Source organism: Candoia aspera, chromosome 1, assembly GCF_035149785.1.
Source record: "Candoia aspera isolate rCanAsp1 chromosome 1, rCanAsp1.hap2, whole genome shotgun sequence".
Classification (NCBI taxonomy): domain Eukaryota; kingdom Metazoa; phylum Chordata; class Lepidosauria; order Squamata; family Boidae; genus Candoia; species Candoia aspera.
The window spans coordinates 341,428,021-341,499,323 of NC_086153.1; the positions used below are offsets into that span (position 1 = coordinate 341,428,021).

The window sequence follows — 71,303 nt, forward strand, 5'->3', positions numbered from 1 at the left end:
GTTAGACTGTGGGAATGGGGCAGTTTAGGTCCATGCACGGAAGCCTCTCTCTGAAAACAAAGAATACTTTGATGCACCTCAAATCTATCAGAAATGAAAGACAAAACTTCATATTCTGATCAACTGAATGGCTTCCTTGATCCTGGAAGCTCTGCAATGGAAGGGGCTCCCCAGGTTTGCCCTACCTGTCTGATTAGAAATGGTCCCTCCTGGACAAGGGTCACATTGGTAGCAGCAGACCTGCTGGCCCTCTGGAACGCTTCTCCTCTCCCCCGCATGGCACCTCTTCATGCCACACCTGGCAAAGGGCACCTTCTAAATTAGAAAAGAAAAAAGAGGATGTTTGAGATGACCTATACGATGAACACGAGACCATGAGTTCTAGCGCTGCCTGAGGAATAAAGCCAGCGATGTTGGTGATTTGGGGCCAGTCATTCTCTCACCACCAAGAATGCAACGGGAAGCCACTTCCATAAATCTTGCCGAGAGAACTATGGGAACGTGTCTAGGCAGTTGCCAGGAATCAAGACTATCTTGAAGGCACAGAACCACCCCCCCACCCCAGTAAAATACATTATGTCTTTCCATATTCCAATTTCCATTTCCTGAACTTCTTCAGAAGCACTGGTTCACCAAGAGGAACCAGGAACAGCTCCCAGGGATTCAAACCAGCAGCATTCCTGACCCACCAATGGATGCTGGAAGTTGGAACTGTGGAAGGCTTGAGTCTGAATCTGAGTCCGAAATTAAAACTTATCCTGAGTCTGAAGGGGAAAAGAAAACTTATTGGGGAATAGAAACCAGGAGTGACCCAGCAGAGGGGGAGAATTTGGAAGTGCTGATTGGGCAGAATCCCGAACGTGGTTTGAATCCTCTAATCAGTGCTCAAGAGAGGATAACAGAGAAATGCGCCAAGCAAAAAGCAACCTGATTGGCTACAGAGGAGAAATGGTGCAAAAAGGATCATATTAAAAGGCAGCAGTGCAAAGAGCAATCTGCCGGAGACAACTGATCCTTCAAGTTCACAGCTTCTGTGGAAGAGTCCTTGCCAGAAACCGGAGCCTTGCCTGTAGCCAACACAAAATCAGAGCCAGCAACTGCTGTCAATCTTGGTCTACCTTCCCTGCACTCTGCTCCAGCTGAATCCAGCCTTGCATCCAGTTCCAAGCTCCATCTGGCCATTCCAGCCGAGTCCTGCCTTACTTCCTGTTCCGAGTCCTTTCTTACCTCTCCAGTCAAGTCCAGCCCTGCTTCCAGCTCCAAGCCTCATCAAGTCATCCCAGCCACATTCAGCCTTGCCTCCAGCTCCAAGCCTCGTCAAGGCCTTCCAGTCAGGCCCAGCCTTGTCTCTAGTTCCAAGCCTTGGTTCAGCCATGTCCAGCCTTGTCTCCAGTCCTAAGCCAGGTATCGCAGTTCCAGTCGAGTCCTGCCTCGTATCCAGAACCTCATCTTGTCTGGTCATGCCAGCTGAGTTTTGCCTAGCCTCCATCTCCAAGCCTAGCCTCACCTCCATGCCGCACCCTGCAGCCGAGCCTCAAGCTTCATTCATTGGTCTTGCTTCTTCATTGAGAGGGTTAGCTGAAGTCTGTCTTGCTGTGTTGCCATGAACTCCTTCTGCTCCTGATCTTGCATCCTTGCCTGGTCTTCCTTCACTGCCTGGGTGCAATTGACTGATCTATAATGTCTAATCCATTCTAAGGACTCTCATTGCTTGTAAATAGTTTATTGTAAATAAAGGACTTAATTGTAATTCTGCCTGGCCATCTCTTAGTCAGAACAGGACAAACTGGGACCTCTTCATACAAAGCAAGGCCTGCTCAACTGAGCCTTTCTAAAATGAAGAATCATAAAGATCCAACTGAATAGGAATGGTGCCTACTCTTCATTGTACCTTGGGTTTCCAGCAGGAATCTTTTCAATCCCAACCATTCTGGGACATGCCATAGATCAGACCTCTAATGTGTGACATTCACACTATATTTTTCCCCACAGGGCTGCCATCTTTTCTGATTCAACAACCCTTTTTCCCACTGAGAAGGACATTCTGCATCCCCAGGAAAGGATGCATCTTTCCCTGAATTCAGAACATTTCCTTCTACCTTACCTTTGTGGCCCAGATGATTGCATCTGACTTAATGGTGAAATCCTGGCCTGGGGGAGCCCCAGGATCTATTCGGCCGACTTTCATGGGGACAAAAGATTGGTTGTGGAGTAAAATCCAGTTCAGAAGATCATAACGAGCAGATCCGAGTCCATTTTCTGAGAAGGAGACTTGGGTTCCAGCACTGTTATTGAACTGGACATTCCTCAAATAGGCAAGAATCTGAAGGAGGAATTGGGGTTATTAGCTTAAAACTACAATGTGAAATCATAGTTCTATTATTCTGTGATGGCCATCAACATAAGAAAGAGTTGCATGTCTGTGAAGCAAGAGAAGTTAGATTTGTAGGTATCTTAGGGATCAGGGGCAGCACCACATCAGAGCAATCCATCCCACAGCATGTGAAATTGATCCCAATTCTGCAACTCTGTATCATGGCTTCTTCTCCTCCAGTTTTAGAAATGTCACTCCAGATGTCATTGTTTGTTTTTGCTTCTACAATTTTTTAAATTGTTTACCTTGGCCCAAGATCTTGTAAGTGACACATGCAATTTTAGGAATTAGTAAATAATTTCTACAGGGACACTATACGACTTCACACATCTTTCCCAATTCTCTAGCAGATGGTCCAAGAGTGCTGAATGTGGCAGCCATGTCTGGCCAGCTGTTGGGTGGGTTCCTGGCTTGCATATGACGGTCTCTGTTGAAAGCAAGTGCCTGCCCTGGCATGTCACATCACTGTCAAGAGCGGTCCAAAGTTTAGCCTTTCATGTAGAAGGCCCTGAGGAATTGTGGAGCAGGAGGCCAGTAGGAGCATCTCTGCACTGGAGCCCTGCTGTCTGTGTTGAGGCTGCTTTCACACAACAAGCTGAACAGTGAACAAATAGGCTGGGTTCACACAGTATGCTGAGCCTTAGAAACATAACCCAAGATGGAAGTGAACCAAGCTTTGTATCTTCTTTAAAGGTTGGATTCAGGTCACAAGCTAAGGGAAACTTAACTTGTGCAAATGTGTTCACTAGGATTTGCACTGATCTTGCTCTGGGCTGACATCCCTTCCCTGAAACTCAGGGACCTGATAAACACCCTCCAGGATCTCATAGGAGATCAAATGATGGAGAACTGGTTTGGTCTCCCCTCGTTACCTCCCCCACCGTTTTTTAGTGAAAACGTTACATTTAATTCATCTTATTGTATTTTAGAAGTTGCTGTTTTTAATCTGTTTTGAGATGCTGTTATATGGGTAGCATGCAGATATTTAATAAGTAATTCAAGAAATGTTCGTGGGATGCTTACTCTAAAAGGATCTGATTTGTGCAATCAGAGAAAAGCCGCAAAGATTACCTGCCATGACTGGACATTGGAGATCCTCTTTCCAAGCCTCATCACGGTTGGTTGTGCTCCTGATCCATACATTGCTTGTAATGCACGTGCCACAGAATAAACAGCATTGTAGATGTTGTAACTTTCACCCGTCATGCTCATTTCAAAGACATAAGCAGGCAGATTCTGTAAATTCTCAGTTCCTGTACATGTTTTTTTCCTCTCTAGAGGGATTTCACCTGATTTTGGGAATCTGCAGTTAAAGACCCTTTCCCACCAAGGAGGGAGAAAGACATCTCCTTGGGGGTTCAAGGGGTCTAAAGACAGGAGGAAATGGCTGAATTCTGAGACATCACCGGTGTGGTCCCTAAAATGCAAAGAACCATGGAAGGGCCTTAGTAGTGGCGAACTGTGTTCAACGCCCAACAACCCAGGTTCCCACTGGGAAGTCAGGATCCATACTTTCCCAAATGAAGTCTTACTCTGTCGTTCATGAAAATTCACACTCATGGCTAAAGTTTTAATAATACTTGAATCCCCTAATAGAATAATCACTTCAGCTTTAAACCACGTTTTCGGCACAATAAGAAACTTAAACTTGCCATTGAGCAGTTTATCAGAATCCAACATTTCACTGAAGGCCAGGCAGAGCTCCTTCGCCTTGAGCATTGGCACCAGGGATGAGATGAAATCTGCTCCTCTGTCATCTTCAGGGGCCATGAGCCCAACCCAGTTCCACTGGAAATGCAGGAGCAGCCGGACTAAACCGGCATACTGAGGATATTCACTGGGATTAATCCAGAAGAAGGGAGGATAAACAGTTCTGTCTTCCCTAGTAAACTTGAAGCCGAAACCGAGCTGGAGAAAGTGGAATTCTTCTGTTACAAAGACATTTCTGGAGACAAATGAAGTTTTATGGTGACTTTACGGGTGAATTATTACTCTATCAGTCAGGCTGCAATGGAGGGAGCCTCACCCTGAGTGGCAAAGTTCAGTTTCTTTCCTACTTAGGACCTCCCATGTCTAGCTGTGACATGTCAGAAGTCAAGGGAACAAACCTGACACCGGAAGGGTACAATTGTACCAGGAAACATTTAGGAAGGAATTCATGTCTGCAGCTTTTTCTCAAATATCTCATTATTCATCTCTTTGGGGTTGTACAGAAACACAAACATGGTATAAACATGAATTCAAGGGTAGCAAGAGTTCCCCAAATCACATATCCTGACATGCCCCCAGACACCTTTTGGTCTGTGTGTGCACTACTCGTACCCAATGGAGCCCCCTTACCTGTGGGACCTTGAGGATGCTGAAGATGGGGGCCATCTGCCTTGAGGACTTGGAGTCACTGCCACCGATGACGGACAGCAGGGTGTCCTGCCCGTCACATTGATAACCTGGAACGATTCGACCTCGTGTGGAGAGCAGAGAGAGGCTGTTCAAGGAGATCCTCCTCTCGATCTGGCTATTGTCGTAGATGCGGAAGCCGAGCGTGATGTTGGGGAGGAGAACCAGGTCCTTGTTGACCTCTGTGACTGCAAATACCAAGGCCAGGAACTGCTGGTAGTTCTTGGGTATCATTCTAAAACAAGAAAACATTGGGAAACATTACAGGGAAGTCTGTGTGTGCTGGACTTTGCCTTGCCTTTTTTTGGTGAATCCATTTTGTTCTGAGCTTTTGGATTGATTAACCTTGATTAAGAGTGTTATGTGAGAGCCAGTCTGGTCTAGTGGTTAAGGCATCAGGCTAGAAACCTGGGCTCTGTGAGTTCGAGTCCCACCTTAGGCATGAAAGCTGGCTGGGTGACCTTGGGCCAGTCCCTCTCTCTCAGCCCAACTCGATGCAAAGTAGACTACCCATCTGGCCTGACAAGGATTTCTCAGCAAGAAAAAAGCAGGATGAACACCAAACTGTTATGCCACTTGATATAAAAAGAACAGGATGTTCTGTAAATGGTGCTGCCTTGAAACCATGGTACATGTAGATTGGGGCAGAGAAACACCACTTGTGAGAGCCTAAACCTCCCTTTTCCTCCCTCAGGCAGACAGCACACCCATCTGTCCTAGAAGGTAGCTGAGACAGTGTCAAATGATGCCAGAGTTCCGAGCCATAGGGAGTCGTCCATGAGCCCTCAGAGAAGGAGCATAGCTCAGTAGCCCAGCCACGTCCTTGGCACACAAAAGGGCTGAGATTTGGACCTCATCAGCACCTGGAGGAACAGTAGGAAAGCCTCCTTGGGAAGCTCCTTCTGCCAGTCAGCGCAAGCAAGACCAAGCCATAGGGAGAAGGCCACTGGCCATTTTTCTCTCTTTGAGATGTCATAAGCTGACGAGGCACCATGACAGGATGCATTAAAGCAAACTGAGGGGAGCCAGAGGTCTGTCCTGTTTCTCCCCACAAAATCTGAGGAACTCCCCTTGGGGAGAATAGTTTTCTGAAGCATCAGGGGACTCAATTAAAAAATGGCCAGAAAATGAAGGAGACCGATGGTCCATCTCGTGTCCCACAAAGGCCAGTCAAGTGTATCTGGGAAACTCACCAGTTTGGGCAATGGTCCTTTTCCATGTGCCTCCCCAGGAGCTGCATTTTGGCCACTTTGAGACACTGCTGGACGAGATGGGGCAGGGGTCTGATTCAGGAGTGGACAAGTATAGGACAGGTATTTCTGAAAGGAGTCCCAGAATCCAAAGCAAAGCAGACAATCATCTACACCTCTCCCCACAAGGTGAAACCTACACAGTTGGGGTGTGGGACAGGAATGGGTCTCCTTTGAAGTCTAGGGCCGACGTGATAAAAAAGGTTCTCAGGACCAAATTCCCACCAATGATGAGATTGCCAGGCCTGTAGTGGTCTTCTTGGGTCTGGAAAGGGTTCCTCAACACACAGATGGTGTGCGTCTTCTTAGCAGTACTAGGAGGCAGGAGCCAGAAGAGCAGCAGCAGCAGCAGCAGGTGAGGCAGCCCGGTCGTCATTCCAGCCTTCCCTCCTAGATCAGACATCAACATTTACACAAAAGCTGAACTGAAGGTGCCCCCCTGAAATCTCACCAGGGCTTCATCACAAAAGAAGCCGGTTGTGCCACTTGGATGGGCTCTGGGAAAACTTATATCAGTCCCACATGTTGAATTGAGATGAGAGAGGAAATTCAGCCAGCCAAGTCTCAACATGTTTTCTCTTGGATGCCTTTTGTGGCAGAAATCCACAGGGGATGCAGTAAGGATCACTGTTCCTGTGGTAATTCCAAGGGAGAGTAATAGACATGCCCCCTTAGCACTAGGTACTGTTCACACCCAATAAGGGAAAAATATGTTTGTGTCTGTTGCTGATATTCCCCACAGCAGAGGGACTTGAGAGTCAGGGTGCAGATGGGTGTTCGTCCTCTGTCAAACTGAGCACCTGCACCCCAGATGCCGTGTGGCCTGTGCCACAGCAGAGCAGCCGTTTTAACCTTGTAAGTGGGAGCAATAATGGCATCTTTGGATGGGAGAGCTGGGCTCTTTAGAGCAGGGAATGAGATTAACAACAACTGTAGACCTTAATAGTAGAGGGGCAATGGAGTCACAAAAGATGTACAGCTAATTTAAACTCTGAATGAGTGTTGCCTCACAACTGGTTGGAGCAGAGAAGCTTGTCTGCTGTCAGCTGGTGGGGAAAGAACATCATCAACCAGGGCATCCTTCTGGATGAGGATAGGATGAGTATTGATGCTCTTGATGCTCTACTTGGCTTGGACAAGCATCCTGAGAATACCGTGGACAGCCCAGAAAGCAGACAAAGGGATCTTCAGACAAATCAATCCAGAGTTCTCGCTAGAGGCACAAATGACCCGGCACAAATTATACTACTCTGGACACTTTCTGCAAATGCCCATGTCAGGACTTAGTATCCTTCCAGTATATATTCCAGTATATTTTGTAGCAATTGTTTTAGCATGCTTGTAGTGGCAGTTAGGTAGGTGGATTAGAATGACTGAGATGGCCTGAAGAGCTCCAGGATCAGCTGGGCTGGTGCTATCAGTCCTTGTTAGCCAAAGAATTGGCTGGTTCGGAGGGGGCGGTACTGGGATGTTAGCAACAGCAATTGCGTGGGCTTTCCTTAGTCTGATCTTTGTCTTGGGTTGATCACCCGAATTAATAAAGAACTCTTCCATGTCCCTGGATGGCTTGTGACTTGAGAGGCTCTGCATTAATAACTGAGGATCAGGACCATCACACCCAGCTCTCTGGAGAAGACCATAATGCTGGGAAAGGTGGAAAGAAAGAGAAGAACCCTATTGATTATATCTTAATAAACTAAATTACTTAATATTGAGTAATAAACTAAATTACTTAATATTAAAATCCCCATTGTTACTTGGTGTATCTATGTGTGTGTGTGTGTGTGTGTGTGTATGTATGAATATGACACTGGTCAATCAAAATGGTGAATGCAGCCAGGAAATTAAACATCAAATCATGCTGGGTCACACAGCAATGATGAGTAGGAATCAAATTTGGGAAAACAAGGATGTCAGCTTGACGACTGAGGGTAGACTAGTCCTCGCTGTCGTGTTCCCAGTAACTACATATGGCTGTGAAAGTTGGATGATGAAAAAGTTGGACAGAAGGAAAATTGATTTGTTTGAACTATTGTGTTGGAGGAGGCTCTTGCACACCCCTTGGACTGCAAAGATAAGAAATAAAGAAGTCTTGAAGCACATACAACCAGTCATGTCATTAGAAGGAAAAATAACAAAACTTAGCCTTAGTTACTGTGGTCACGTCATGAGATCAAGATCGTTGGAGAAAGACATAATGCTTGGAATGGTCAGTGGCAAAAGACGACAAGGACGCGAAAGAACGTGCTGGTTGGATATAATCAAAGCAGAGACAGGCCAAAATATAAAACAACTGAAAGAAGCTGTACAAGGTTGGAAATCACAGAGAGAGCTGGCTGTGAGGGTTTTGGTTTTAAGGCCAAATTTTAGAAACTCGCAGCACAAGCCATGATGGATATGCAAAGTTCTTTATTCGGTCTTTCTCTCATCTGTCAAAGCCACGACTGGCCTCACTTCCTCCCGCCTCCCTTCTTAAGCCTCCTGCCTTTTCTTTGTCCCACCCCTTCCTCTGCATTGACAGCTTGCGTGATGGTGGCTTTGCAGTCTCTCAGTTGTGAGTGGGGTTGTTTCTCCTCTCTCTTTCATTCCCCTTGATGGGTAAAGCTGGAACAAACAGTCGCAATTAGATATTGCTTCTGGGTTCTCCAACCTTACATGCCACCCACATTTGGAAAGATGGCCTCCCCCCCCCCCCCCCGTTCCATCCCCTGGACTGGGAGGTACCTAGAAGAAAAAAAAATTAGGAGATAAATAAGAGAAGGCAACCGGTCTATCCTACGTTAGGCTTAGTGGGATATTGTTTATGGAATGCCCTGACCAGGCAGGGCGCATGGACATGGTGGCTCTCCACCCACTCATTCTCAGCTGCAGGTATGTGTTTCAAGCATACTAAGTATTGTAATTTCCCCCGTCTTAGTCTGGAGTCCAAGATTTCCTGGTTTTCTAAGTGTTGTTCACCCTCAATTAGGGTGGGGATGGGTGGGGGTGGTTTGGGGTTCCATCACACCGATGTTCATGCTGGTTTAAGTAGACAGCAATGGAAGACCAGGTGAATATTGCATAATTTTTTTGGAGCTGAAGTTGTACAGTGACATCACTTATAAGTCATGTGATCGGAAAGGGGCCGACATACTTTGGGCCAAGTTTCTTTGATGGGTGATTGGATTTCAAATACTTAGTAGAGAGATAAACCTTGTCTCCCACTCTTAAGGGCCACTGAATGGATCTCTTCCGATCAGCATACTTTTTGTAATCGGCCGTGGCATTGTCCAGGGCCTTAACAATCTCTGGCCAGCTGTCACGAAGTTTTGCGATCCAGTGGTCCAAGGAGAGTATTTTGGTGTGAGTTCTTGGGAGTTCTGGGATGGCCACGAAGTCTTGCCTGTTAGTGACCTGAAAAGGAGTAAACCCCTCAAGGTCAGCCACCAAAATTGTCTTCGTACTAGATAGAGGGTTTTCACAAATCAAATATGTCTTGCCCCTTTGGCATCATGGCAACGGACTAGAATGTTCTTTCACGGAGTCTCTCGGATGTACAATTTCTCCCCCTTCCACCCCAGTCCCATTCTTTTGACAAGGAAAGTTTTGTTCAACCTCAACCAGGTATCTTGTTGAGAGATGAACTGTAGCTTGGCTTTCAAGTTCTTGTCCACTTTTGCTGCTGCTGTTTGACTCTGCATCGTAGCTGCCAACCCAAATTGGGTAGGTGGGATGATTGAGTCTACTACCTCTTCCCATAGGCTGTTATGCTGAGGTAGGCAAGATAGGGCATCCACCAAGAAGTTCCTGCCTCCCGGTAAGTATTTCAGTGTGAAGTTAAAGCGTTGGAAAAATAGTGCCCAATGTACCTGCTTGGGGTTAAGTTTCTGTGGGGATTTCAGAGCCTCTAGGTTCTTGTGGTCTGTCCAAACCTCAAAGGGATGAGGAGCCCCTTCCAGCAGGTGTCACCAGGTAACCAGTGCCCATCAAACTGTAAAAGCTTCCTTCTCCCAAACGTACCAGTGTTGTTCGGTGTCCAAATTTTTTCGTGAGATGTAAGCCCATGGTTTCAATTCACCAGCATCATCCTTCTGTAGCAAGATGGCACCAATTGTTACATCTGAAGCATCTGTTGGGACTATTAGGGGACGTGCAGGGTCAGGATGACAAAGAATTGATTCGGACATGAAGAACACTTTTAGATGGTCGAATGCATTCTGGCACTCAGCAGTCCATTGGATTGGAGCTCCAGGCCTTTTCGCTGCCTTCAAATTCCCTCTCTCCTTCGTCTTCAGTAGATTGGTGAGCGGCAAAACCACCCATGCAAAAAGTGGGATGAACCGTCTATAGAAGTTTGCGAATCCTAAGAAGCTCTGCGGTTTTCTTCTGGTTCAAGGGGGTTTCCAGGCAATAATGTCTCTGACTTTAGCTGGGTCCATCCCGACCCCATGGCTGGAGATTCTGTATCCCAAGTAGTCCAACTGCGTCTTATGAAATTTGCATTTCAAGAGCTTGACATACAAGTGATTGTTCAGCAGTCGCCTTAGGACTTCTTTAACAAGTGCCACATGGTCCTTCATTGTTTCGGAATAGATGAGGATATCGTCTAGATACATGAGGATGCCTTGGTACAAGAAGTCATGTAGGATCTCATTGATGAGATGCATGAAGACACCCAGGTCCCCCTGCAGTCCAAATGGCATCATCACATATTTGAATGACCCTAGCTGGCAGTTGAAGGTGTTCTTCCACTTGTCCCCCTCTCTTACACACACCCTGTAATATGCCTCCCATAGGTCAAGTTTGGTGAAAACCTTGCCCTTTGAGAGGTAGGTCAGCATGTCCCTCATCAAGGCGAGAGGGTATTTGTTTGAAGTACAGACCACGTTTAAGCCCCTATAGTCTGTGCAGAGCTGTAAGGACCCGTCCGTTTGAGTTCTGAAAAGTACGAGTATAGCCATAGATGAAGTAGCAGGGTGGATGAAGCCCCATTGTAAGTTTTTATTGATGAACCCCTGAAGAACTTCAAGTTCTCTCGTGGTCATGGGTTATAGTTTTGCCTTGGGGAGCTCCACCCCCGGGATAAGTTCTATGGCGCAACCTGACTTGCAGTCAGGGGGTAGCTGGCCCAACTCAGTTTTGCCAAAAACTTCTTTCAGGTGTCTGTATTGTCTGGGAATGCAGGATTCCTCTTTCATGGTTTCACTTCTTCCCAATTCCTCGAGCACTTTTGTGAGTTCAGACTGTGTGTTCAGTGGCACTATGGATAATTGGTTATGGCCCCCATCAGGGAAACAGATTTGGCCTGACCTCCAATCTACTCGCAGATTGCGTTATCGGAGCCAGGCGAGCCCTAGGACCATGGGGTGGTGGGCGATTGGGGTTACAAGGAACCTCAGGACTTCCTTATGCTTCCCCAGCTGCATAAGTACTAGCTTGGTACAGTATTTGACAGGGCGCCCTTTCATATCCCCCCCATCAAGCTGGGTGAAGATGATGGGGTCATCTAGTTTATCCACCCATAGCTTCAGCCTGGCCACTATAGCAGGGTGTAGTAAGTTGCGTGTGCACCCTGAGTCTAGTAGTGCAGCTATTGGAATGGGACACCTTCCCCTTAGTGTTTTCAATCGTGTGCACACCATCATTTCTGGGCACTTCCCACTTACCATGGGATCGTTGCACCCGTCCTTCCATGCCTGACCTTTGGCGCTGTTCAGAGCACCCTCACGTCATTTCCCGGCAGGGGGAGTTCATCTTCAGTAGATGCCTCCGAGTCCTCATATGACTTTTCCTGACTCTTCTCTGAGGCAGCTGCTGCCAGTATCTTGAGCTTTTTAGCCAGGGCCTTCGGGTTGCTTGGATTGGTCTTGGATTGCCCCTGCTTTCTGGGGCCTGGACAGTTGGCTGCTTGGTGTCCCTCTTTCCCACATTGAAAGCACAATCCTCTATGTGCTCTCTTTCTTCAAGCCATGGCTGGTCTGCTGTCCACCTTCCATTGGGGTTCTTTGTCATAACGTGACACCATCCCATGGTGTATGATTCTTGTTGGTACTGCACCTGGGCCCATACTTCCTCTACCTCTCCCGCTAGGCATATCCAGTCCCTTAGCGACTTAGGGTTTCCTCGTGCTACAGACCACTCTAGGATTTCAGGGCACAAGCCTCCCTTGAAATATTCAACCTTTAAGGATTCAGGCCAGTCAGTTAGCCTTCCAGCTAGGGTTTTAAACTCTATAGCATAGGCAGATACCGACTTGCTCCCTTGCCTTATGGTTTGCATGCTGGCTCTGGCTCTCATTGTTGCCAGCGGGCCTTCGAAGCATTCTTTTAGCACCTTCATGAAGTTCTGGAAGTTTTGGAGTTTAGGGCTGCTGCCTCATGTAGTCCCTCCAGCCATTCAGCTGCTTCTGCCCTGAGGTGCCCCCATACATAGCGCACCTTGGTGTCCTCTGATTGGAATGTTCCTTCAAATTCACTCATAAACCCCCTGTGTTAGGAAACATGCAGGTTGCTTGGGGTCTCCAGTGAATTTGATCCTGAGGCCTCTGTCCCCAAAAAACTCCTCCTTCATTCTTGGGCTACTCAGCCCCTTAATGACTGGTGGTGCTAACTCCCAGGTGATTGGTGTGACACCTTCCCAGCCTGTGGGCCTCTTTGCTGTGTTGGAGCTTATTTTGTTTTCCCCTGTAGAGGGTGCTAATCTCCCTTGTGATGTAGCGATGGCCACTGCTGTCTCATTTTGATTGTCGGGTGTTCTGACTTCAGCTGGCTCTCCCTCTGCGCATGTTCTGCGTACCTCCCCTAGGGTCAGGTCTGCTGCTTCCTCAGAACCCTGTGAAGTCTCCCCCCAGGTGGATCGTCCTCCTTTCCTGAGCACCTCTGCCCTAAATTCGTGGCTGGGTCACACCCCTCTCCCTATTGCTACAGCGCTGTTTGTGTCAGCTCTGCTCCCTGATTTATATCTCCCGCCTTCAGTTAGCTCCACCCTATCCTGTGCTTTGCTTGCTCATGTGCTCTTTCTGAGGCTTGGGGCCCACCCGTCTCACATGCTCTGCCATTCAGAGCTCGGGATCCATTTCATCCAGGGGTTTCTGCCACACTTTCCCCCATCACCGCCCACCCTGTCTTGCCTGCAGTAGCCACTCGTGCTGGTTTTTCCCCCGTTGCCACTTGGTTCCCAGTTCCAGGGTTGAACCTCCAGAGCAGGCATTCTACTGCCTCAGGTAGGGTCGACAGGTCCTATTCCAGCCTTGCCACTCTGCTCTCCAATCCTGTGGGTGAGTCTCTCATTCTAGGGCCAGGGTTTTCTGCCTTTCCCCCTCTGTGCTCACCTGCCATGATGTTTCCGGGGTCTGCAGGTTGCTCAGGATCCACGCTTCACTCAGCGGTGTGTGAGGGGCTTCTAGTTGCCTCAGGGGTTGCTCTGGGTAGGCCGCTGCAATTCTGTCAGCTGGCCTCCCCCGTTCTCCCCACGGTTGTGATGGTCGGCCTTCCAGAGTGTCTGCAATGTCTCCCCATGTGGTTACCTCATGTGGGTTGTTGTTGGGGCATTCCGTCCCCTTTGGTAAGGTCTCCATATTGGCAGTTGTGGCTTTCTGTGAGGGTTTTGCTTTTATGGCCTAAAACCCTCACTCACCTTTTGCCAAGGGTCGGATACGACAATGGACAATTTGATTCAATATATATATATATGTGTGTCTCTGTGTGTGTATTTATACATGTTAATGACAAGAAAAAATAGACGAACAAAGCAGATTTAACAATTGAAATACCAAAAAGTAAAAAAAAAAGAAGAAAAAGAAAATAAAAAAGAAATTATAAAAAGAACTATTACATTTCCGACTTCCCCCTTTTTATACATCTGCTAATTCGCAATATTTGTACAGATTTAGGGCCCTTAGAAGCCAAACTATAGCTGATTAAATTTGATAATAATCCCCCTGTTGCTATTGTGGAAGGTTCCTCAAACCAGGTTTAGAGTTCAGCTACAGAGAGGCTTGGAAGAATGAGGTTCCTGGACCCTTCCCAGCTGGGATTTAGGGCTGGGCATGGGACTAAGCGGTATCGGTCGCCCTGATGGATTACCTTTGTTGTGAGCTGGGTGGGGGGAGTGCACCCATGAGAGACTGTGGGAAAGTGGGAGATTATTTATTTATTTGTTTGTTTGTTTGTTTGTTTATTTATTTTCTGTCTTGCCTTTATTATTTTTATAACTGAGGTGGGGAACGTAGCTAATCCTCCTTCCTCCTCCTCTTTTCCCCACAGCAACCACCCTGTGAGGTGAGACCCTAGTTGTGGGCCTGTCTTCGCTCCCCCAGAATAGCAGTAAAGCCACTTTCCTGAAACTTGTGCTGTCCTTGCGTCCTTGGTCTTGCCAGCTATGCGAGGCTTCACAGCTTTTTCTGGTCCTATTGGACCTCTCAGCAGACTTTGACGCCATCAGTTATGGTATCCTTCTGGATCACCTTTATGGGTTTGAAGTTGGAGTCTCTTTCTGTGTTGTCTCTCCTTCCTCAGTGGACAAGTCCAGTTGGTGACTGTGGGGTGCCACAAGGCTAAGTCCTCTCTCCCCTCCTCTTTAATATCTATATGAAGGCATGGGAAGAAGTCATCTGACAGTTTGGGGTTCAGTATCATCAATATTTCGATAACATCACTTTTGACACTTTTGAATGGGTGGCACTGCCCTGAAGGAGCAAGTTGGTGACTTGGGTGTCTTCCTGACCAGATGAATACTTTTGGACAGGCAGATGGAGGCCATGATCAGGGTGCACCGGTTGCAGACTTACCTCAGCTGGGAGGATCTTCCAACAGTGACTCAAGCCCTCACTACCACTGGGTTGGAGTAATGAAAAGGGCAAGAATATGTTCTTAACCTTTTTTTTTTTTTTAAATCCTTACAACATACCATCAACTATGATTCTACAATATTTCCAATTTTTTAAATTGTTCCACCATTTCCCCATCCTTATTATACACTGTACCAAGATATGGTAGATCTACCTGCTCTAAATTTTACCATTTATGCAAAATTTACAATTGTTGAGATCAGGTTGGCCCCCATATTTTTGGCCTTCCTCTCTGCCAAATATTGCAGTTTGCTAACTGTTCCATTTATTCACATCCATCCATCCATCCATCCTCATAACAATCTGACAGGATGAATAATAGTAGAGACAGGAGAAGATCCCTTTATATTCACATCACATGATCTTTTTTTATCAATGAAGTATGTTTAATATTAATGAAGAGAACACTGTGCATAATTTAAACTTTTGCATTAAAAATAAACAGCGAGACATATTTGTGAGAGAATAGTAGAGAATTCAGCAAAGTACCAGGAGCCCATGTGCATAGTGCACTTTGAAGATTGATCAATATCCAAATCTTCAAGGTCAATATTCATTTCCACGTTGGACACTGGACCTCACTAGGAAGAGCTGGCATTCATGAAAAATAAAAAGGTGGGTATCTCTTGCAGACTAACAAGTATATTGTGACCAGTCACACCACTTCATCACCCATTACTAAATGGAGAAGCCTCTCCCTCCTTTCATTATTTTTCAGAAATCTCATGAAATACTAAGATGCCTGAAAGTCTAAATAACAGTTCTCAATCCTTGTATTAGTCACACATACTTGTTCCTTATCAAATTTTCTCAACAATTCAGATTGGGCCTCAGTAGGATAATGTAGCATTTGGGGGAAAAGATACAAGCCAAGAGACCAGCTCCAGAGGCCAAGATGGAGAAGATCTCCACAGCCACCATGGATTTCCCTTTGGTGCTCAGGTAGGTGGGGAGGAAGGAGATCCAAACACTGCAAAAGACCAGCATGCTAAAACAGTTTTGTGTTGGGGATAGTGTAAGTGGTTTTGAGTGATACCGTGTTACTGTGAGTAGGAATTTGCCATGTATAATTGCTGTGTAAGAATTAGCTTACATAGTAAAGACTGTACATAGTTAAAGAACTGGTCTCAAGCTGATTTCCTCCAGAGCCACTTGAAGATTGCAGTGCAGGTGCAGCTCTGACAAGTCGTGGGTCCAGGAGATCCCCCAGGGTATGCACAGGGTCCGTCTGGGGCAGTGCAGCCCCATCCCAGTCCAAAGTAATTCTCTGGAAACCAAAGAGCCCTGAACCCACAGCCATTCCATCTTATCAGGGTTCAGCTTCAACCTGTTGCTCCCCATCCAGACCTCAACAGCCTCCAGGCACCGGGAAAGGGTGGTCACGGCATCACTTAACTCGCCATGGCCAGAGATGTACAACAGCTACAGATAAAAGGTTTGACTGCAGATTTGGAACATACAGCACGCCCTTCACAGTTTCTCCCAGGCAGGATAAATACAAGTCACCTTGTCCCATCATTTTGGTCACAGACCCATCAGCCAAAGACACACTTTGCCAGTCAGTTTTAGACAGTGAAACAAAAGAGCTTTTACAATTACCTAGGTGACAATTAGCCCCAGAAGCTAACACCCATACATCAGAATTACAGTTTTCAGAAACCTATGCAATGTGGGTTGTCTGGAGAGCCTTCTTCTGCGTTGCCTCTTTTTTCTTCTTCCCTGTCTTTTGATTTTTGGCCATTAAGGCACAGTCTTGGGGTGGGTGGCATAGTTCTGCGCTGGTTCACCTCCTTCCTCCAGGGCTGGTCCCAGTCGGTGGTGATAGGAGAGGAGAGATCTGACCCTTGACCCCTCCATTGTGGGGTGCTGCAGGGTTCAGTTCTCTCTCCTCTCTTGTTTGGCATCTACATGAAACCACTGGGTGAGATCATCTGTCACCATGGGTTGAGGTATCATTAGTATGCTGATGATACCCAATTATACATCTCTATCCCGGGTGAGGTAAGTGATGCAGTGACTGCCCTTTCTCAGTGCCTGGAGGCTGTGGGGGTCTGGATGGGGAACAACAGGCTTCAACTGAACGCTGGTAAGATGGAGTGGCTGGGGATTGATGGTGCTTCATCTTCCGGGAAACTGTCATCCTTAGTTTTGGATGGGGTGGCACTGCCCCAGACAGACTCAGTGTGTAACCTGGGGGTTCTCCTGGACTCACGACTCCTGCTCGAAGAGCAGGTGGCAGTCGTGGCCAGGAGGGCCTTTGCGCAACTTTGGGTTGTGTGCCAGTTACGCCTGTTCCTGTATCGAGAAGCCCTCTGAACACTCACACCCTGGTTATCTCCCATATAGACTACTGCAATGCGCACTACATGGGGCTACCCTTGAAGAGTATCCAGAAGCTTCAGCTGGTCCAGAATGCAGCCGCGCAGGCTATTTTTGGTGCCCCTAGGTTTGCACATATAACACCATTGCTGCACGAGCTGCACTGGGTGCCAGTTTGCTTCTGGGTCCAATTCAAGGTGTTGGTTATTACCTTTAAAGCCCTACATGGCATGGGGCCAGGTTACCTGAGGGACCATCTCATCCCCATTACATCAGCCCGCCCCACCCGATCATCCAGAGAGGGCATGTTGTGGACCCTGTCCATAAGAGAATTTCATCTGGTGGGGTCCAGGAAATGGGCCTTCCCTGTAGTGGCCCCTGCTCTGTGGAATATCTTGCCCCTGGAGGTGAGGCAGGCCCCCTCACTCCTGACCTTCCAGAAGGCCCTGAAGACCTGGTTCTGCCATCTCGCCTGGGGCGGGAAAGTGAATAACCATCCTTGAGGGTGGCTTGCACCCTAGAGTCCCTCCCACCAGCCTGGATTTTATACCTTTCTTGGATTTTATTTATTTACTGTATTTTATTATAACTGTTTTATGTGATTTTAATGTTTATATTTTGTGCTGGATTTTATTGTAAACCGCCCAGAGTCCCTCTTGGGGGAGATGGGCAGTGGCTAAATTTGAGCAATAAATAAATAAATAAATAAAACCACAGTTGAAGCATTGCCTGCTGGTTAGCGCTATTGCTTCAGCTTCATTTCCCTTCTTTTCCCTGGCTTTCTTGTGCTGTGATTTCCCAGAAGAGATAGGAGGGATCTTTCCTATCTCTTCTCCCACTCTGCGAGCAAGCAGCCAGACATATACGAGGGGGTGAGTTCTGTTTCGAGCATTGCCCCCAGGGTACAAATTAGGGTGTCCCAGTTTTCATTCAGTGAAGACAAAATGATGTAGGATTTTGTCAGAGGTGCACACTCAATGACTCTTTCTTGCAGCTCAACAAACAGGTGCTGTATATGATTCAGGTGTTCAGGAAGGCTATTTCCCTCTGCTAAGTGGGCCTTATAAAGCTTTCTGGTCAGGGAAACTTTACTCCCTGCTGTTGCCTTCACATATAAGTCTCTCAAAGCATCCCAAAGTTGCTTTGCAGACTGCACGCCACACACATTCACTAGCTGATTGTCCTCAACTCCTAAAATAATGGATGCTCCGGCACGTTCATCCTGTCTAATCCATGCATTGCTGGGGTTAAGAGGGGTTTGCTCACTGATTGGCTTCCAAAGGCCCTAGTTGTGCAGGTACATTTCCATTCTGAGACTCCAATTTAAGTAGTTTGTCTCTGATAGATGCTCGAGCAGCATTGGTGAGGGCTGAGAGGTAGCAGTAGCAGCCATGGCTTCTTTCTTCTCTTGCAAGTCACCTCAGCTCTGCAAACTGGGAAGCAGCTGGAAAGTCTCCATGTGGCTCTAAGAAGAAATCCTCACAAGTCTTTTTCACTTGCCTTTAAAATACAGATGAGGTGTCAAGCTCTCTCTGTGCCAGGGTCGCCTGGGCTCATAACCTGTTGATGCATGTGCAGAGTGCTGGAAAGCATTTGGCATGAGAGGTCAGAAAGAAGACACTAGGCATTTCAGCGAAAAAGTTGTATTCAGAGAAGACATGGAGAACATAAACAGTTTCCTCCTCTAGATCCCTAGAGGGACTCAGAACCTGGAATACAAAAGCATAGTTACAAGTGCACACGTGTTGAGCAAAAAGAGCTGCTGCTGAGCTGGGCTGAACAGAAACAGAAACAGAAACAGAAACAGAAACAGAAACAGAAACAGAAACAGAAACAGAAACAGAAACAGAAACAGAAACAGAAACAGAGACAGAAACAGAAACAGAAACAGAAACAGAAACCACTGGCAGTAACTCCAGGCAAGTTTTTTTTCAAGGATGCAGGCAGCTTTCCCTCATATGTTCATCCAACAAGATTTACACCCATTTAGGAAGGAATTAACTTCGCCTTCCCTCTTGCAAAGTTGCGGGGAGGGGTGAAGGAAGGGACTGGGCTTCTCCAGGACTGTCTTTCTCAACCTCCCTCCCTGCCAACCTGGTGCCTGTCTTTGTGCATCCTTTAAAACTCCTTGCCAACACCCCCCCCCCTCTTTGCTTCTGGCCCCACCTGCAGCCCACAACCAGGGTTAGACTCTTTGGGAAAAACCATTTGGCTGCAAAACTGATGACATGAGATCGTGCCACTTTTCCAAAACTTGATGGGATTTTCAGAACAGAGAAACAATTGAGATCTGAAATGTGCTTATATCAGAGATAAAAAAAAAATTGAATGCCATTCAAAGTGCTGGCGTTAACCTTGAAAGCTCTATATGATTTGGCTCAAAGGCACCAACAGGACCATCTAGTCCAAACACTTTTGCCCAAATTGGAGAATGTGAAGGTGCACAGGCCCTCCTTCTCTGTTGCTGGGCATGGGTGGGTGACTCTTGCAGGTTAATAGGTATATTGTGATCAGCCACAAAACAATTATTTAACAGACATGCCCCTTTCTCATTTCATCACTTGTAAGAAATGTTTTTAATTTTTAACCATGCCCAAAGCCAAAATAAATGTGTCCTATCTCTGCATTTCTCAGATTTTTTTGTTCCTCACTATATTTTCTCTGCAATTCAGATTGGGCCTCAATAGGATAATGTAGCACTTGGGGAAAAAGATACAAACCAAGAGGCCAGCTCCAGAGCCCAAAATGGAGAAGATCTCCACAGCTACCATAGACTTCCCTTTGCTGCTCAGGTAGGTGGGGAGGAAGGTGATCCAAACACTGCAAAAGACGAGCATGCTAAAAGTAATGAACTTGGCTTCATTAAAGCTGTCAGGCAATTTCCTAGCCAGAAAGGCCACTGTGAAACTGAGGAGGGCCAGGAAACCCAGGTAAGCAAGGACAGCATAAAACATTGAAGCTGAGCCTTCCTTACATTCTAAGATTATCTCTCCTATCAAGGAGTAGAAGTCCAAGTGGGGAACCGGGGGAGAGATTACCAGCCAAGTGGCACAAAGAACTGCTTGAACCAGGGGGCAGGCTATGACAATGGAGTTTGTCAGTGGCTTTCCTAAGAATTTCCTGCTCCTGTTCCCTGGCTTGGTGGCCATGAAGGCCAGAACCACCATGACAGTTTTTGCCAACACAGAAGAAACAGCAATGGAAAAGAGGATGGCAAAGGCAGTTTGTCGGAAGAGACAGGTAAGCTTCCCGGGTCGACCAATGAAGAAGAAGGAGCAGAGGAAGCAGAGCAGGAGGGAGACCAGGAGGATGTAGGTGAGATCTCTGTTGTTTGCTCTGACAATCGGTGTGTCACAATGTTTAAGGAAAATCGCCAGGACTGCCAACGTGATCACAGAGAGAGAAAGAGCGAGAGAAGCCAAAGCATATCCCAGGGTTTCTTGATAGGAAAGGAAGTGGATCTTCTTGGCCATGCAGTGATCTTTGCCCTTGTTAGGGTACTGGTCTTCTGGGCAGGGGTCACAGCGAGCTGCATCTGCAATCAAGAGTCTTTGTCTAAGCATTTCAGATGTATCTGCTGTGAACAAGTTCCCTCCCCCCAGGTGTCTCTGAGGTGACATGACTGTTCCCTTTCTGCAGTAGCCAACTCAAAGATGGTGATGGTGACCTACTGTAGAAATTTTGCTCACCCACAAAAGGCAAAATATCCTAGGTTGAAGATGAGTCTTGAGATGGGTTGGTTACATGCAGGGATCTATGGAGTTCCAGTTAAGAAGTCTGCTGTGGAGAAAAATCTTCCTAGGAACACTGCTATTAGAGGTTTGTCTACTTTATCTGTTGGTATGTGCTGAGTAGGCATAAAACAAAAGAGAGAGAGAGAATGACAGGAGGTGGGAGAGGGAAGGGGCTCTTTGCCTGATCAAAAGTGATTCATGGGGAAACTGGCTTCACGAGGGAGGGAGGAAAGAATGATCCAGAGGCAAAATAGCACTGAGAGCTCTCTGGCTCCATTTCTCTGCTTTGTATTTCAAATCAGATTTTCCTATCAGTCATCCAGACTTTTTTCCATGGAGGGGTTAGCAGACATGGGTAGATGGATTTCCAATTTCTTTGTTCGGCATATCGATTTCCTTGGAGACTGACATTCCTGAAACATCTGGTAAATAATAAAAATTAAGGCTTGAACCCCAACCCCAACCACACCACATTATTCATTCAGAAGAAAGATCAGTAGCTGTTTTCTCCCAGTGGTATGTGATGGTAGGACTGGAAAGGCTAATAGGGAACCCATCAATTGTGCCCTGAATCTACTTTGGATTAAATTGCTGAGGAGTGGGAAAGTTGGTCTTTGCGGGCAAGACGGTTTAGGTCCATATACTGAAAGTCTCTGCTGAAAAGTAGGAATACTTTTAAGCATGTCAATCTTACCAAAAATGACCAAAAATATCTTAATATTTTGATCAACTGAATAATTTCCTTGACCCAGGAAGATCTGCAGTTGAAAAAACCTGCAAGGTTTGCCCTACCTGTCTGATCAGACATGGTCCCTTCTGGACAAGGGTCACATTGGTAGCAGCAGACCTGCTCGCCCTCTGGAACGCTTCTCCTCTCCCCCGCATGGCACCTCTTCATGCCACACCTGGCAAAGGGCACCTTCTAAAAGAGAAAAGAAGAATGATTGAGATGGCCTACGCAATGAGCACGTATCATTTATTCCATTCCACATTCCCATTTCCATCTTCAGAATGTCTTCGAAACAACTGGTTCACCATGGTCTACCAGGAACCAGGAACAGCTCCTGGGGGAATTAGGCCAGTGGCGTTCCTAACCCACCAATGGATGCTGGAGATTGGAACTGGGACCTCTGTGGGCAAAGCAGGGCCTGTGACAATGTCCTATAGCCTTGCTGAAAGAAAGAATCACAAAGGTCCAGTAAAGGTCCATGGAGTTCTCTGTCTCATGCTTCAATTCCACCCTGGGTTTCCAGCATGAGTTTTTCCCAATCCCAACCCTTCTTGGGCATGCAGACCTCAAATGTGTTACATGCAAAGCAGGTCTTTCACCGCGAATTCAGAACATTTCTTTATACCCCACCTTTGTGGCCCAGATGACTGCATCTGGGTTAATGGTGAAATCCTGGCCTGGGGGAGCCCCAGGATCTATTTGCCCAACTGTCACAGGGATGAAAGTTTGATTGAGGAGGAAAACCCAGTTCAGAAGATCATAACGAGCAGATCCCAGTCCGTTTTCTGAGTATGAGACTTCATTTCCAGCACTATCATTGAACCGGACATTCATCAAATATGGAAGAATCTGAAACAGAAGACACCCTTAGGAGCTGGGGTAATTGCAAATGAGACATCGTGGCTCTATCAGTCTCTGGTGGCCACCGTCTTGGGAGAGAGGTTGTGTGTCTGTACTTGGCGAATATCTTTGTGATAGGGAACAGCACCGAATGATAGGAATCCATCCTGGAGCATGTGCAATTAATCTCAGCACTGCAAGAAAATTATTGGACATTTGGATTATGGGTTATTCAATTCCAGTTTTGCAAGAAAGATACCGACATACAAATATTTTAATGCCACACTGCAAATGTCATTGTTTGGTTTTATTCCTGAAATCCTTAGCTATATAAATTTTTAATGTTTATCATGGTCCATGGTCTTGTAAATGACATACTCAGTTTTGGGAATGAGTCAATGAATTCCACAACAACAGTAAGATTCCCCTGGACTTTCCTGACTCTTTCGAGATGACAGTCAAAGAGTGCAGAATGTAGTACCAGGTCTGACCCAATGGAAGGAAGTGCCTGCCCCAATCTTGATAGCGATCAAGGGAGATCCAAGATTTAGCCTTTGATGAGGAACAGCCTAATGACTTTCAGTCCAGGAGGCCTGTAGGACCACCTTTGCATTAAACTCCAGCTGTGTGTGCTGAGCTTCTCAGTGGCTGCTTTCACACAACTGGAACAGTACAACAAATGGTCAATTACCAGATCAGCCTGAATTCACAAAAAATGCTAAGCCATTGAAAAATAACAAGGTTAAAGCGAGCCAAGCTTAGTGTTTTGTTTATACGCTGGATTCAGATCACATGCTAAGGCCAACTTGTGCACATGTGACCACTGGGAGTTGCACTGACCTGCGGAAGCATCTTGCACAAGCACAGCCAGATTGCCATCTTGCTCGGCTGATGCTCCTGCCTGGGATGGTCAGGAATGGAAGCCCAGGCAGCTGCGGAAGAAGCTGCGGAAGGCCCTTCAGGACCTGAGAGGGAGGCCTGTCCCACCTGGGCACTGTGGACAACTGGCTGGGTCCTCTCTTTTCCTCCCCATGTCCCTTTTTCATCAAAACATTGTATTTCAGGCATTTTTATTGCATATTTTAATAACTTGTCTTTTAATATGTTTTGATTGATTATATGTGATCAAATTCTTGACTCTTCACAACTCTGTTTTGAGTTGTAGCGTACAGGTATCTAATAAATGATTTAGTAAATATATGTGGGAATCTTCCCCCCTAAAGATCTTTGGAATGGACAAGAGAAAGACATTACCTGCCATGACTGGACATTGGAGATCTTCTTTCCAAGCCTCATCAAGGCTGGTCGGGCTCCTGATCCATGCATTGCCTGTAGTGCGTGTGCCACAGAGTAAACGGCATTGTAGATGTTGTAACTTCCACCCGTCATGCTCTTTTCAAAAACGGAAGCTGACAGATTCTGGACATTCTCCTTCCCTGTACATTCTCCCCCTCCCTCTTCAGGGACTTCACCTGATTTCAGAAAACGGCAGCCAAAGACCCTTTCCCACCATGGAGGGAGAAAAACGTCTCCTTCAGGGTTCAAGGGGTCTAAAGACAGAATGAAATGCCTGAATTCTGATATGTCACCAGAGTGGTCCCTGAAATGCAAAGCACCATGGAACGACTTCAAGATTTGCAATGTTGTTTGAAATGCCATCACACTAACATCCCAATGGGAAGTCAGGATCCAGATTCTCCCAAATGAAGTTTTAGTCAGTTCTTCATAATAAACCAGCTTCATGGGTAAAATTTTAATAATACTGGAGCCTCCAAACAGAATAATAATTTCAGCTTTAAACCAAGATTTTGGAATCTGAAGAAATTTTGATAGTTTATCAGGTGTTTTCAACATGTTATCAGATTCCAACAGTTCACTGAAGGCCAGGCAGATCTCCTTCGCCTTGAGCATTGGCACCAGGGATGAGATGAAATCTGCTCCTCTGTCGTCTTCGGGGGCCAGAAGCCCAACCCAGTTCCACTGGAAGTGCAGGAGCAGCTGGACTAAACCCACATACTGAGGATGGTCATTGGGATTAATCCGGAAGAAGGAAGGAAAAGCAGTTCTGCCTCCCTGAGTGACCTCAAAGCCAACACCAAGCTGGAGAAAGCGAGATGGTTTTTTACAAACCATTTTTTGTAGACAAGGTCAAGTTTTATGATGGCTTTAAGTATATCCATCATACGATTTATGGCCCTACCAGGTGGGCTGAAATAGAGGTAGCTTCACTCTGAGTGACGAGGTTAATCCTCCCACCCAAAGAAGACCCCCCAGTGGCATTTTATACCTGGCTGTCACAGGTGAGAAGCAAGGGGGCAAAACTGTACCCCGAAACCAAGTATAAACTGGATTAAAAGGGGATTACAAAGAATCAGTTAAGAAGGAATTTCTCTGGGAGTATTTCTGAAATATCTCATTATCTGTCCTTTGGGGTTATAATATTCTGACACACGAAATACGAATATGAATTCAATTGTAGAATGGGGTCTCCAAGTCACGTACTCCTGATGTTGGAGTTGGACTCCGACTGGGCAAGTCCTCATGAGGAAACAGCCTTCTGACCTTATCTGGGCTGAGTTTGACTCTGTTACCCCTGAGAAAGTGGGCAAGATCCTTATGTCTCTCAGTCTAGCCACCTGTTTTTTAGACCCTGGCCCCTCCTGCGTTATTAAAGCAGCCTGGAAGGTGACCACAGGGCGGGTTCATCTGGTGGTTTCAGCCTCTTTGAGAGAGGGGGTGATCCCATCAGACTTGGAGGAAGTGGTGGTCTGCCCCCTCCTCAAGAGGTCATTGATGGACCCTTCCCAGTTGTAGAATTATCAGCCACTTTCCAATCTCCCCTTTCTGGGATGGTTGTGGAAAAGGTGGTTGGAAGAAAGCTACAGAGGATCATGGAGGAGATGAATGATCTGGACCCGATTCAGTCTGGCTCCAGACCAGGGTACGGTACAGAGACAGCATTGGTCATGCTTGCAGATAACCTTTGGGGGAGCCCGGGTGGGGGTGCTGCATCCACTCTAGTGCTCCTTGATCTCTCAGTGGCTTTTGATACTGTCGACCACAGGACCCTTCTGGACCGCTTTCAGGGGATAGGAGTGGGAGGGACTGTGCTCCAGTGGCTCACCTCCTTCCTCAGTGGTCGGTTCCAGTCCATTTTGACAGGGGGGAGGGATCGTGTCTGTGGCCCCTCATGTGTGGGTACATCAGGGCTCATCACTCTCCCCTCTCCTTTTCAACATCTACCTGAAACCACTGTGTGAGGTCCTCCGCCTGTCTGGGGTGCAGTATCATCCATATACGGATGATACCAGGCTCTACATTTCCACCCAAGTGGCACAGGTGGAGCTCCCAATGTCTTGACCCAGTGTCTGGAGGCTGTCCGGGTCTGGATGGGGCACAACAGACTTCGGCTCAATCGTAACAAGACTGAGTGGCTGTGGCTGTTGGACCCCCTGGGTCAGGGATGTCGCCATCATTGGTTTTGGATGGGGCTGCCCTTCCCCAGTCAAGGATGGCACACCACTTGGGGGTCCTTCTGCACTCACAGATTCTGCTAGGAGAGCAGGTGGCAGCTGTAGCCAGGAGGGCCTTTGCACAGCTTTGTGTTGTGCACCATTTATGCCCTTTCCTGGATCGGGAAGCCCTTCGGACAGTCACTCATGCCCTGCTCACCCCATGCTGGGATTATTGCTGCCCTTGAAGACCACCCGGAAGCTGCAGCTAGTTCAAAATGCAACCACCCAGAGTCAATGCAATACAAGATGGGGAGTAAAGAAATATGATAAAATGAATGAATGAGGGAATGAATGAATGAATAAATAAATAAATAAATAAAATGCAGCAGCCTTCTCTAATGCCTTCTCCATTGTGGATCCCACCCTCTGGTACAGCATCCATCCAGAGATGAGGAGGGCGCCCTCTCTCCTGGGGTTCCGGAAAGCCTTGACGACCTGGCTTTGGTCCCAGGCCTGGGGTTGATGTTTGTCATTGTTTAATGGCGCCTGTTTTGTGTTGTTGGTTTTGTTAGCAGGGTATTTTAGTCTGGGCTGCCTTTTGATCTAATGTTTCTCGCTGTTTTTATGTTTTATCTAGTTTTGTACACTGCCCAGAGCCCAGTGGAGTTGGCCAATAAATTTTTAAAAATAATAATAAATAAATAAATGTTTCCCCAAACTACTTGGACTGTCTTTGGCTTCGGTGTTCAATTCTGTTCTGTGTCTCCCCCACACAGATATCCAATAGAACCCCCTTACCTGTGGGACCTTGAGGATGGTGAAGATGGGGGCCATCTGCCTTGAGGACTTGGAGTCACTGCCACCAATGACAGACAGCAGGGCATCCTGCCTGTCACATTGATAACCTGGAACCATTCGGCCTCGTGTGGAGAGCAGAGAGAGGCTGTTCAAGGAGATCCTCCTCTCAGTCTGGCTATTGTCGTAGATGCGGAAGCCGAGTGTGATGTTGGGGAGGAGAACCAGGTCCTTGTTGACCTCTGTGACTGCAAATACCAAGGCCAGGAACTGCTGGTATTTGTTGGGGATGACTCTACAATGAGAAAGACATCAGGGAACATTAGAGGAAAAGTTGTGTATGCTGGAAGAGTTTGCTTTGCCTTTTTCTGATGTTCTCCTGGACTTTCGATTTTGTTCTGAGGCTACGGCCAAAAACATCTGATTAAGAATGTTATCTGGATGACACACCTTTGAAACAGTGGTAGGGACTGAGAAGTACTACATCTGAGACTCCAAGCACTCATTTTCCACCGATGTGGGTAATCTTTCGTCTAAGATATGTGTGTGTGTGCCTTTGAGTGGGTGCTGACTCCCAGTGACTGCCTGGAAAGTTCCTGCAGTTTCCTTGGCAAGTTTTTGGAAGTGGTTTGCCATTGCCTTCTTCCTGGGGCTGAGAGAGGGTGACTGGCCCAAGGTCACCCAGCTGGCTTTGTGCCTAAGGCGGGACTAGAACTCAGGGTCTCCCGGTTTCTAGCTCCATGCCTTTAACCACTACCCCACACTGGCTCTCAGGTAGCTGGCTCTAAGGTAGCTTCTGCAATACTCAACAAACCCCTGGTTCAGATCCATGGGAATGGGAATCCCAGGTGGTTTCTCAGAGGAGGATCACAGCTGAGCAGTCAAGGCATGTTCTTCGCACACAGAAGGCCAAGCTTTTGACCTCACAGCTCCTGCACTAGTCAACAGTAAAGCCTCTTTGGGAAGCTGCCTCTGCCATTCAGTGCAAGCAAACGGAGCTGGAGAACAAGCCATGATGACGGTATGTGATATCATAAGATGGTGAGAAACCATTACAGGTGCATTGAAGCCGGTCTCTCCCCAGGAGCTGGTATTTACAGCCTGCTGCCTGGGTGCTGCGCTTTTCACACAGCCCATGATATCCATCTCCTCCATGAATTGATCCACCCCCTTGAAAAACCGTCCACACAACTGGTTGGGGCAAGTCCCACCACTTAACTGGGTCTGGTTTTTCAAGAAGGGCTTCCTTGTATTGGTTTTGAATCTTCTTGCCTTTAGCCTGGCGGAATTTTTGAGAAAGCAGAGAGACCCTCCTCTTCCTCCTCACCCCCCCTCTTTCATACCCCTGTACCGTCCGCCCCTTCTTCCCTTTGCTCCGGCGGCTGCCTTCTTTCCCAATCGCTCTGCTGGCCCCCTAATCCCTTTGCTTGTCCCCTCAAGCAGCTTCGTCAGCTCGGATAACCCTCGCTCTTCCCAATATTCCAGCGGGGGCCACAGCATCCGTTTACTGAAGGCTGTTATAGGAGCACTACGGATCCCCAAACTGAATTGCCTTTTCTTCCTGCACCTCCACCCTGTAAACAGATTGGCTTTTCCTTTGAGTTTTCCCCCATCACTTTCTGTCCAAATTAATATGAAATCAACTTCTTCACTAGGTCACCCAAGTTTATGAGCTATTCTGCCTCCTCTCTTTTGAAGCTGTCTATCATCTTCCTGCTGAAGTCCTGAAAAGTGGAACATTCTGAACTATTTTGTGAGCTTGGCTCTTTATCGAGAAAGGCACGAAGGCTCCTGAACTGTGCCGGGACATTGCAAACATCACCAGAACAAGAATCTCTGAAAGAAGGCCCTGAATCCAAAGCCAAGCAGGCAATCCTCTACCCCTTCCCCCTCCAGCTCAAACTTACGAAGATTTGGTATCCGAGAAGAATGGGTCTTTTTGAAAGTCTAGCAAGCCAATGGAAATAAAGATTCTCAGGGGCAAATTGCCCCCGATAATGAGATGGCCAGGCCTGTAGTGGTCCTCCAGAGTCTGCCAAGGGTTCCGCAACACACAGATGGTTTGCATCCTCTTCTGAGTCATTGAAGGTAGGAGCCAGAAGAGCAGCAGCAGCAGCAGGTGGGGCAGCCCAATCATCATTCTCTCCTTCCCTCCTGGGTAAAAAATTAAGGCTTGTGCAGAACCTGCAGAAAAGAGGCAGGCTGTGCCCCTTGGATGGGCTCGAGGCCAATTTATATCAGGCGTGCTTTGTCTTAGGTGTGTTTGAGCTGAGACCAAAGAGAAAATTGAGTCTCGTCCCTCAAAGGAAATCACCTCCTTGCAAGACAAGCTATGGTGACCTGTCCAGCCCCCCTTGGGAGAGCTCAGAGCAGATTTATTTTCAGCAGGTTTTCACTTGGATGTCTTTTGTGGGTAAAAATCCAGAGGGGTTACATGAAGAATTACTGTTGTTATGATAATTCCAGGGACGAGTAATTTTTTATGCACTTAGCAATAGATTTTGTTCACATGCCAGGAGGTTAAAAAACATATTTGTGTCTCTGGTTGCTGACCCAGGGGGCCGATGGACTGGAGAGCCAGGGAGCAGCCGACTGTTTCTCCGATGGGAAACTGAGCACCCGCAGCCAGGATGGCGTCTGGCCTCTGCCATAGTCTGCTGAGATGGAGGGAGGGCGAAGGGGCACGAGGGCAGCATGGTAGACAGCTGGGCCCTTGGAAGTGGCAGCAATAATGCCATCTCTGGATGGAACAACTGGCTTATTTATACTCCCTTGACAGCAGATGACCTTAGAAGCTAATTTCTCCTGTAGACTTCTATAAATTATTATTATTATTATTATTATTATTATTATTATTAATTAAACTTGTTTGCTGCCCAACTCTCAGTGACTTCAGGCAGCTCACAACCATCAAACAGAGAAATTACAATAAAATCAATAAAGCACAAATATAAATATTTTTATATTTCTTTTATATTTCTCTTATATTTCTCTTATGCCACCCCCCTCCGCAGGGAGGCAGGACCCATTCGATTGTTCCGCCCTGGCAACTGATGGACCCAGTGAGGTTTCAGAGGGAGCTGGGCATTATACCCAAGGATCTTCATGGTCCAGTGGAGGCCCTGGCCGCTGCCTGGAATAGGGAGGCGGCTGGGGCCTTGGACAGGATCGCTCCTGTGCAACCTCTCTTGCCTTATCATACTCAATGCTCCCCGTGGTTTATGGAGGAGCCAAGGGTTTTGAAGAGGTTTAAGAGATGTTTAGAGCACCAGTGGAGGAAGACAAAGACCGAATCCGACCGAACACTGGTTAGAGCCGCTGTTAAGACCTACCTGGAGGCAATAAGAGCGGCGAAGAATGAATACTTCTCCGCCCTTATTGTGTCTGCAGAATGCCACCCAATGGCCCTCTTTAAAATCACTCTTTCTCTTTTGGGGAAGGTGGTGTAACGATTGCCTAAACCCAAATACTCAGTCTCACAAGCTCGGGCTTAAAGATAACTGATTTATTAAAGGAATAGTATGCAAATACAGAGAAAGCTGAGAATGAGCAAAAGCGCGCCAAATACAAACTTAAAAGCCTTGCTTGTGAGCAGGTCCCGCCCCGTCGCCCGTCAGGACGCTCCCCCTCCCAGGTGCTGGAAGCCGTTAGACGCGCCTGGGAAAGTAACCTTGAACAGGAGCGCAAACCCAAACATGCATTCCAAGCCCTCAAAACAAGAGAGGGCGAAAGAATGGAAAAACCCCGGGTAAAAGAACACGGAACAGAGAATGACATGTGAAACGTTACAATGTTAACCATACATTAGAATGAGAACATGACATATTGCCCCCCCAAAAGAAATTAGGGAGCCGGTTTGTCAGGATAGGCAGAGTGAAATTGGGCTACGAGACGAGGAGAATGCACGTCTGGAGCAGCAACCCATTCAGGATGAGGGAAATGTTTCCAGCGGATGAGGTATTGTAGAGTGGAGCGGTGGCGTCTGGAATCAAGGATAGATGCCACCTCGAAGTGTTGCTGGTTGTCAATCATGAGAGGAGGTGGAGGAATGGGTTGCGGATGCCAACGGTTCGACGACAGGCAGGGTTTGAGTAAACTACAATGGAAAACAGGATGCAAACGTTTAAGGTTGTGAGGTAAAGCAAGTTTAAACGTAACAGGGTTGAGTTGAGCAACAATTGGAAAAGGACCAACAAATTTAGGACCAAGTTTTTTAGAGGGTTGTGGGGACTTGATAAACTTAGTTGACAAGTAGACTTTATCTCCGACCGCAAAAGATGGTTCAGGGGAACGCTTTGCATCGGCATGGCGTTTGTAGGTAGCCTGGGCATGGTGGAGAGCAAGTAGAATATTAGACCATGAGTCTTTGAGAGAGTCTGCCCAGCCAGCGAGGGTGGCTGGGAGCGGTTGAGGATGAGGAAGTTCAGGAATCGGAACGAATTCACGTCCAAAAACTGTTTTAAAGGGAACTTGACCAGTGGTTTGATGAATGGAGTTGTTGTAAGCGACCTCAGCAAATGGGAGTAAGTCGACCCAGTTGTCTTGCTGGTAGTTAACAAAAGCTCGGAGGTATTGTTCCAATGTAGAATTAACCGCCTCTGTAGATCCGTCCGTCTCCGGATGCCAGGCGGTAGAAAGCGATTGTTTTGTACCCAAGAGTTTCAAAAATGCCCGCCAAAATTGTGACGTAAATTGTGTGCCTCTGTCACTCACCAAACGGGCGGGGATACCGTGGAGGCGGTACACGTGGATGAGGAAGAGGCGTGCCAGCTGTTGTGCGGTGGGGATAGAAGCGCATGGGATAAAGTGGGCTTGTTTGGAGAAAAAGTCTTTGACGACCCAAATGACAGTTTTGCGTTGACTAGGGGGTAGATCAACGATAAAATCCATGGAGATATCCTGCCAAGGGACAGATGGAGTGGCCACAGGTTGAAGGAGACCTTGGGGCTTGCCAGGTTTGCGCTTTATCGCCGCACATACAGGGCACGCAGTGACATATTCCCTCAGGTCTTTGAGTAAAGTTGGCCACCAGAATTGGCGGCGAACGAGGTGCAAAGTTTTTACGTAGCCGAAATGCCCAGCTAGCTTGTCATCGTGGCAGCGCTGGAGTATGGTTTTTCGCATTGATTCGGGTACATAGAGACGATCGTTGCGCCAGGCAAGATCATCGGTGAAAGTTAAAATGTGTCTATTGGCTTGCAACCAAGTATCTGTTTTAAGGTGGGAGAGCAACTGTTGTTGCAAATCGGAGGGAATTGACAAGGGAGGCGGGCGGCTGGAAGGCGGAGCGGCGGGAGGCGGAGTTGATTGCGCTCGGGTCTGGCTGCGAGTCACCGCTGCCAAACCTAATTGTTTGTCGGTCCAGACGGTGCCTTGGACCGTTGGCCCTGGGCCAGCATCTTGGGGTCTGCGCGAGAGTGCATCAGCTAAGAAATTTTTCCTGCCTGGTATAAATTTAAGGGTGAAGTCAAAGCGGTTGAAAAACTCAGCCCAGCGCAGCTGTTTGGGACTGAGTTTTCGACTGGTGCTTAAAGCTTCCAGATTTTTATGGTCAGTCCAGACTTCAAAAGGGTTTGAAGTGCCTTCCAATAGGTGTCGCCACGTCTCTAACGCTGTTTTTACAGCAAAAGCCTCCTTTTCCCAAACATGCCATCTTCTCTCTGTTTCCGTGAATTTGCGAGAGAGGTAGGCACAGGGTTTTAAAGTGCCAGATTGGTCAGCTTGTAATAGAATTGCGCCTATGGAAAAATCAGAAGCATCGACTTGTACCACGAAGGGTTTAGAGGGGTTTGGATGCTGTAAAATCGGTTCTGTGGTAAAGATTTGTTTCAGCGCTTCAAACGCTTGCTGACAGGCGGGAGTCCATTTAAGGAGCGCGCCTGGGTTCTTTGAACGTCGCGTATCCCCCTGTCCTTTAGTTTTTAACAGTTCAGTAAGGGGGAGGGCGATTTCCGCAAAATTTTGGGCGAATGTTCGATAGAAATTAGAGAATCCAAGGAAACTCTGTAATTGTCTCCTGGTACGGGGAGGTTCCCATGCCACGATGGCTTCTACTTTTGCAGGGTCCATTTCAATGCCCTGAGCTGAAATCCGGTACCCTAGGTAATCAATTTGCGACTGATGAAAGGCACATTTTGACAGTTTTGCATACAGCTGTGCTTTTTGCAATTTAGCTAGTACCTGACGCACCAGGTGGATATGTTCTGACATGGTTTCAGTATAAATCAATACATCATCCAAATATACCAGTACCCCTTTAAATAGGTGGTCATGCAAGACCTCATTGATTAGTTGCATAAAAACCCCAGGTGCCCCAGATAACCCGAATGGTAAGACTTTATATTGGAAAGCCCCAAGAGGACAGTTGAAAGCTGTCTTCCACTCATCCCCTTCCCTTATGCGAATGCGAAAGTAGGCTTCTCTCAAATCCAGTTTTGAAAAGATTTTGCCTCTGGCCAGATGTGATAACATATCTTTGATCAGGGGCAAAGGATATTTATTTAATATTGAGACCGCATTGAGCCCGCGGAAATCGGTACAAAGCCTTAATGACCCATCCTTTTTTGGCCTGAATAGGACAGGCGCTCCTACCGGGGAATTTGCCGGCTCAATGAAACCTCTAGCTAGATTTTTGTCAATGAACTCCCTTAGCGTGGTAAGCTCTTTGGGAGACATGGGGTATATTTTTGGGTGAGGCAATTTTACATTTGGTAAAAACTCAATGGCACAGTCCGTTTTTCGGTGGGGTGGCAAGCGATCTGCTTCCTTTTCCCCAAATACTTCAGCAAAATCTTGGTACTGATTGGGTAGCCCCTCAAGAGGTTGAAGCGTTTGCACAGTGGTATACGCTACCCCACCACCCTCCATGTCCTCCAGTAGGTCCTTTTCGGGTACTTTGTAAAATCCATCTGCAAACGTCACAGTTCTATGCAGCCAGTTGATAAAAGGGTTTTGCTTCACAAACCAAGGCATCCCCAAGATTACCAGAGGACCCCCCACTGGAGCTACCACAAATGGCAGCTTTTCCTGATGGGAGCCCATCTGCAAGGCGACCAGTCCCGTGGAAAGATTGACTGCTTTCCCTCCCGCCATAGTTCCATCCAATTGGGTGAAAATCATGGGTCTTGGCAAAGGGAACGTGGGCAGTTCCAGAGCCGCTACGACATCAGGGTGCATCAGGGAACGGGAGCAACCCGAGTCTAGCATGGCCCACACTTCCACCGTTTTGGTTTTTGAGCTTAGTTTAACTTTAACAGTCAGTGTGGGGAAGTTTCCACTCACCGAATCATGGTTACGCCCGGTTTCTTCCACCTGCCGCCCTTCAGGGCAGGTGGTAGGCTTTTCCCGCCGGCTGCTCGAATTGCAACTCTTCCTCCTCTTCACCGAAGGGAAGGTCTGGGGGGTCCAGTTCCGCGAGGGCTGCCTTCAGTTTTCGCGGTGGAGCAGGAGCAGGCGTCTTTACCGCGGGTTTCGTCTGTCGTTCCTCTGGACGGCGTCTTGGGCACGAAGTGGCTCGATGTCCTTCTTTCCCACATCTGAGGCACTGACCCTTGGAGAACCGTTGCTCCCTCTCTTCTTCCCAGGTTTTTGGTTTGGGGCGGCTGGCAAGTCCAGATGTGCGCGCCCCTCTAGCGAGACGTGTTTGTCGAAGCTCCTTGGTATGGGCATAGGTTCGTAGGGCATTTTCTGCGCTTCCCGCCAACTGAATCCACCCATATAGCGTTTTGGGATCGTCTCTGCCTAGCGCCCATCGAAGGATTTCGGGTTCTAGCCCCTGCTTGAACAATTCGATGATTGTTGGCTCAGACCAGTCTTCCACTTTTCCTGCTAAAGCTTTAAACTCCAACGCATATTTAGCAACTGAGAGGGACCCTTGGTAGAGTTTGCGCAGGTCATTTTTGGCCGTTTCTTGAGCTAGGGGGTCTTCGAAATGCTCCTTGAGTGCCCACAAAAATTCATCAAAGTCCTCTAACTCAGTTGCCTCAGCTTGGCATAGTTGCACATACCAATCTGCTGCCCTTCCTCTCAGCTTGTTGGCAATGAAATTGACCTTGCCGTGTTCAGACTGAAAGTTCCGACCCCAATCTTCTATATAATGCTTGGCATTCGTAATAAAGAAGGAGAGCGTTGCGGGATCCCCATCAAACTTCACTCCAAATGGTGGGAAGGTTCTTGCCGGCTCAGCTGGCTGTGGCGGTGCCGCGAATGACAGCGTACGCCGAGCCCCCACAGGTGGTCGATCCCTAGGAGGTCTTGCCTCTCGCTCTCCCCTTTGATGGGCTGATCGAGTCTTACTTCTCCCCCGGGTCGACAGGGTGCTGTGCCTGGGGTACCGTGACGGCTCTTCCTCCCAATCCTCCGGGGTGGGCTCTGCCTCTCTGGGCTGATCCTCTCTGGGTAGATCCTTGAGGATCGTCACTATTAAATCCATTTTATCTTCCAATGCCCTCATACGGGCCGGAGTGACCGGCTCCTCCTGGGGTTGGTTGGTTATCACCACCTTCGGTGACAAGGGGACTTCGTGCTCCCAGGCCAATTGGGGAGACCCCCTCCCCGTGGTTCTTTCCATAACAGATCTCTGTTCACTCCTAAGACTCTCCTGTATGGATGTTAGCAGCTCGTCCAATTGGGTATCTCGCAACTCCCGACGTGCTGCTCTTTGCGCTCTCGAGGTTAGCGCTGGCCGGCTTTTGGCCACCTCCCGCTCTTCTTCGCCTCCCTCACTTATGCGAAGTTGAGGTTCTGTCATCGCTAGCGTTCCCTCTTATCCAAGGATTGGATGGGGCCAGCGGAAAATGAAAAAAAATGATTCTCAGCTTTATGTAACGATTGCCTAAACCCAAATACTCAGTCTCACAAGCTCGGGCTTAAAGATAACTGATTTATTAAAGGAATAGTATGCAAATACAGAGAAAGCTGAGAATGAGCAAAAGCGCGCCAAATACAAACTTAAAAGCCTTGCTTGTGAGCAGGTCCCGCCCCGTCGCCCGTCAGGACGCTCCCCCTCCCAGGTGCTGGAAGCCGTTAGACGCGCCTGGGAAAGTAACCTTGAACAGGAGCGCAAACCCAAACATGCATTCCAAGCCCTCAAAACAAGAGAGGGCGAAAGAATGGAAAAACCCCGGGTAAAAGAACACGGAACAGAGAATGACATGTGAAACGTTACAATGTTAACCATACATTAGAATGAGAACATGACAGGTGGGTACAATGACTCAGCTCCAGAGCCATGCAGAGGAGTTTTTGGAGCATCTGCAAGACAAAATTGCTCGGATCTGCTCCACGCTAGACTCCAAGCATGAGGCAGGGTCTGTGGAGATACCAAGGGATCGTACTTATCATGTTATCTGGGAACGGTTTGATCCTGTTGGACATGAAGAAGTGGACAGGATCCTCTGGACAGTAAATGCCACCACTTGTCAGCTTAGACCCATGTCCCTCCTGGATGGTGAAAGCAGCTCAGGAGGTGATGTGTGGATGGGTCAGGTGATGGTTAATACATCCTTGAGGGAGGGGGCATTTCCAACTGCCTTTAAGGAGGCACTGGTACAACCCCTCCTCAAGAAACCATCGCTGGACCCTACTGTACTGGGTGATTTTTCTCCAGTATCCCACCTCCCCTTTTGGGGGAAAGTGGTTGAGAAAGTGGTGGCATTACAGCTCCAGAGGATTCTGGAGGAAATGGATTATCTAGACCCCTTTAAGTCAGGTTTCAGGCCCGGATATCGGACAGAAATGGCATTGGTCACACTTATGAATGATCTCTGGCGGGAGTGGGATGGGGGTAGTGCATCCATCCTTGCTCTTCTTGACCTTTCAGCGACTTTCAATACCATCGACCATGGTATCCTTTTGGGTCGGCTCAGGGAGTTGGGGGTGGGCAGCGTAGTTTTGCGCTGGTTCACCTCCTTCCTCCAGGGCCGGTCCCAATCGGTGGTGATAGGGAGTAAGAGAGCTGACCCTCGACCACTCCTTTGTGGGGTTCTGCAGGGTTCAGTTCTCTCTCCTCTCCTATTCAACATCTACATGAAACCACTGGGTGAGATCATCCGTCACCACGGGATGAGGTACCATCAATATGCTGATGATACTCAATTGTATATCTCCATCCCCAGTGAGGTAAGCGATGCTGTGACTGCCCTCGCTCGGTGCCTGGGTGCTGTAGGGGTCTGGATGGGGAACAACAGGCTTTGGCTGAACCCTGGTAAGACAGAGTGGCTGTGGGTTAAGGGTTCCTCCGTATCCGGGACATTGTCAACTTTAGTTCTGGATGGGGTTGCACTGCCTCAGACAGACCCAGTGCATAACCTGGGGGTCCTCATGGACTCACGGCTCCTGCTCAAAGAGCAGGTGGCAGCTGTGGCCGGAAGGGCCTTTGCACAGCTTTGTGTTGTGCACCAGTTATGCCCTTTCTTGGATCGGGAAGCCCTTTGGACAGTCACTCATGCCCTTGTTATCTCCCATATAGACTACTGCAATGTGTTCTACATGGGGCTGCCCTTGAAGAGTATCCAGAATCTTCAGCTGGTCCAGAATGCAGCTGCACAGGCTATTTTGGGTGCCCTAGAGGGAGCACAAAAACCTTTACTACGCAAGCTGCATTGGATACCAGTTTGCTTCCAGGTCCAATTCAAGGTGTTGGTTATCACCTTTAAAGCCCTACATGGCATGGGACCAGGTTACCTGAGGGACCACCTCTTCCCCGCATCATCAGCCCGTCCCACCTGATCATGCAGAGAGGGCATGCTATGGACCCCATTGATAAGAGAATTCCATCTGGCGGGGTCCAGGAGGTGGGCCTTCTCTGCAGTAACGCCCGCCCTTTGGAACGTCTTGCCCCCAGAGGTGAGATTAGCCCCATCACTCCCAGCCTTCCGGAAGAAGTTGAAGACCTGGCTCTGCCACCGGGCTTGGGGCAGGGACGAGAATTGCCATACATGGGATTGGCTAGTGTCTTGAAGTGCCCCTCCTACATAATGACTGAAGGAGATCACAGCCATCTGGATTTTTTTAGATGGGGTAATTGAGAAATTGTTTTAGAGGGATTTTATTGGAATTTTATTATATATTTATTGTTTTATATTGTAGACCGCCCAGAGTCCCTCCGGTTGGAGGAGATGGGTGGTGAGAAATTTGATAAATAAATGAATAAATAATAGAGAGGCAGGGTGGTCACTCAGGTGCAAAGCTAATTTGAACCCTGCTGGAGGGTTCCTTTCAGCCCCATTAGGTGGGTCTGACCAGAAAATCAACTCCGTGAGATGACCAGAGAGCCACTTTCTTGAGAGTGGCTATAGGAACGGAATCTTTCCAATCAGATTGTGCTGCATCTCCCCTCCTTCTTCTGCCCCAGTGAATCTGCTTGATCCTCTCCCAAATGTTATCTTGTTTCCCAGGACTTAAGGAACATTTCAGCCCCCTTTGCCTAGCAACAGTTCTTGCGTGCTTCTGTCAAGGTCACCTCCCTTGTTATCTTCCATTGTCTAACAACCAGGTGGAGCCAGAGAAGTGAGCCTGAGATACGTCCTCAGAACTGCCAGCTGGGGAGGACAGAAAACTGTCAACCATGGTGTCCTGGACTGGCTGCAGAGAGTGAGAGTGGAGTGCATCAGGCCACGTGGTTCTCCTCCTCTCTGTCATGACCTCGTTGCAAGGCACAAAGAGCCTCACAACGTGGATCATGATCATTAAGGAGAAGAGGAAGGAGATAATCAAACCAGGGATTAACACAAGCACCCAAAAGCACCCACACCCATGAACCATAGGCAGCTGAAAAGAAGGACGTCAGAGGAACGAAGATAAGACGTGCCTGGTGCCCCGGATGACACAACCGTCACTGGGAGACAAAGGAAGACACCGGGAAAACGCCCAGGCAGCCATCAAGGGTCCCATCAAGAGGGATCGGGACAAAGAAGGGTGGGGAAGCCCGGGGCAATACAGGAGGGTATAAAAAGGGCACCCTCACACCAACTACCCCGTTCCCGTTTTTTGTTCTGTCAGCTATCATTCCAATAAACCAGAAATCCTTAATACCCATTAAGTGAGTCTGTGTCTTATTGCAAAGCGAGGCTGGCCCTGACACTCTCTCTGAAGCTGGTTTCTGTCAGATGGGAGATGTTGGGCCACAACCACCCTGTGATTTTCAGGGTGCCTCAGGCTGGGTGTTCTCTTCCCTCCTGCTTAACACCCACAGGAGGCTGCCGGGAGTTCATCAGTTATATCAGAAGGAAAGGAAGAAGAAATGGAAGGAATGATTATACAAATGTTAGCAATTTTGATAGGCTGGGAAGATAAGATGGAGGAAGAAATAGAAAAAATGTTTCAGATAAATTCCAAATATGCTACCTTACACGGTAAACCAAAGACATATTTGGTTAGCAGGTGGCAGCCGTGGCCAGAAGGGCCTTTGCACAGCTTCGTGTTGTGCACCAGTTACACCCTTTCCTGAATCGGGAAGCCCTTCGGACAGTCACTCACGCCCTTGTTATCTCCCATATAGACTACTGCAATGCGCTCTACGTGGGGCTACCCTTGAAGAGTATCCGGAAGCTTCAGCTGGTCCAGAATGCGGCAACGCGGGCTATTTTTGGTGCCCCTAGAAGGGCACATATAACACCTTTGCTTCGTGAGCTGCACTGGATACCAGTTTGCTTCCGGGTCCAATTCAAGGCGTTGGTCATCACCTTTAAAGCCGTACAGGGCATGGGATCGGGTTACCTGAGGGTTCGCCTCTTCCCCGCTTCATCAGCCCGTCCCACCCAGTCATGCAGAGAGGGCATGTTGCAGACCCCGTCGATAAGAGAACTCCATCTGGCGGGGTCCAGGATGAAAATGGCACAAGAGATGCCTGGAGCACTACTGGAGGAAGACAAAGAGTTAAGGTGACGGAGCACAGGTCAGAGCCTATATTAGGACTTACCATGTGGTGATGAGGGCGGTGAAGCACCTTACTTCTCGGCCTTTATTGTATCTGCAGATAGGAACCGAGCAGTCCTATTTCGAGGGTCCAGGTCCCTCCTGGGCAAGAAAGAGCTGGGGGACCCCTTACAGGGCTGCTGTGAAGAATTCTCCGCTTCTTTCAGACGAAGTTGCTCAGAGTTGGACTCTGACTGGGGAGATCCTTTGGAAGTGACTGAGCCATGTCTGAGTCCTGTTTTCTGGAAGGAGTTTGAGCTGGCTGATTGTGAGGATGTGGAAAGGATCGTTGTCACTGTGAGCTCAGCCACTGTGTTCTGGATGCCTGCCCCTCCTGGCTGGTTAAGGCCTCCCGGGAGGTGGCATGTGGTTGGGTCCTGAAGGAGAACGTTCTCCATGACCCGTCGTACAAGTGGAGACCACGCAATCTGCTTGAGCCAAGTTTAGTTGAACAGCGCTGGGGACAGACCACAATTTTCTGCTGACTTTAGGAGTTCAAACAACCTTTATAGAGTTGGAGAATAGATGCTGACCAGTAATGTTGTCCAGTGTCAATCATCCTATTTTTGATAAGATGGGTTACATTTTCTGATTCTAATGAGAATACACAGTTAATAAAGCGGAGGTCGGCACAAATCAGTTTTTCTGGTTAGCTACTTCCTAGTTCCCATTCAACAATAAAAGTGCTGATTTAAGATAACTGGTGAGCCAGCATCTGCAGATGCCTAAGCAAATGATGAAGGAGGCTACTTGAATTCAGGGCCTTGGTCCTTTGGAAGTCTTGTTCAGGTATTTGTTTTACTCCTTCACTCGAAGCAGTGGTTAATTCCTCTTTATGAGAGGGGGTGGTACTGCCTGCCTTGAAGGGGAAAATAGTGTGCACCCTTTTAAAGAGGCCATCCTTGGATCCAACCATGTTAGACAACTGTTGTTCTGTCTCCAACCTCCCTTTTTGGGGAAGGTTGTTGAGAGGGTGGTTGGCACTCTGCTTCAGAGGACCCTTGATAAAGTGGATTATCTGGATCCTTTTTGGTTCAGGCCCGGATTTAGGCCCAGGCATAGTACTGGAGAAGGTAATGGCATTCCACCCCAGTATTCTTGCCGTGAAAACTAAATGGATCTGTACAACCAGAGATACGTTGGCATACCATCAGAAGATGAGACCCCCAGGTCAGAAGATGGTCAAAGTGATACTGGGGAGGAACAGAGGATGAGTTCAACTAGCCCAGATGTGATGACACAGCTAGCTCAAAACCGAAAGGACGGCTAGCGGCCGACGGTGCTGGTGGTGAACGGCGAATCCGATGTTCTAAGGATCAACACACCATTGGAACCTGGAATGTAAGATCTGTGAGCCAGGGCAAATTGGATGTGGTTATTGGTGAGATGTCAAGATTAAAGATAGACATTCTGGACATCAGTGAAATGAAATGGACTGGAATGGGCCACTTCACATCAAATGACCACCAGATCTACTACTGTGGACAAGAGGACCACAGAAGAAATGGAGTAGCCTTCATAATTAATCGTAAAGTGGCTAAAGCAGTGCTTGGATACAATCCAAAAAAACGACAGAATGATCTCAATTCGAATTCAGGGCAAGCCATCTAACATCACAGTGATCCAAATATACGCCCCAACCACAAATGCTGAAGAAGCTGAAGTAGAGCAGTTCTATGAGGATCTGCAGCACCTACTGGACAACACGCCTAAAAGAGACATTATTTTCATCACAGGAGACTGGAATGCTAAGGTGGGCAGTCAAATGACACCTGGAATTACAGGTAAGTATGGCCTGGGAGAACAAAACGAAGCAGGACATAGGCTGATAGAATTTTGCCAAGACAATTCACTCTGCATAACAAACACTCTCTTCCAACAACCTAAGAGACGGCTTTCTACATGGACTTCCCCAGATGGACAACACCAAAATCAGATTGACTACATCCTTTGCAGCCAAAGGTGGCGGACATCTGTACAGTCGGTAAAAACAAGGCCTGGAGCTGACTGTAGTTCAGATCACGAACTTCTTCTTGCACAATTTAGGATCAGACTAAAGAGATTAGGGAAGACCCACAGATCAGCTAGGTTTGGGACCAGTCAAAACATCTTTATCCAGCACACTCTGAATAACACAGCTGGGTCCCTTTAGAGTTGGAGCTTGGAGGAATGCTTATCCTGAAGGCTTAAAGCCCCAGTTGAGCCCTCTGAGGTCACCAGAGCACCACGTTCCCCGCAACACCCTCCGTTGGCTTGCTCAAGGAAGAAGGTCTCTTTCTCTGGCCAGTGATGTGGCTGTTGGCCTTGCTTTGGACCTTGCCTGCAGCCGTCGAGATGGACCGGAGGCCAGACTGCTTGTGGAGGAGACCTTTCCAAGTGCCAGAAGACTATCACAGGCCTGGAGATCCCATTCTTGGTGGCAACCTCCCTCTCTCCATTACTGTGGTCCTGCAGCTTCCTTTACGTGAGCCTCCCCTGGACTGGGACGTCCTTTCGCTGTAAGTGTGTCCTTGACTGTCTTTTCTCTCAGGGCAATGTGGAAAGGGCAGGCTTGAAGATGGGGCAGACGTAAACCCCACCCAGCCTCTGTTGATCTACACCCTTCCTGATTAGGGGCCATTGATTCTCCTTGCTGATCCTCTAATCCCCTGCTCAAGTCCTCTGGCTCTTCCCTGGGGAAGAACAGCTTGTCACAGAAAGTCGGCCTTTTCTCCGTGTTTCTCAAGGCAGGGTACATGCTGCAGAGAAGCCAATTTTGGCTGAATTTGGGGGGCAATAATGCTAAGGTCCTCTCTCTTACGGCTGGGCTAAATTCATCTTCCCATCTCAATATTCCTTTGGCCTGTAAGACCGTGCTTCAGGGTCTCATTACATTCCACGTAGAGAAGGTCTTCCTTTTGTCCCACCGAGTCTGGCTTCCCACCAATCTCCTATCAGTCCTGGGTACTTCTGTGTAAGGGGAGTGAACTTCTGTGACAATCCCCAGGCCAGCTCAGTGCGCTTTCTAACTGGGGACATCCAGATGTGTCAGCTTAATCACTGCTAGCCAGCAAAAGTCAAGCTGGCCAGGCATTCAGTTTAACTCACTGCAATTCACTGAAATCTAATTGATTGGATTTATAAATCAACCCAATTCAAAATGACTCTGATGGTACGATAGGTGAAGGATGCCAGATTGGGAAATTTGCTTGAGAATGTAAAGCAGGACTTGTCAGTGTGCAAAGGCTGGATCTGATTAATAGTGACATGATCAAGCGATTGACAAGAACACTGTTTTCTGACAGCAGTAAGATAAATCAACTAATTTGTATTTATCTGTTTTATGATTAACTCCGAGAATTTTGGTAATGCTTTCTTAACCAAATAAAAATCTCTCTCCTGCTCCTGTCTAATTTTTGTCCTCGAACCCTTGCAACAAAGACCTATTCCCAAGAACTACCAGCACATTCTGGCCTTGGCATTTGCCGTCCAGGAGGTCAACAAAGATCCACGGCTTCTCCCCAACATCATGCTGGGCTTCCGCATCTACGAAGAGAACCAGTATGCCAGCATGGCCCCAGACGTCGGCCTGTCTCTGCTCTCCAGCCGGGGAAAACCGTTTCCCAATTATCAGTGTGACGCACAGGAGAACCTGCTCTCTGTCCTTGGGGGTCTCAACTCCCGGATCTCCTACCAGGTGGCAGCCATCTTTGGCAATTTCAAGATTCCTCAGGTACTTGGACACATAACCGGATGAAAGGGGGAATGCAGACGTAATGTTGTAAGTTCTGCCCTTTACTGCCAACACCCCCCAGAGCCAATTCTGGGACCGGGAGAGAACACATCATGGAGGTGCCACGATGGGGGCTCTAGGATAGGACGCCGTGCAGGGCTGGGTGGTCGGAGGTCAGTCACAGAAATTGCAGGTTCCTTTTGCCTCGCTTCATTCTTCCCCTCTCCTCCATCCCTACCCTCCCTTCAGCTAGGTTACCGCTTCGCTGACCCGGTTTTGAGCGATAAGAGCCGGTTCCCCACCTTCCACCAGATCGATCCTCAGTATCAGCTACAGAATGCAGCAATTGTCCAGCTGCTTCTATATTTCCAATGGAACTGGATTGGGATTGTTGTGCAGAAATCGGAGAGTGGCGAAAATTTCATCCGGATTTTGAAAGTCACTCTTGCCCAGAATGACATTTGCATACATTTCGTGAAGCAGATCTTGCCCCGAATCTCAATGTTCAGTGAATTGCAAGAGGATCAGATAGATGTCCTTTGTACAATTATGAACAGTGATGCTCAGGTTGTGATTGTCTCGGGGGACGCAAATACGCTGCAAAGCCTGATAGCATCCCTCTCCTTTTATGAAGAGGAGAACCACACTCCTTCTGGAAAGGTTTGGATCCTGACTATGCGGTGGGAATTTTCTGCTGTTGGCTATCACTACGAGTGGTGGAAACTGAAGTCCCTCCATGGAGCTTTGTCCTTCACAGTCCACACAAAGCTGGTGCCAGGATTCAGGAATTATCTCTGGGCTCTGAATCCACACAGGCCACGTGGAGACGTCTTTCTCCCGCTGGTGGGAAGTCGCATTTGACTGTGAGGTTGTGAAGGCAGGTCTGGCCTCACCTGAGGGCAGAAGGATTTGCACAGGGGAGGAGAACCTGGACGCCCCACCGGCCTCCGTCTTTGATGAGAAGATGACCGGTTTCAGCTACAGCATCTACAACGCTGTCTATTCTGTTGCACACGCATTACATGCTGCGGATACGTGGGAATCACAACGGGGATTGAAGAGGGACAGAAAGAAGCCACACCTACTCTGGAGGAAGCCCCGGCAGGTATCCCTCCCCCTCAGATCTTCCTTTCTGGCCAAGGAATTCTTCTTCCTCTTGGGTTACATTCACTTGATGCTGTTTTAGGATTCAGAACCCCGTCCCTGTGATCTCGACTGCCTTGCCTTTTCCCTAACTAAGGTTTTTTCCCCTTTATTTAAATCTGATACCCACCTTGAGATTTAAGGAATTTTCTCTGCTTGTCAACACGAGTTTCATAAGAGAAATCCAAATTGTCCAAAGCACATCTATTTGATCCCCTTGCAATTCACTGAACATTGAGATTCGGGGCAAGATCTGTTTCACTAGTAAACAAGTCTGAGTAATAAGGTACATAATGAGAATATGAAATAAAGCCATCATTTGAATGTGGGAGAAAAGTCATCTGTCCTAATAGGGCCCCCAACTCTACTGCTGAAGGTTGTGCTTTTAGAGATGGAAGCCCCCTCCCCTAATTTCAGCTGCCCGTCTTCTGGGGAAGCCGAACTGGGATGTTTCCAGTATTTGGCAGATTCGTCTCTTGCCACTGGGAGAACAAATCATGTTCATCCACAAACTATTGTTAGTCAATAAGATTTCATGGGATGGTGAGTATTTAAGGCAAAACTAGAATTTGTTGCACTTTTAGATGTATCGCGTTCCAAAATGGTGGAGCTTCTTGGTATTGCCACCAGAAATGTGGAAGCATTCCCGCTTCTTTATTCCATTTCCATTGTAGCCATCATAGCTGAACAGAGTCTTATACTGTTTTTCTCTAACGATGCCGGTTGCTGTAGACTTGATTGAGTTTTCCACTGAAATTCCCATTGCTGTATTTCGATAGTTCAATCCACGTTAACTTTGCCATCTTTACCTTGGTCAGGTTCTCAGTATATTTTTTTCAGCACTTTATAAATTTGGGTCCTAATAAATATCTAAATGGTTCCACTGCAACCTTTTGATTCTTTTGAGGCTCACACATATCATCCATGTTTCTGCATGTTTGCACGCAGTATAACGCTCGCCTGTAAATATTGAAATCCATTAAGCACTCTGCTCCATTTTCAAGTCACTTTTCCACCCTGGTTTATTTACCACCAAATCCTAAAATCTTTAAGAACTGCAAAGCTTCCATTGATGAAAACCTATTCTAAGATTTTCTTCCAAAAAAACAGTATTGGATACTGTAGCCAACAGAGACCATCAAAGAGCAGCCAAGCTACCTCTCAAATAAACCTATTTATATCACTATTAAATGGTTGGTTGTGCATCATCATATCTCACAGGTATACATTGAAATAAGAAATTAATTTCTTGAAGTATTATTTAAAGGTTCATCAGAACTTGCAAATCTGGAAATTTGCTCTGTATTTTTTCGTTAAATCAATCACTTTTTCAACTGAGTCTCTAGGCTGACTAAGCAAAAAGATGATATTTAAACAATCACTGAACTGTTTCATCAGCCTACAATTTAAACTGGTTCCCCAGCAGCCATTTTTAAACCCACATTTTTACCTCATGGCAAACTGCATCTGCCAATGGTTCTAATGCCTGACTAAATCATAAATGAGAAAGGGGACAGCTCCGTCCCACCCCTTTTCTTTCATGCCACATTGCTCAGAGTCAAAGCCACTTAACCGTATTTTTGGCTTCTGTTCTGATGAGAAATAAGGTTCACCATTCACCTTCTGGGTGGGTATTGGCATTTCTGGAGGAGCTGGCATGGCTGCTGAGCCCTGCCACCCTGCTTTTGGCTGCTTCTGGGTCTGAATTCCAGCCTGATTTTCCTGCCCCATCACTTGCTCCCTCAACACTGCACTGAGTCAGCTCTCTTCTGGCAGTTCCCCATCTCTCATCGGCTGCCTGCTGTTCTCCTTCTGCCCCAGACACAAATGTGACCTCCCCCAGGTGCTAAAGTAGCGGGGCTCTGCGGTTATGGTTGCAGCACAGGATGGTCCAGCTGTTCCCATGGCCTTCAAGTTCGTGGGGGTGGGGGGAGAAAACAAGTCGGACCCACAGTGACTGCTGCAAGGGTCCTTCTTGTTTTCTCCCCCCCCCCCGAACTTGAAGGCCATGGGAACAGCTGGACCCTCTGATGCAATAAGGCCATTCCACCAGTCAAAAGCCTTCTCGGCATCAAAAAGATCAGAGGTGCTTTCTTACCTCTAGAATGGTTGGAACTGATACCACCCACCGCCCTTGGTGCTCTCTCCTTTCCCTTCTGGGAACACATCTGGACTGATCTCAGTGAATCAGAACTGCTCTTCTCTCACCTAATCTCTTGACTATGATTTCCTAAAAATCCACTGTCAACAAGCGACGGGATCTTTTGTAGCAGTGAAGGATATGAGCTCCACCTGCCAAGATTGCAGCAACATGCAACATTGACGTATCTCATTCATTACTTAGGTTGACAGCTTAACCAGTAAGATTTTGCAGAGAAGTTGCCTGGCACAGGAGTTTTATTAAGCTGCGTTTTCTGGAGCGCCTCTTTTTCCCTTGCAGTGATTTGTAGCTCCAGTGCTTGAAGCTGAATATTTAGCAGCTCCAGAAATGGAACTTTGCCTCAGTTTACAGCTCAGTTATGACTCTGGTATAACAACATATCATATTTTAGAAACTGAATGAAATCGCATTTCAGTAGAGGGATATTTCTCGCCCTTCAAACTCCCATTTATGGGGAATTATTTTTTCTTAATGAGAAATATGTCTGCCCATTTATTCATCAAATATTCTTTTCTCCATCAAATAACAGCACACTTGGTATTGCAGTTCTGCAGCAGTGTATAACAAGCTAAAAGTATAAACATATTGCATGTTAAAAGCCTATTGCGGAAATGCAACCTCATCTCTGTCTCATCCCAGTTATTCAGAAAAACACTGATTCCACAATTTGCAATTTAAAATCTCTTTATATTGACTCTTCTCATTTTGATGGACTTTCTGTTTGTTTGGTTGCTTGCTTGCTTCTTTTGCCATTTCAGATCCACACCTTCTTGAGAAACATCTGCTTTAATAACACCGCTGGGGATGAAGTCTCCTTTTCAGAAACTGGGATGAAATATGCAGGATTTGATATTCTAAACTGGGCCATCTTTGCAAATGAGACGATCGCTTGACAGAAAGTCGGATGGGTTGATCTGGAGGCTCCTTCGGCTGCAGGTTTCAACATCGACCCTGTTGCCATTGTGTGGGCAAACCAGGTGGGGACCAGAAGCTGCTTGCAGGGTTAAGGAAAACTGAGAGGAGGGGACAGGCTGTTGCACTGCAAACTCCCATCAGAACGAAGAGGAAGGGGCAAACTGGGCTCATTTTATACAGATTCTGTAACAAAGGTGAATGTTGCTAATTTCTTCCTTTCCAAGCTATCCTCTCTCGTTTCAGACAAAGCCTTTCTCCCAGTGTTCGTAGTGATGTCTTCCAGGACAAGCCAGGAAGGTTGTGGAGGAGAATCCTGTTTGTTGCTATGGATGTATTTCTTGCCCAGGAGGCACAATTTATAATCAAACAGGCAAGTTGCTCAAGAAGATCCTCAAACAGGAATGAGGGATCTGGCATGGCTGCAGGGGGAGGAGTGAAAGAGAGTAGGGTGTAGCACACCTGTTGAGCAAATAAACATGATCTAAATAATTCAGAACATTAAAGAGTGGCCCCCTGGAGGCAGCAGTTTTAAGAGACTGGCCGCAGTTCTTCAGGATTATGGCGGTGGCTTCTCCAGTCTTCTAGGACAGTGGGAAAGACTAGCCTTAGCCCATCTTCCTAACGTAGCCCTGTGTTTATGACAATTTTGCAGCTATAAAAACAAAGGAAGATGAGGATGGTTCTCCCCTGGCAGAGATCATGTTCTTCCTGAATGAACAAATGAATGAATGAATGAACCAATGGGCAATCACGTGCAATCCCTGCAGTCAAAGGATCTTAGCCCTACCAATCTGGATTGTGTTGCTCTTCTGCATTTTCCCCTTGCCAGGTTCATCTGCTGAGAAAAAACAAACATGACCACCAGAAAACTATCAGGAAGGGATGGGAAAGTTACAGATTAAGAGAGTTTCATGGGTTTGCACAGGAGGCTTTGGAATGTACCCACCACAACAGTGATCAAACTTAACCAACCTACCAAAACATGCTTTTGAAAGGTTAGGCCTAGAATTTGCCTCCAGAATAGCCTTCCTGGATCAGGCCAAGGCCATCTTACTCCAGCGTTGCCTTTCAGGGTGCCCAACCAGATGCCTCTGCATTGACCACAAGCAGGAGAGAGAAACACACCCCTCACTCCCCATTGCTCTCCTCTCCTGCAACTGCCATTCAGAGGCATGTGGTTCACAACTCACACATGACACTAAGTCATCAAGACTGATAACCCTTGTTTGCCCAAGATTGTGCCAATCCCCTTCAGAATTTAGTAGCTGCTACCACATCCTGTGAGATGGATTCCCCCAGTTACTTCTGTGTTATGTGCGGAAGAAGTAGGGAGATGGGGAGTATGGGGTATTCCACCTCTTTCACTGGGAAACCAACTCCCCTCCAAGATAACCCTTGGACTGTCTGATATAAGCTGGTGCCTGCTCTTTCCAGATGCAGCTCAGTGTATCCGCTGCCCAGAAGACCAACACCCAAGCAAGAACCAAGTCTGGTGCATTTCCAAATCCATGAACTTTCTCTCATATGAGGATACACTTGGCTTCATTTTAGTTTGTCTAGCTCTTTTCTTCTCCTTGATCACAATCCTTGTGTTGGCTGCCTTCATTAAACATCGCAACACACCGATCATCAAGGCCAACAACCGAGGTCTCACCTACGTCCTCCTGCTCTCCCTCTTGCTCCTCTTCCTCTGCTCCTTCCTCTTCATCGGTCAGCAAAGGAACCTCACCTGTCTCCTCCGACAAGCTGCTTTTGGTATCATTGTCTCCATTGCCATTTCATCTGTGTTGGCAAAAACTCTGATGGTCGTTCTGGCCTTCATGGCTACTAAGCCAGGAAACAGGGCCAGAAAACTCTTGGGGAAGCAGATGATCAACTCGGTTGTCTTGGCCTGTCCCCTTGTGCAAACAGCTCTTTGTGCCTCCTGGCTGGCAACCTCCCCCCCGTTTGCTAATTTGGACTTTGATTCTGTGATGGGAGAAATTGTGCTGGAATGCAATGAAGGGTCGGCCACCATGTTTTATGCTGTTCTGTGCTACATGGGCCTCCTGAGTCTTATGAGCTTTATGGTGGCCTTTCTGGCTAGGAAACTGCCTGACAGCTTTAATGAAGCCAAGTTCATCACTTTTAGCATGCTGGTCTTTTGCAGCGGCGTTTGGCTCTCCTTCCTCCCAACGTATTTGAGCACCAAAGGGAAGTCCATGGTGGCCGTGGAGGTCTTCTCCATCTTGGCCTCTGCGGCTGGTTTCCTGGGTTGCATTTTTCTCCCCAAGTGGTACGTTATAGTACTGAGGCCAGATGTGAACAGCAGAAGTCACCTGATGAGGAAAATTGAGTAGGAAATGTAACAAGTAATCAGTCAACTTACGCTGCTTAGTTTCTCTAAGCTTGACCCTGGTAGAATTTTGGGCATAATCAAATTTTATGGGACCTGCTGTAACCAAAAAACTGACCCAAGAGCTACAGCTGAAGGGCGACTTTTTGTCCTCTAAATATACACAGAGTTTCCCATGCAGCACCCATCTGAAGGTGTGCCTGTCATTTATACCATAGCAACTTTAAAAGAAGAGAACTAGTCAGAACTACACAGATTAATACAGACCTTTCCACCCCAAGCATGTCCAAACAAAACACGCACATACTAGCTAAAAGGGACACTGAGGCTTTCCTGTTTTTGCTGACTCTATCCAACTCTAACCATGTGACCTACTTGGAAAGGTCTGCCAGAACCTTTAAACTTTATTCAAACATACAAACATTTTAACCTGAATGAACTCAGTTTAGCCTTAAATTTCTCTCCTTTCAATCCTGAAGAGATCAACCTTGATTGACTGATCGATTGATTGATTGATCAGTTTTCTTCACTGCCAATCTTGTGCAACGACGAATCTGGGCAGTTTACAATGAATAAAAGAATGAAGATTCATTATAAAATATAAATATGGATAAATATGGATAAATATAAAAATGCATAATGTAAAATTTAAAATATGAAGTCCAAGATGGTCTTAATGAAATTTACCAGGCTGCATCGCAGTACCAGCCACCTCCACGATCAACTATCCCTCCTCTCAACCAAAGCCGTGGGGCATAGCCAGGTCTTAACTCCCTCTCTGAAGGCCGGGAGAGTGGGGGCCTGCCTCATCTCTGCTTCGTATTGTTGCCTTAACATTTCCTCTTCACCATTTGCAGTTCTTCTGACCTTGAGCAACTGATCTGTGGTTCGTACCACTCAACTTAAGATGTTGCTAATTATGCCCATTACAGGCTGTGATGACTGCCCATCAGTAAGGAGAATGGCTATCCCTGCCACCCAGGCCAGCCAGATTTTCTTTCCCCAGGATCCCAGATTGGACCTCCAGACCCTCCTTTTCCAGCCTTTCTTACTAAATCAGCCCAATTGCGTACCTGTTCTATTTGACGTAGTGTGACCCCATCCAGAACCAAAGATATGAAACAACTGGATCCCAAGGGCCCTAAATCCCAAAGCCACCCAGTTTTTCTGGAGTTGTGCTGAGCCCTGTTCTTTCCCATCAACACCCTCACAGCCCCCAGACCCCAAGACCAGACTCCCTCTGCTTCACTTGCTTGGCCTGGAGCAGAGGTGTGGAGCCAGGTAAGGCTGGTGTTCTGCCACCCTCATTGCACAAAGCAGGCCTTGACAGCGGCTCTAGCCAGTGCTCGATGGGGTTTTCCCCTCCTCCTCCAGTGCGGCTCTAGGCACCACCTCACATTATATCTCCCTCAGCCTCTCTCTAAGCCAAGGGGGCCTGGGGATCCACAGGAGGAGAGAGGCCACAGAAGTGTGATCTGGTCCAAGGCCCTGCCACCTTCCCATTCTAGGTGGCAACTAAGGCCTCAGTCGAATGGTGCACCAGACCTTCGGCAACAACCCCAAGCTCCATGATTTGGAACCCAATAGGGTCCAACAGGACCGGTGTGGACCGAGGTGGACCAATCAAATTGGTCCTGCCTCTCATGGCAAGCTCAGACTCAGACGAGGAGACCAACAATTGGCAGCCTGCTCTGGAGTTACCGGATTAATTGCTGCCTGAGGCCTTGCAGGCAGCCTAGGCGGGACCATGCGGTGATCAACAGGAACAGCTGCCATCAGTCTCTGAAGATGGGAGGTCGAAGCTGCCACCACCACACAGTGCAGGGGCTCACTGTGGAGTAAAAAGAGCAGGGCAAAGGCGCTCTTGAAAAACGATTCTTACATGGACAAGCCTTCTCTCATTTTATCACTGGTTGAAAATGTGATCCAATTGTAAGGCTGCTTGAACGGCAAAATAAATGTGGTCTATCTGTAGAGCTGCCTTGTCTGAGATGTTGGGGGGGGATATAAATGTGAGCAATAAATAAATACTACCTGGAGCAATCCTAGAAAATATAAGCACATGTTGGGTTTGCAAGCACCAAGAAACAAAAAAGGTGATTACCAGAAACCTGTCCAGGTTTGTTAAAACAGGTTGTGCAGGACAAATCATATTGCTTTGACACTGGGGCTCCATTACAAGATTTGTATGGCTGCCCATCTTACAGCACTGCCCTTCAAAGGCAGTCCCACGGAGAGTCCGTTGCAGGAATCCAGCGGGAGGTGACCAAGGCAGGAGGCACCATGAGGAGAGCCTCTTGATCCAGGACAGGCACACCTGTTTCACAAGCTGAACCTGTGCAAAGGCCTTTCTGGTCACAGCTGCCATCTGCTTTTCAAGCAGCAACTGAGAGTCCAGGAAGACCCCCCAGACTTTGCACCAGTCCCAAGTGTGGCTGTGGAACCCCATTTGGGAGCAATGATGGAAATTTCTCCACAGGGAGGACCAAGCACCCACAGCCTAGGACCGAGGTTGAGCCTCTTCTGCCCCACCCAGCCCTCAGGCACCGGAATACGACCTTGACAGCATAGCTTGGGGGGAGATGGGTGGTGGTACAAATCTGAGAAATAAATACAAAATTCCTTGGTTGGCTGGGCATTGAGATTTACAATGGAGTATCGTCAGTGTAGCAATGATACCTGACCTCAAGCCAGCTGATGAACTCCAGGCAGCCTCCTTTGCACAGGAGGGAAGAGAACACTCCTGGCAGGAGGGAAGAGAACACCCAGCCTGAAGCACCCTGAAAATCACGGGTTTCTGGCCCAACATCTCCTGTCTGACTGAAACCAGCTTCAGAGAGAGGAGGAGAACCACGTGGCCTCATGCACTCCACTCTCACTCTCTGCAGCCAGTCCAGGACACCATGGTTGACGGTTTTCTTTCCTCCCCAGCTGGCAGTTCTGAGGACGTATCGCAGGCTCACTTCTCTGGCTCCACCCAGTTGTTAGACAACAGAAGATAACATGGGGGGTGACCTTGACAGAAGCACGCAAGAACCGCTGCTAGGCAAAGGGGGCTGAAACGTTCCTTAAGTCCTGGGAAGAAAGTTAATATTCGGGAGCGGATCAGGCAGATTCACTGGGGCAGAAGAAGGAGGGGAGATGCAGCACAATGCAATTGGAAAGATCCCGTTCTTATAGCCACTCTCAAGAAAGCGTAGTTCTGGTCTTCTCACGGAGTTGATTTTCTGGTCAGACCCACCTAATGGGGCTCACAGGAACCCTCCAGCAGGGTTCAAATTAGCCTTGCACCTGAGTGAGCACCCTGCCTCTCCATTTTTATATTGATATTTGTGCTTTATTGATTTTATTGTAATTTCTTTGTTTGATGTTTGTGAGCTTCCCAGAGTCATTGAGAGTCAGGTGGCATACAAGTTTAATAAATTATCATTATTGTTGTTGTTGTTGTTGGTCTATAGGAGAAATTAGCTTCCAAGGTCATCTCCTGCCAGGGGAGTATAAATAAGCCACTTGTTCCATCCAAACACAGCATTATTGCTCCCACGTCCAAGAGCCCAGCTGTCTACCATGCTGCCCTTGTGGCCCTTCGCCCTCCCTCCACCTCAGCAGACTATGGCAGAGGCCGGACGCCATCCTGGCTGTGTGTGCTCAGTTTCCCATCGGAGAAACAGTCGGCTGCACCCTGGCTCTCCAGTCCATCTGCCCACTGGGTCAGCAACCAGAGACACAAACATGTTTTTTAACCTCCTGGCATGTGAACAAAATCTATTGCTAAGTGAATAAAAAATTGCTCATCCCTGGATTTATCATTCTTCATGTATCCCCTCTGGATTTTTACCCACAAAAGACATCCAAGTGAAAACCCGCTTAAAATAAATCTGCTCTCAACTCTCCCAAGGGGGGCTGGACAGGTCACCATAGCTTGTCTTGCAAGGAGGTGATTTCCTTCAAGGGACCAGACTCAATTTTCTCTTTGGTCTCAGCTCAAACACACCTAAGTCGAAGCATGCTTGATATAAATTGGCCTCGAGCACATGTAAGAGGCACAGCCTGCCTCTTTTTATGGAGGATCTGAACAAGCCTTGATTTTTACCGAGGCATGAAGGCGAGGAGACTGAAAAATGATTGGGCTGCCTCACTGGCTGCTCCTCATCTGGCTCTTGCCCTCAACGACTCATAAGATGACACAAACCATATGTGTACTGAGGAACCCTTTGCAGACTCTGGAGGACCACTACAGGCCTGGCGATCTCATTATTGGGGGCAATTTGCCCCTGAGAATCTTGGTTTCCTCTTTGTTGTTAGACTTTCAGAAAGACCCATTCCTGTCGGACACCACATATACGTAAGTTTGAGCTGGAGGGGGAAGGGGCAGAGGATGCCTGCTTTTTTGGGGATTCAGGGACTCCTTTCAGAGATTCTTGTTCTGGTGATGTTTGCAATGTCCAGGCACAGTTCAGGAGCTTTGGTGCCTTTCTCGATAAAGAGCCAAGCTCACAAAATAGTTCAGAATGTTCCACTTTCTCAGGACTTCAGCAGGAAGATGATAGACAGCTTCAAAAGAGAGGAGGCAGAATAGCCTATAAACTTGGGTGACCTAGTGAAGAAGTTGATTTCACATTAATTTGGACAGAAAGTGATGGGGGAAAACTCAAAGAAAAAGCCAATCTGTTTACAGGGTGGAGGTGCAGGAAGAAAAGGCAACTCAGTTTGGGGATCCGTAGTGCTCCTATAACAGCCTTCAGTAAACGGATGCTGTGGCCCCCGCTGGAATATTGGGAAGAGCGATGGTTATCCCAGCTGAAGAAGCTGCTTGAGGGGACAAGCAGACTGGGGATCCAGTGCGGTGATTGGGAAAGAAGGCAGCCACCAGAGCAGAGGGAAGAAGGGGGTATGGTACAGGGGTAAGAAAGAGGGTGGATGAGGAGGAAGAGGAGGGTTTCTCTGCTTTCTCAAAAATTCCTCCAGGCTAAAGGCAAGAAGGTTCAAAACCAACACAAGGAAGCCCTTCTGGGAAAACCAGATCCAGTTAAGTGGTGGGACTTGCCCCAACCTTTTGTGTGGATGGTTTTTCAGTGGGGTGGATCGATTTGTGGAGGAGATGGATATCATGGGCTGTTCAAAAAGGGCAGCACCCAGGCAGCAGGCTCTAAATACCAGCTCCTGGGGAGAGACCGGCTTCAATGCACCTGTAATGGTTGTTGGCAAAGTGCAAGAAAGCATTTGGCCCAGGAGAGAGCAGAAAAGTCACACACCAGGCATTTCTATAAAAATAAATTTATTTACAGAAAGCACAAAAACCTATTTACAGGCTTCTACATTCTCACAGGCTCTCTGAGAGGTGCTTACTCTCTACAAGCCTAAAGAGAAGGAACTGAAAACGAACAGGCAAACTGCCCTCCCTTCAGGCAATTCAACTATTAACACCTGAAAAGAGGACAATTAAATTCAACCACTTCACCCAGCCAAAATGATTAGTTGCCATAATAACCTTAATCTGTAGCAGAAACCAATATACCAAACAATGGTTTCTCACCATCTTCTGATGTCACATACCTTCATCATGGCTTGTTCTCCAGCTCCGTTTGCTTGCACTGAATGGCAGAGGCAGCTTCCCAAAGAGGCTTTATTATTGACAAGTGCAGTTGCTGTGAGGTCAAAAGCTTGGCTTTCTGTGTGCGAAGGATGTGCCTTGACTGCTCAGCTGTGATCCTCCTCTGAGAAATCACCTTGGATTCCCATTCCCATGTTTCTGAACCAGGGGTTTGTTGAGTATTGCAGAAGCTACTTTATAGCCAGCTACCTGAGAGTCAGTGTGGGGTAGTGGTTACAGGCATGGAGCTAGAAACAGGTCGACCCTGAGTTCTAATGCCACCTTAGATACAAAGCCAGCTGGGTGACCTTGTGGGCCAGTCACCCTCTCTCAGCCCCAGGAAGAAGGCAATGCCATACCACTTCCGAAATCTTGCCAAGGAAACTGCAGGAGCTTTCCAGGCAGTCACTGGGAGTCAACACTGACTCAAAGGCACACACACACATATCTTAGACCACAGATTACTCACATTTTGAGACTGTTTGGATTCTCAAAGGTAGTACTTCTCAGTCCCTACCACTGTTTCAAAGGAGTATCTTCCAGATAACATTCTTAATCAGATGTTTTTGCCCAAAGTCTCAGAACAAAATCAAAAGTCCAGGAGAAGATCAGAAAAAGGCAAAACAAACTCCATCAGCACACATCACCTCTCCTGTAATGTTCCCTGATGTCTTTCTCATTGTAGAGTCATACCCAAGAACTACCAGCAGTTCCTGGCCTTGGTATTTGCAGTCAGAGAGGTCAACAAGGACCTGGTTCTCCTCCCCAACGTCACACTCGGCTTCAGCATCTACGACAATAGCCAGACTGAGAGGAGGATCTCCTTGAACAACCTCTCTCTGCTCTCCACACGAGGCCGAATGGTTCCAGGTTATAAATGTGATAAGCAGGACACCCTGCTGTCCGTCATCGGTGGGTCTGACTCCAAATCCTCAAGGCAGATGGCCCCCATCTTCACCATCCTGAAGGTCCCACAGGTAAGGGGTTCCATTGGATATCGGTGTGGGGCAGACACAGAACAGAACTGAACATAGAAGCAAAACCAGTCCAATTAGTTTGGGGGTACATTATTTATTTATTATTATTTATTTAAATGTATTGGCCACCCAAATCCAGTGGGCTCTGGGTGGTGTACAAAACTAGGGAAAACATAAGAACAGCAAGAAACATTAAATCAGCAGGCATCCCAGATGAAAATACTCTGCTGACACAGCCAATAGAACAAAACAGGGGCCATTAAACAATGGCAAACATCAGCCCCAGGCCTGGGACCAAAGCTGGGTTTTCAAGGCTTTCCAGAGCCCCAGCAGAGAGGGTGCCCTCCTCATCTCTGGGGGGATGCTGTACCAGAGGGTGGGGGCCACAATGGAGAAGGCGTAAGAGAAGGCTGCTGCATTCTGAACCAGCTGCAGCTTCCGGGTGGTCTTCAAGGGCAGCCCCATTTAGAGCGCGTTGCAATAATCCCAGTGTGGGGTGAGCAGGGCATGAGTGACTGTCTGAAGGGCCTCCCGATCAAGGAAAGGGCGCAACTGGCACACAAGCTGTATCTGTGCAAAGGCCTTCCTGGCCACAGCTGCCAGCTGCTCTCCGAGCAGAATCTGTGAGTGCAGAAGGACCCCCAGGTGGTGCGCCAGTCTTGACTGGGGAAGGGCAGCCCCATCCAAGACAAAAGATGGCGACATCCCTGACCCAGGGGGTCCAACAGCCACAGCCACTCAGTCTTGTTGGGATTGGACCAAAGTCTGTTCTGCCCCATCCAGACCCAGACAGCCTCCAGACACTGGGTCAAGACATTGGGAGCTCCACATGTTCCTCTTAGGGTGGAAATGTAGAGCCTGGTACCATCACCCAGTGGTTTCATGTAGTTGCTGAAAAGGAGAGGGGAGGGCGTCGAGCCCTGAGGAACCCCACACATGAGGGTCCTCAGATATGATCCCTCCCCACCATTAACCCAGACTGGAACCAACCACTGAGGAAGGAGGTGAACCATGGGAGGACAGTCCCTCTCACTCTTAACCCCTGAAAGAGGTCCAGAAGGGTCCTGTGGTTGACGGTATCAAAAGCCACTGAGAGATCAAGGAGCACTAGAGTGGATGCAGCACCCCCACCCGGGCTCCCCCAAAGGTTATCTGCAAGCATGACCAATGCTGTCTCTGTACCGTACCCTGGTCTGGAGCCAGACTGAATCGGGTCCAGATCATTCATCTCCTCCATGATCCTCTGTAGCTTTCTTCCAACCACCTTTTCCACAACCATCCCAGAAAGGGGAGATTGGAAGGTGGCTGATAATTCTACAACTGGGAAGGGTCCATCAATGACCTCTTGAGGAGGGGGCAGACCACCACTTCCTCCAAGTCTGATGGGATCACCCCCTCTCTCAAAGAGGCTGAAACCACCAGATGAACCCGCCCTGTGGTCACCTTCCAGGCAGCTTTAATAACGCAGGAGGGGCCAGGGTCTAAAAAACAGGTGGCTAGACTGAGAGACATAAGGATCTTGCCCACTTTCTCAGGGGTAACAGAGTCAAACTCAGTCCAGATAAGGTCAGAAGGCTGTTTCCTCATGAGGACTTGCCCAGTCGGAGTCCAACTCCAACATCAGGAGTACGTGACTTGGAGACCCCATTCTACAATTGAATTCATATTCGTATTTCGTGAGTCAGAATATTATAACCCCAAAGGACAGATAATGAGATATTTCAGAAATACTCCCAGAGAAATTCCTTCTTAACTGATTCTTTGTAATCCCCTTTTAATCCAGTTTATACTTGGTTTTGGGGTACAGTTTTGCTCCCTTGCTTCTCACCTGTGACAGCCAGGTATAAAATGCCACTGGGGGGTCTTCTTTGGGGGGGAGGATTAACCTCGTCACTCAGAGTGAAGCTACCTCTATTTCAGCCCAGCTGGTAGGGCCACAAATCATATGATGGATATACTTAAAGCCATCATAAAACTTGACCTTGTCTACAAAAAATGGTTTGTAACAAAGCATCTTGCTTTCTCCAGCTTGGTGTTGGCTTTGAGGTCACTCAGGGAGGCAGAACTGCTTTTCCTTCCTTCTTCCGGATTAATCCCAAGGAACTTCCTCAGTATGTGGGTTTAGTCCAGCTGCTCCTGCACTTCCAGTGGAACTGGGTTGGGCTTCTGGCCCCCGAAGACGACAGAGGAGCAGGTTTCATCTCCTCCCTGGTGCCAATGCTCAGGGCGAAGGAGATCTGCCTGGCCTTCAGTGAACTGTTGGAATCTTATAACTTCTTCACTGTTGTTAAACTGATGGAATCTGATAACCTGTTGGTAACATCTGATAAACCATTGAAATTTTTTCAGATTCCCAAATCTTGGCTTAATGCTGAAGTGATTATTCTGTTTGGAGACTCCAGTATTGTTAAAATTTTATGCATAAGGCAGGTTCATTATGAACAATTGACTAAAACTTCATTTGGGAAAATCTGGATCCTGACTTCCCATTGGGATGTTAGCGTGATGGCATCTGAAACAATATTGCAATTCTTGAAGTCGTTCCATGGTGCTTTGCATTTCAGGGACCACATTGGTGACATATCCGAATTCAGGCATTTCATCCTGTCTTTAGACCCCTTGAATCCCCAAGGAGACGTCTTTCTCCCTCCATGGTGGGAAAGGGTCTTTGGCTGCTGGGTTCTGAAATCAGGTGAAATCCCTCCAAGGGGGAAAAAACTATGTACAGGGAAGGAGAATGTCCAGAATCTGTCAGCTTCCGTTTTTGAAAAGAGCATGACAGGTGAAAGTTACAACATCTACAATGCCATTTACTCTGTGGCACACGGACTACAGGCAATGCATGGATCAGGAGCCCGACCAGCCTTGATGAGGCTTGGAAAGAAGATCTCAGATGTCCAGTCATGGCAGGTAATGTCTTTCTCTTGTCCATTCCAAAGATCTTTAGGGGGGAAGATTCCCACATATATTTACTAAATCATTTATTAAATACCTGTACGCTACCCAATTAACTGCATCTTCAAACAGAATCATAGTCAACAACAATTTGATCACATATAATCATTCGATTAGTCAATCAGTCAGTCAAAACATATTAAAAGAGGAATTATTAAAATATGCAATAAAAATGCCTGAAATACAATGTTTTGATGAAAAAGGGACATGGGGAGCAAAAGAGAGGACCCAGCCAGTTGTCCACAGTGCCCAGGGGGGACAGGCCTCCCTCTCAGGTCCTGAAGGGCCACAGCTTCTTCCGCAGCTGCCTGAGTTTCCATTCCTGACCATCCCAGGCAGGAGCATCAGCCGAGCAAGATGGCAATCTGGCTGTGCTTGTGCAAGATGCTTCCACAGGTCAGTGCAACTCCCAGTGGTCACATGTGCACAAGTTGGCCTTAACATGTGATCTGAATCCAGCCTATAGAAAAAACACTAAGCTTGGCTCACTTTAACCTTGCTTCTTTTTCAATGGCCTAACATACTGTGTGAACTCAGGCTGTTCTGTTAATTGACCATTTGTTGTACTGTTCCAGTTGTGTGAAAGCAGCCACTGAGAAGCTCAGCACACACAGCTGGAGTTTAATGCAAAGGTGGTCCTACGGGCCTCCTGGACTGAAAGTCATTAGGCTGTTCCTCATCAAAGGCTAAATCTTGGATCCTCCTTGATCGCTATCAAGATTGGGGCAGGCACTTCCTTCCACTGGGTTGGACCTGGTACTACATTCTGCATTTTTTGACTATCATCTAGAAAGAGTCAGGCAGGTCCTGGGCAATCTGACAGGGTTTTTGTGGAAATCGTTGACTCTTTCCCAGAATTGAATATGTCATTTACAAGACCATGGACCATGATAAACATTAAAAACATTACATAGCTAAGGATTTCAGGAGTAGAACCAAACAATGACATTTGCACTATGGCATTAAAATGTTTGTATGTTGGTGTCTTTCTTGCAAAGCTGGAATCGAGTAAGCCATAATCCAAATGTCCAAGACAGAATCTTCTTGCAGTGCTGAGATTAATTTCACATGCTCCAGGAAGGATTCCTGTGATTCGCTGCTGCTCGTGATCACAAAGATATTCACCAAGTACAGACACACAACGTCTCTCTGTGGCCCCCAGAGAGTGATACAGCCATGATGTCTCATTTGCAAGTACCCCAGTTCCTAAGGTTGTCATTTCTTAGAGATTCTTCCATATTTGAGGAATGTCCAGTTCAATGACGGTGCTGGAAATGAAGTCTCCTTCTCAGAAAATGGACTGGGTTCAGCTCGTTATGATCTTCTGAACTGGGTTTTCCTCTCCAAACAATCTTTCGTCCCTGTGACAGTTGGGCAAATAGATCCTGGGGCTCCCCCAGGCCAGGATTTCACCATTAACTCAGATGCAATCATCTGGGCCACTAAGGTGGGCTGGAGGATATGTTCTGAATCTAGGGAGAGATTCATTCTCTCCTGGGGATACAGAATGTTCTTGTAACTGGAAAAAAGGAGTCTTGAAGCACAAAAGATGACAATCATTTGGAATCTTGGAACTCCCTTGATCAGCACTACATACTGCATTCTTTGACTATCAACTAGAAAGATGATATTCTACTATTCATGTAACACATTTGAGGTCTGAAATGCAGCATGTCCAAGAAGGGTTGGGATTGGGAAAAACTCCTGCTGGAAACCCAGGGTGCAATTGAAGCCGGAAACAGTGAACTCCATGGATCTTTACTGGACCTTTTGTGATTCTTTCTTTCAGCAAGGCTATAGGACATTGTCACAGGCCTTGCTTCGCACACAGAGGTCCCAGTTCAAATCTCCAGCATCCATTGGTGGGTTGGGATTGCCAGTGGCCTGAATTCCCCCAGAATCTGTTCCTGGTTTCTGGTAGACCATGGTGAATCAGTTCTTTTGAAGGCATTCTGAAGATGGAAATGGGAATGTGGAAAGGAATAAACAATGAGTGCTCATTGCGTAGCCCATCTCAAGCATTCTTCTTTCTCTCTTAGAAGGTGCCCTTTGCCAGGTGTGGCATGAAGAGGTGCCATGCAGGAGAGAGGAGAAGTGTTCCAGAGGGTGAGCAGGTTTGCTGCTACCTGTGTGTTCCTTGTCCAGAAGGGACCATTTCTAATCAGACAGTAGGGCAAACCTGGGGAATTTTCAACTGCAGATCTTCCTGGGTCAAGGAAACTATTCAGTTGATCAAAATATTAAGATATTTTTGGTTGAGATTGTGCCTCTGGATCATTCTTTCCTCCCTCCCTTCAATCTTTTATGTTGTCCTCACCTACCTGGGTTTCCTGGCCCTCCTCAGTTTCATGGTGGCCTTTCTGGCTAGGAAATTGCCTGATAGCTTTAATGAAGCCAAGTTCATTACTTTTAGCATGCTGGTCTTTTGCAGCATTTGGATCACCTTCCTCCCCACTTACCTGAGCACCAAAGGGAAGTCCATGGTGGCCGTGGAGATCTTCTCCATTTTGGTTCTCTGGAGCTGGTCTCTTGGCTTGTATCTTTTTCCCCAAATGCTACATTATCCTATTGAGGCCCAATCTGAATTTCAGAGAAAATATAGTGAGGAAAAAAACTTCTGAGTAATGCAGAGATAGGACACATTTATTTTTGCTTTGGGCATGGTTAAAAATTAAACACATTTCTTTCAAATGATGAAACGAGAAAGGGATGTGCCTGTTAAATAATTAGTTATCAAGTTGTGTGACTGATTACTAGGGCAAGGATTTCTATGTCATGTCATATTTTTTCTGGAACCTTTTTCTGGAACTTTTAAAAGAGCTCAGTTCTCTTTTAGTCCTGTCCTCCCTTGCTCCAGTTTCTCTTCTTTGTAATTCAATTTTATTTTGTGCCAATCTCTGCCTTCTTGCTGTATGCCAGCCAGCCCGGATAGTTCTTTCTTTCAATGGGCTTTTGTGCTGCTCGCCCCGGAGGTGCTAATGGCTGTCTAATCACTCTTCTGCTGCCTTGCAGGTCTGCACATCGTCCCAATCTCCTATTGTTCTTCATTCCTTACATTCCTTTCCCTCCAAACCCATGTAAGGTTGGAGCATCCAGATGCAACTGACCATTGCGCCTGTATTTTCCATCCTTACACAGAGAAAGGATAGCCACGTAGCACTCATTATGCAGCGAGTCTAGAACAATATCATGGTTGATGGTATTCTTCCCCCACCAGCTGACAGCAGACAAATTTCTCAGGCTCTGACCAGTTCTTAGGCAACACTCCTGCAGAGGTTAAATTAGGCCGACATCTTAACTCCCATACTTCTTTCTTTTTAAGGTTCATGGGAGAAATTAGCTTCTAATCTCATCCCTGTGACATGGCATAAATAAACCAAGTATTCCGTCCAAACACTGACATTATTACTCACACTTACAAGGCTACACCTGGTCACCATGCTGGCAATGTGCCCCTTAGCCCTCACTCTATCTCAACAAACTGGCCCAGGCCAGTCTCCATCTTGGGTGCAGGTGCTCCGTTTCAGGCAGGCTGAATACCCACCTGCATCCTGACTGTCAACTCCATCTGCTCTGTGGATCAAAAACAAGAGACACAAACATGTTTTTCCCCTTCTGGTGTATGAAGAGAAGCTCTTGCTAAGTGGGTAGGATGTTATTCTTCCTTGCAATTATCAGAAGAACAGTGATTCTTAATATATCCCCTGTGGATTTCTACCCAGAAAAGTCTTCTATGATAAAACCCGCTTAAAAGAAATAAGCTCTGAGCTCTCCCAAGTTGGGTTGAACATGTCACCTTAGCATTTCTTGCAAATAAGCAATTTCTTGCTATCAATGAGACTCAACTGGCCTCAATATTCTCTTTGGTGACAGCTCAAACACAGGTAGGAGAAAGCACCCTTGATATAAATTTGCAGTGAGGCCATCCAAGGGGCTCAGCCTGCTTCTTTTGCTAAAGCTCTGGTGAGATTTGGCGGAGGTGGGGGGGAATCTGCATTTCAAGTTCGCAAAAAACAATGATTTTTGATCGAGGAGGGAAGGCAAGAATAATGAATGGGCTGCCTCACCTGCTGCTTCTCTTTTGGCTCCTGCCTTCAACGACTCATAAGATAACGGAAACTGCATGTGTGTTGAGGAACCCTTTGCAGACTCCAGAGGACTACTACAGGCCTGGGGATCTCATTATTGGGGGGAATTTGCCCCTGGGAACCATTTTTGACATTATAATGATGAAATTTCGCAAGGAGCCATCACTGATCCCAATTGCAACTGCGTAAGTTTCACCTGGAGGGGAAAGGGGTAGAAGGTTGCCTGCTTTGCTTTGGATTCATGGACTCCCTTCAGAAATTCTGTTTTAGTGATACTTGAAAACTCCTGGTACAGTTCAGGAGCCTTGGTGCTTTTCCCGATAAAGAGCCAAGCTCATAAAATAGGGTAGAGTGTTCCACTTTCCCAGGACTCTTCAGCAGGAAGATGATAGAGAGCATCAAAAGAAAGGAGGGAGGATAGCTTAGAAACTGTGGTGGCTTAGTGAAGAAGTTGATTGCATATTAATTTGGACAGAAAGTCATGGTGGAAAACTCAGAGAAAAGGCCAATCCATTTACAGTGTGGAGCTGCTGGGAAAAAAAAGGGAAATCCAGTTTTGGAATCATTAGTGCTCTTTTGCAACGGCCTTTAGTAAATCTATGTTGTGACCTCCAGTGGAGTATTGGGAACAGCTGAAAAAGCTCTTCAGAAGGATAACCAAACTGTCCAAGCTACCTTAGAGGTTACTCATTGGGATGGGTCATGGCTGTTTAGAGTTGCAAATGTGGTACTTCTCAGCCCTGATCTGCATTTACTGTGGTTCCAAGGCAGGACCGTCTACGTAGTATTCTTAATCACATTTATTCTGTCCAAAAGCTCAGAACGAACTGATTCACCACCTCAAAGTCCAGGAGAAAACACAAAAACACACACAAACACAAGGAAAGGCAAAATCTACCAGCTCATACAAGCCTCCCTGTCATATTCCCAAATGCTTTCTCATTGTAGCATTACGCCCAGGAACTACCAGCTGTTTCTGGCCTTGGTACTTGCAGTAACGAAGATCAACAAGGATTTGGTTCTCCTGCCCAACGTCACACTCGGCTTCCGTATCTCTGACAACAGCCAGTCTGTGAGGAGGATTTCCATGAACAGCCTCTCTCTGCTCTCCACACGAGGCCGAATGGTTCCAGGCTACAAATGTGACAGGAGGGACACTCTGCTCTCCGTCATTGGAGATCTCATCCCCAAATCCTCAAGGCAGATGGCCTCCATCTTCGGCATCCTCAAGGTCCCACAGGTAAGGGGCCTCCATATGGAGCAGACACAGAAGAGAAGCGCACACAGAAGCCAAAGATAAACCAAAGTTATTTGGGGGTCACATTGGGAGTATGTGATTTGGGAAACCCATGCTACGGTTGAATTCATTTTTATCTTTGTGTGTGAGAATATGTTCTTTATGCCCCGTCCCTTTGTGTGTGAGAATATGTTCTTTATGCCCCGTCCCAAAGCGGTAAATAATAACACATTTCAGAAATACTTTCCTAGATGAATTCCTGTCTGATTCTTTGTAAATGTGACAACACTTCCATCCCATTTATTGTCTGAATCAGGTTAATGGTTTGTTCCCCTGGCTTCTCACAAGCCAGAGCCAGGCAACCTAGGTCAGTGGTGGCTCCCCTTATGGAGGGAAGAAGCATTGCTGCTGCTCAGAGTGAGTCAGCCAGACTGCTGGGCAATAAACCACAGGATGGTGACCCTTAAGATCAGCATGAAAGTTGACCTTGTCTTGAAAAATTCACTTGTAAAACAAGGCTCTCCCTTTCTGCAGCTCGGTTTTGACTTCCTCAAGTTCACTCAGGGAGACATAACCGTTTTTCCTTCCTTTTTCCGGATTAATTCCAATGAATTTCCTCAGTATGTGGGTTTAGTCCAGCTGCTCCTGCATTTCCATTGGAACTGGGTTGGGCTTCTGGCCCCTGAAGATGACCGTGGAGAACATTTCATCTCCTCCCTGATACCAATGCTCATTGAGAAGGAGATCTGCCTGGCCTTCACTGAAACGTTGAGAGTTAATCATCTCAGTATGTTGACATTTGTTCTTCCCAAAACTTGGTTTAAAGCTGAAGTGATTATTTTGTTTGGAGACTCCAGTAGTGTTACTACTATATACCTGGCTGTGGATCTTTATGAACGACAGACTAATATTTCATTTGGAAAAGTTTGGATCCTGACTTCCCATTGGGAGGTTAGTTTTATGGCATCTCAAGGAACAGTGCAAATTCTAAAGCTCTTCCATGGTGCTTTGCATTTCAGGGACCACACCGGTGATGTCCCAGAATTCAGGCTCCTGTCTTTAGACCCACTGAACCCCGAAGGAGACATTTTTCTCCCTCCATGGTGGGAATGGGCCTTTGGGTGCAGTTTCCTGAAATCAGGTGAAATCCCTCGAGATGGGGAAACACAATGTACAGGAAAGGAGAATTTACACAATCTGCCAGCTTGCGTCTTTGAAATGAGCATGACAGGTGAAAGTCATAACATCTACAATGCCGTTTATTCTGTGGCACACGCATTACATGCAATGTATGGATCAGGAGCACGACCAACCATGATGAGGCTTGGAAAGAGGATCTCCAGTGTCCAGTCATGGCAGGTAATGTCTCTGTCTTGTCCATTCCAAAGATCTTTAGCGAGGAAGGAGGCAACAGTGAACTCCATGGATCATTCCTCTTTAGTTGGAACAGTATGATTCTTTCTTCTAGAAAACCTGTAGCTCAACGACACAGAGGACAAATATAATTACAGGTAGTCCTTGCTTGTTCAGATGGCACTGAATGAACTGTGCTTATGACCAGTCCTCGGAGTTACGGCCATTGGAGCACCCCCGCAGTCACGTAATCAAATTCACTATCTTGCCCCCAACTCTGCCCTTTTGGCCCCCTGTGCTCCGCAGTCCCTGCCCACCCTGCGCTCTGCCACCCCCAGCTGACCTTGGCCATCGTCTTGCTCCTGCTTCCGATAAAGCACACTGGGCCTGGCCCTTCACGGGGTGGCTGCCGGCTGCATGAGGCATTCTGCCAAAGGTCGTGCATGATGGTTTCCTCAGGAGACCTTGGGAGAAAGGTCCAGGCTGGATGTCTATTGTCAGCAGCGGGAGGAAGAAGGCAGAGAACATCAACTGCGGCAGTGGAGTGCAGGGTGGCAAACCATGCTGCAAATTAGGGTCGTTAAGTGAGGACTACCTGTAGCTGCCCCACATGCAGAGTCCAAGTTCCAATCCCAGCACCAACTGGTTAGCGGGCAATGCCACTGGTCTGAATTCCCCAGCAGATCTTCCTGGCTGATGTTTCAGGATGGCAAACCTGTTCTTCTAAAGATGCTCTGAAGATGGAAATGTGGAAATGAATAAGTGATGCATGCATGATAGAAGCCAAGATGTCTCATTTCTACTTCCCCCAGTTCCTAAGGGTCTCTTTTCTTCCAGATTCTTCCCTATTTGAAGAACATCCGGTTCAACAACAGTGCTGGAAGCGAAGTCTCCTTCTCAGAAAATGGACTGGGATTAGCTCGTTATGATCTTCTGAACTGGCTTTTCCTGCCCAATCAATCTTTTGTCCCCGTGAAAGTTGGCCGAATAGATCTTGGGGCTCCACCAGGCCAGGATTTCACCATTAACTCCGAGGCAATCATCTGGGCCCCAGAGGTGGGCTGGAAGGAAATATTCTGAATAAAGGGAGAGAGTCATTCTCTCCTGGGATGCAGAATGTCCTCCTAGCTCAGAAGAGGTCAATCAGATCAGAATACATAGCAGCCATTTCATGAAAAAAACCCTTTGCATGCAATACATTCAAGTCTGATTTGTGGCATGTTGAAGAAGGGCTGGGATTGGGGAAAACTCCTGCTGGAAACTCAGGGTGCTCTTAGAGCAGGACACAGTGATTTCGATGGGCAGTCCCCATTCAGTTGGATCCTCATGATTCTTTGTTCTGGAAGGCTGCAGCTGAATGTCACAGGACTTGCTTTGCATGCAGAAGTCCCAGTTCCTATCCTCAGCATCCATTGGTGGGTCAGGAATGTCACTGGCCTGAATTCCCCCAAAAGCTGTTCCTGCTTGATGTTAGACCATGCTGAACCAGTTCTTTTGAAGACATTCTGAAGATGGAAATGGGAATGTGGAAATGAAAAAATGATGGATGTTCGTTGCTTAGGCCATCTCAAGCATTCTCCTTTTCTCTTTTAGAAGGTGCCCTTTGCCAGGTGTGGCATGAAGAGGTGCCATGCGGGGGAGAGGAGAAGCGTTCCAGAGGGCGAGCAGGTCTGCTGCTACCGATGTGACCCTTGTCCAGAAGGGACCATTTCTAATCAGACAGGTAGGGCAAACCTGGGGAACCCCTTCCATTGCAGAGCTTCCAGGATCAAGGAAGCCATTCCACTGATTGAAATATGAAGTTTTCTCTGTCATTTCTGATAGACTTGAGATGCATCAAAGTATTCTTAGTTGTCAGAGAAAAGGTTCGCTGCATGCATCCAAACTGTCACATTCCCACAGTCTCACTTTTCCTCTCCTGAGGAATGAGGACTGGCAGTCCTGCTCTCCTCACACAATTTAATGCAGTTGAAGGGAGGTTCAGGGCAGATTCAGGGCAGGAATCGGTGGGTTCACTTTGGGTGTTGAATTGGGTGTTCAAGACTCAATCATTGTTACTTACACTGTGCTGCTCTGTCAGGATTATTGATTTCTCAGGGAACTGATAGGCCTGTCAGAGAAAGAGGAGATCAATCTACCTAGGTCTGCTAGCTGCTCTTGGAAAAAATGTCTGAGTGATGGGAGAAACTGATTTGAAATACAAAGCAGAGAACCTGAGGCAGATCATTTTAATTCCACTGGAGCTCCAGATCATTTTTTCTTTTATCCCTCCTGAAGCCAATTTCCCCCATGAATCACTTTTGATTAGACTAAGACCCTCTTCTCTCTCCTTCTTCCCATTCTGCATCTGTAAGTATGTCCCTCTCATGTTATGACCTTCTCAGGACACACCAGCAGACAACTTACCCAAACAGTGAAGAGCAGGATTCCTGGTGACAGATCTCTACATATTCCTGGTGATCCAGTATAAAGTGAAGTAGCCAAGTGCCAATTGGTCTCACAGCAACAGGCAAAACATCAGAATTACCAAGTTGGTTGGAGCTCAACAGATCCCTGTCTCTGACCAACTCATCCCCAGGCTCGTCCTGAACCCAGGATGATTTGCCTTTTTGTGGGCACCATAAGCTGCCCAGGAGGTCCCTCCATCACTTTCTTTTTGAGCTGGCCCATGAAGAAAAGCCCACCCCATCAAATCTCACAAAGAAGTCATGCTGTGGGTACCATTGGCTATGGACCTGCATTTGGTGGTCCCAGGAGAGGTGCCTTCTCTTCCCTGGTGCCCACTCTATGGAATATCCTTTCCCCTGAGATTAGATCAGCTCCAACACTTCTGATATTCCAAAAGGCCCTCAAGACCTGGTTATGTGATCAGGCCTGGGGCTCCCAGGGACACAGAGACTTGCTTAGATGGCTCCATTGCTGAGTGGCAATTTTTATCCTCCCTTCTCCTATGGTATGTATCTTTGATTTTTAGGATATGTATTAGTATGGTTTCTATATTTTTATTGCTGTTTTTATGTTGGCCATTTTATCTGATTGTTGTTCGCCACCCAGAATCGCTTTTAGTGAGATGGGCAGCTATATAAATTTGCTTAAATAAATAAATGAATAAATAAGAAAATAAACATCCATGTCACTCCTGAGACATGTGAAGAGGGAAGGTTTGTGTGCACTGCATATGCACCTGGAAAACTTAGACAAAGACTCTTGATTTCAGATGCAGCTCGCTGTGACCCCTGCCCAGAAGACCAATACCCCAATAAAGACAACGACCACTGCATTGCCAAGAAGGTCCACTTCCTTTCCTATCAAGAGACCCTGGGATGCACTTTAGCTTCTCTGGCTCTTTCTCTCTCTGTGATCACATCTGCAGTCCTGGCGATTTTCCTTAAGCATCGCGACACACCGATCGTCAAAGCCAACAACCGAGATCTCACCTACATCCTCCTGGTCTCCCTCATCCTCTGCTTCCTCTGCTCCTTCCTCTTCATTGGTCAACCTAGGAAGCTTACCTGTCTCTTCCGACAAACTGCCTTTGCCATTCTCTTTTCCTTTGCGGTTTCCTCTGTGTTGGCAAAAACTGTCATGGTGGTTCTGGCCTTCATGGCCACCAAGCCAGGGAACAGGACAAGGAAACTCTTAGGAAAACCACTGACCAACTCCATTGTCTTAGCTTGCCCCCTGGTCCAAGCAGTTCTTTGTGCCACCTGGCTGGTAACCTCTCCCCCATTTCCCCACTTGGACTTCCACTCCTTGGTAGGAGAGACCATCTTGGAATGTAAGGAAGGCTCAGCTTCTATGTTTTACACTGTCCTTGCCTACCTGGGTTTCCTGGCCCTAGTCAGTTTCACAGCGGCCTTTCTGGCTAGGAAATTGCCCAACAGCTTTAATGAAGCCAAGTTCATTACTTTTAGCATGCTGATCTTTTGCAGCGTTTGGATCTCCTTCCTCCCCACCTACCTGAGTACCAAAGGGAAGTCCATGGTGGCCGTGGAGATCTTCTCCATCGTCGCATCTGGAGCCAGTCTCTTGGTTTGTATCTTTTTCCCCAAATGCTACATTATCCTATTGAGGCCTGATCTGAATTGTAGAGAAAATATAATAAGAAACAAGAATTTCTGAGTCATGCAGGGATAGACCGCGTTTATTTAGTCTTTGAGGCATGTTTAGAATGTTATACCATTTCTGAAAAATGATGACATGAGTAGTAGTATGTATTTATTTGGTCAATGACCAGCACATTGAAAAGAACAATAACAGAGTAAAACAAATTAATACTGCAGTATACTAAAAGTACTGTATTAATGCTTTGATTACCCAAGTCATGGCAACTGCTATTGCATTATTATCATTCTATTTAATTTGCACCACAATGTTATTATTTTCAAGCAATGGAGATTGTTTCTGTTCCTACATGTTTGCAACGAGGTGTCAGTTAATAGTAAGGGGTGATGATCACTTTCTAAACATGCATCTATCTCCAACCACTGTAAGGTTTTTAAAAGATCATATGATGCTATCCAATAAACAAATATGGATCTTCTTCCTGTTCCCCAAAAGGTATATTCTGCTGGGTGGTCTCCATCCACCGAACCATTGCATATATATAGCTCCAAGCGAGTAATCATCTGTCTAGCACATACACTTGCTGAATTAGATTTTGAGTCCTTGAACTCTCTTGAATTCAAGGTTCTTCTGAAATACTCTCCTCATAAAAGATCTTGAATTGTCAAAATAGAGTGTGATTTGGTTCCATCCTAGCATTTAGGTCCCTACCAATTATTACTGTTGCTGCAAGGTAATTATCTAAACATTTAGAAATAAATGTTTCTATTTTCTCTAAACTGGCATTAATCTGACCGTAGGTTTTAAAAGGGGGAATATAGAGATTAAAAAGCAAGATTTCAACTTGTCTGGATGAGAGCATAGAGGCCAGTACCCAGGGTTTCAGAGAAGGCAATGAAACACATCTAAATTGTAAGGCTGTGCTAACTAAAGTCACAATACTGCCCTTTGATCTTCCTCCTACCTTACCTAGTAGAGCCAGAATTGAGTTAACCCCATAACCATCCACCTCCACCTCTGTTGTAACCCATGTTTCCTGCAGGAAAAGAATATCAGATTGTGATAAATACTCAAAAAAAGGTTGGTCTTTGGATTGTACTGAGCAACCTGCAATATTCCAAGTTAAAAGGGAG

At 47.1% G+C, this 71,303-nt stretch overlaps 2 protein-coding genes across 2 annotated transcripts; one reads left to right on the forward strand and one right to left on the reverse strand.

The window, feature by feature from the left end:
* Positions 1-19,797: 19,797 nt before the first annotated feature.
* LOC134487577 (vomeronasal type-2 receptor 26-like) lies at positions 19,798-28,221 on the reverse strand. The gene is made up of 6 exons (XM_063289455.1): positions 28,073-28,221; positions 26,725-27,016; positions 23,726-23,863; positions 22,262-22,480; positions 21,694-21,823; positions 19,798-20,702 (listed from the first exon to the last, which is right to left on the reverse strand). The coding sequence occupies exons 1-6, from the start codon at positions 28,219-28,221 to the stop codon at positions 19,798-19,800; spliced, it is 1,833 nt and encodes a 610-aa protein (XP_063145525.1).
* Positions 28,222-66,901: 38,680 nt separating this feature from the next.
* LOC134487586 (vomeronasal type-2 receptor 26-like) lies at positions 66,902-70,227 on the forward strand. Its single transcript, XM_063289468.1, has 2 exons — positions 66,902-67,828; positions 69,323-70,227. The coding sequence occupies exons 1-2, from the start codon at positions 67,723-67,725 to the stop codon at positions 70,225-70,227; spliced, it is 1,011 nt and encodes a 336-aa protein (XP_063145538.1). The 5' UTR covers positions 66,902-67,722.
* The last annotated feature ends 1,076 nt before the right edge of the window (positions 70,228-71,303 follow it).

Bases quoted from the DNA above. Each gene is read 5' to 3' on its own strand.
- LOC134487577 (XM_063289455.1), bottom strand. From the start codon at position 28,221: ATGCTGTGGCCCCCGCTGGAATATTGGGAAGAGCGAGGGTTATCCGAG. The intron at 27,017-28,072 runs GTACAGGGGTAT...TTCTCATTGTAG, and splicing joins AAGGGAAGAAGGGGCGGACG to AGTCATCCCCAACAAATACC. The intron at 23,864-26,724 runs GTAAGGGGGTTC...GTTTTTGAAAAG, and splicing joins CCATCCTCAAGGTCCCACAG to AGCATGACGGGTGGAAGTTA.
- LOC134487586 (XM_063289468.1), top strand. From the start codon at position 67,723: ATGAAGAGGTGCCATGCGGGGGAGAGGAGAAGCGTTCCAGAGGGCGAG. The intron at 67,829-69,322 runs GTAGGGCAAACC...TCTTGATTTCAG, and splicing joins GACCATTTCTAATCAGACAG to ATGCAGCTCGCTGTGACCCC.